Source organism: Triturus cristatus, chromosome 7 (genome assembly GCF_964204655.1).
Source record: "Triturus cristatus chromosome 7, aTriCri1.1, whole genome shotgun sequence".
NCBI lineage: Eukaryota > Metazoa > Chordata > Amphibia > Caudata > Salamandridae > Triturus > Triturus cristatus.
Genome location: NC_140590.1, coordinates 1,584,518,545 through 1,584,590,633, shown reverse-complemented (window position 1 = coordinate 1,584,590,633; position 72,089 = coordinate 1,584,518,545). Strand labels below are relative to the sequence as shown.

Here is a 72,089-nt window from a genome sequence, read left to right as displayed (position 1 = left end):
GGAAGGGGGAGGAGGGTTGCGGAGTGCATGTCCTTCAAAGAATTTAATTTGTGTTCTGGGATAATTTAATTTTAGTGCTCTGGGTGGATATTCAGTTTTTACAGGCTTGGGCATTGCCCTGAGTTAGGAGTGAGTTACTTTTAGGTATTTCATTTTGGAGAGGGAGATTTTGTGTTCAGAGTCCATTTAATTTAGGGGTTCATGGTGGGTATTTATTTGAATCTTTTAATTTTTAAATAGTAATATACATTTTAGGAGGTGGGCTGTAAGGGTGATAAGGACCTTGGATGGGAGTGTATTACATTTTGGGTATTTAAGTTGCCTTGAGGGCATTCTTTTTGTTTTCAAAGTTAATAAAAAAAATTAGTGGTTCAGGGTAGGTATCATGGTGTGGGCATTTTAGGTTTTTTAATTTGTTTTGAAGTTTAGATTTTAGGAGGCAGACGCAAGGGTTATAGGTTCTGTTGGTGTACATTGTAGGTATCAAAATGTATGCTATAAAAAAAATCTTGAAATATAATCCTGTTCATTATAAATATTTTATATATTGTCCATTTGATTAAAAAAATATATACTATTTTAGTTGAACTAAAATTTGAGAAATGTAAATATATATTTTTTATGCTAGTTGGCTTTTAAATCAATATTATTTTTACATGAAATGTTAACTATGTGTAATTTAAACTTGTTTAATTGTCTTTGTCAGTTGCTGTGTAAACTTACTTGTGGTTTCCTCAGCAGTGAGACACACGGATGCATGTGACCACTTTTTATAGTATCTGTATTAATAAACTTTTTTTAAAGGGTTTAATGAATGCATTATGCCTTGAGTAGCCATGAAAGTATTTTATTTATGGTCTTTAAAGTTCATTCATGTCATTATTTTGAAAGCTGAGATGGCCCAGGTAGCCATATTGGTGCCAGCATTTAGATTGTCCTTTGTCGCAATTTAAGGGTCCATTTAATAGTTTTTGCTGTCCCTTGGTAATCTATTAAATATTCTTTTTACAACTGATTTTAAGTTTAAAATATAGGATATTGTGTTGTGATTTTGTTTGCAGTTGTATTATTAATACTAAATACTGAAATGAATGTAGTGGTATGCGTGGTAAAGCTTGTGTTGTAAAAGTGTATGTGGTAGTGTCTTAGGTTGTAGTAACTTACAACTGAATAGGTAACAGGACTATGATTTTCAAAGAAAGGCTGCGATCTTGGAAGGGACTTGCAGAAATAAATTAATAGAAATGAAGGCAAACATGCATATGACTTGAGTAGGTTGTGCTCGGAGAGAGGAGGCATGCAGATGATGCAAAGAAAGGAGAAGGCCATTCGAAAGTAAAAAGGAGGCAACAATCAAAAAGTCATCGTTTCACAAAGGGTTTGAGGAATTTAGAGCATGCTTTGACATAGTAAGAAACAAGGATGCAAAACTGAAGAAACTACAATATGTTCATGTGAAATATGGCTATATTAGGTATTTATGAATCATAATGGTAAAACAATAAAAATGAATAAATACAGACTAAAATGAAAAGAAAAAGACACCACTATAAAATCGGGAGCCCAATGTATTTAATGCAGATTTATATAGCTCCGACCCGAAGGTATTGGAGCGCTTTACATGAGCACCGGTTACATTACACAAGGACATATTCAGGCACGGGGAGATTAAGTGATTTGCCCAGAATCACAGGATGTGGATGCGACCTCGAGGCTCGAACCCTGGTTTCCAGCACCAAAGTCGGCAATCTAGCCGTCAGACACTCTAATAATGTGAACAATGTCTCCGGCTAGGCTACTACTAAACCAACACTCCGACAAGGTCAGCTAGTCAGCTCAGGGCAAGGAAGCAGCTGGGCACATATATAGGGAAATATTGACTGCTTTAGATTTGTGTATTCATAGTGCTACAAGTTCCCAGCCTGTCACAGAAAGCACAACAATGACAATAATGATCTTAAAATTGTTTATACACAGTGAAAATTGTTTATACACAGTGAAAGATAGGCTAACGCAAATTTGACAACAATAGTTTGTTTAGGCTAAAACAAGCACTTTTAAAATATATTTTTTAGTAATGCACATACTGCACCTAAATCAAACAATTTTTATAAGTGCCATTTAAAAGCACTCATTCCAGAACGTAGATGGAAATACCCCTACATCACTCCTCAAAAAGAATAACTGCCACTGTGAGTTTTATATAGCGCTGGCTGGACCCGAGGGTATCAGAGCGCTTCACAGCATGTACAATTATGTGCAAATAGACAGTACAGGTAGTATGGTAGGACGTGAGGGTTCGAGCCGGGTAACGATCGAACAAAGGAGCGAACGGGTAAAGGGGCGTGGAGGGTGCAGGTCAAACAAGACTAGCTTCCGTGAGGATTCCCTGTTCAAACAGGACGGGAGTCCAAACAGTTTTCTTAATACGAGTAATCGGTCCCAAAATGGAGGCAAGATGGAGAGCCGGCTAAGGTACTTCCTTGGTTCTTATCGGTTCGCTCGAGAGCGGTCGAGGAAGAGGACTTTGAGCAGGTTCTTAATTTTGGAAACGAGGGGGTCGTTCTGATGTGGGGGGGGGGGGGGGAGTTCCAGATTTTGGGGGCGTTTCCAGCAAACGATTTGGCTGCGGTGTTTTGCTCACGAGTTTTCAGCGGGATGAGTAGCAGTGTTGGAGCTTCTGAGGTTCCTGGACTGGCCGTCCCTTTTGAGTTTGGCGGCCAAGTATTCCGGTTTGCCTGTGTACAGGGCTTTGTGGGTGAGGCAGGCTGTTCTGAAGCTGGCTCGCAACTCAATTGGGAGCCATTTAAGTTCTCTGAGTGCAGGAGAGATGTGTTCGAATTTCTTAATTCCGGTGACCATTCTTTCATGCAGGAAGCATCCTGGAGAATGGGCTTGTTTTCTCTTTAGCTCTCTACACCTTCACAGCACAGGAGACTGCCCTCCCTTCACTTTCAGCAGGAGGAAACTTCGGGTTAACGTTAACCTCCGAAGACCTTACCCACTTCGACTGTGGCATGCAAGCAATTGAGAGCTTAATGCTGGCACCTTCTAACAAAGAAAAAACAAATCTTTGTGAGCGATGAAGGCTGCCTAAAATCATCAATAGGCATTCCGAATATTCCTTTGTTTTTTAAGAAGTCTGCTTGGGCTGCAAAACCTAGAGTGACATTTGATGGGTTTCTCAGGGGCAGCTCCTCCGTTTGGCAGAGGAGCGTCGCCCGCTGCTGAAAACAGCAGCAAATGAAAAATACAAGGATAATAAAACTATTTTATAATTTCATTTTTCACTTACTCAGCGGAGTCAGTGCTCTGCATCAGCAGCCAGGGAGGAGTGGTAGGTGCACTGTAAGTGCGCATGTCTGTTTGGCTAGCTGTCTTAGAATGGCCAAACAGACATGCACACTAACATTTTTCAAATCCAGCTGTCTTGCACAGCTGGTTGGGAGAAGAGGTACAGGCTCCTTTGCCCTAACTGAGCAGCATTTCCACCCACTCACAATACCAGTGCTTCTCTCATGCTGGGTAATAGCATGAGTGCAGCATCTGGATTGGGTGGGGAGGGGAAGAAGACACAGAGGGAGCTAGAGCAGAGGAGCACCAAGGCAGCTTCCGGGAGCGGAAGGTAAGTTTAAAATAAATATGTACGGAAGGTAAGTTTAAAAAAAATATGTATTATCCCCCCCTCCACCACACTGCCTCACCAAGTTTTAGTGGCAGCAGCAGCAACTGGTCTCTTTAAAATGTGATCTATCGCTCTTATTTTCCAAGAGCACAACATTGGACACAGTCTAAGAAAGCAACCACACAATGGGACATTAATAACACCTATGTTTTTAGTCAACAGCAAGTTCCATTAACTGTACGACCCAACAAGTTAGTAGTCAGGAAATTACACCCGCATTTGAAATAATCGATTTACCGACACTGAGCAAGCAAAGCGAACAATCACTAGAAGAGATTAGGTGTCTCCCTCCAAAACTACTTATAAGAAAAAAAAAAAGAAATTTTACAGAAATATTTGGCCAAACACTAAGGGCTTTATTACGATGTCGGGCAGAAACACCGTATCAGTATGGGAACCGCCCGACCATTTGTCGGCAGTTCCCCATACCTTATAACAATGCAACCACACATGGTGCGGTCGCATAGTCCTATTTCCCTATGGGAGCTTGTGCTGCGGCCGTAAACCAGCCATAGCACAAGCTCCCATTGAGAAATGGGAGAATCTGTTAATGTCTGAACCGCGTGGCAGGCACCCCAGGGCGCCTGGCACAAAGTGCAGGGATTAACAGGGGTGTACCATGGGGGCCCCCAATGTGGCTCTCCAACAGGCTTTCCATGCTGAAAAGCCCAACATGGAAAGCACGTCGGAAACAGACATCTTAATCTCAACGAGAAACGCCGTCCATAGGGATAACGTGCCAGTCTCGGAGTCTAGTCAGAACGACCTGCCGGTTTCAGTTTCGACCGCCTGCATTGTAATGCAAAAACAGTTGATGGGACGGGAGGAGCCTAGCGCGCAACCAAGATGGCCGCGTAGGTGCGAGGCTCCCGAGGACCTCCGCGACCTCCTACGAATATCCTGACATTATCCTGCCCTGGATGAGGGGACTAGGTTGGTGAACCTAAGCTGAGGTGGCACCCGTTTCCCGCTTCCGAATCGGACCTCGGACACCGGAGTGAGCACCGATTGAAGTGTGCGGCCTTCCCCTCGCCGGACCCCGGATTTGCGCAGTGGGGTGATCCAGGGACAAAGTGAACAACAGCGGCAGGCAGGGCCTGGCGACTCGCGTGCCCCGCACTTTCACTTTCGCTTTTGCACCACCTTGTTGTCTCTGCAGGGTTGGGTCGCGGAGCCCTTGGTGTTGGTGTGGTGTGGCCTTGCTGGGAGACCCTGCCTGCCTGCCGACTGTGTTCACCCTGCTGCCCTGAGGGGGCCCCCCCGGAGCCTGTGTCTGCTTTCCTGCCCTACACGGCGTGGCTGGTGCGACTGGGAGACTGGCGGCCATGGCCACGAAACAAGATGGAGACCGGGTAAAGACCAAATCGACCCGGCGCGGTGCCGTCCATCAGGCCAACAGTATGGACCGCTATACCCTCCAGAAGGGATCGCCCGATGGACCGCGCAAGCCCCCTGAGAGTCCTCCTGATGCCCCAGACCTGCCCGCAGATTTGACTCTGCGAGATGTTATGGGCGCCATTGCCGAGATGAAGGCCTCGGTGGGCCAGCGGTTTGATACACTGGCGCAGAAGATTGACTCGGTCCTTGTGGATGTTGGCCTGGTGAGGGCCGATCTTTCCAAAACCAATGACCGAGTAGATTCTTTGGCCCACACCGCATCGGGCCTAACGACAGATGTGGCGGCCTTGCAAACGGAGGTGCGCCGGCTTAGTCGGGCGACGGCGCTAATGGATCGGCGCCTGGAGGACTCCGAGAGTCGGGCACGGAGGAACAACATCCGCATTATCGGGGTGCCCGAGGGACGCGAGGAGGCGGCGGCGGATCTTTTTGTGGAGGACCTGATTGCTACCCATCTCCGGCCATGGGGGCTGAGCAAGTTCTTCGCTGTGGAGAGGGCTCACAGGGTTCCCGGGGGTCGGCCTAATGTCGGAGCCCCTCCGAGACCTCTCATCGCCCGGATTTTCAATTTTCGGGATAGAGACGCTATCCTGCAAACCTCCAGACTGCATGGACCGGTCAAGCTAGACAACATGGAGGTTAATTTCTATCCTGATTTCACTCCAGCGGTCCAGAAGCAGAGACTGAGCTTCCTCGGTGTCAAACGCCGTCTTCGGGACCTAAACCTCAAGTATGCCATGCTTTTCCCGGCCAAGTTGCGTGTGGAGGTGGATGGTCGCACGCATTTCTTTGATCGTCCCGAGGCGGCCGGGGACTGGCTGGATACTCTGCCCGGGGATCGTGATCGGGGGGGCGGCGGGGGGTGACGGCACGCTGGATCAGGACTGAGGGTCTCATAATGGGCCTCACTCTGGACGAAAATGATGCCACTTTTAATTCTGCGTCAGTTTTTTGTAAGTTCCCCTCCTATGGAGGTTGTGTTGGGTCTCTTGGGGGTTCTCCCTCCTCCTCTAGGGGGCTTAGTTAGTCTAACTATATATGGGGCGACAGGCACACTGCACGTTGGGGGGGCTGTTTGGGCTCATGCAGGGGTGCAGGGAGGGGGGAGTTCTGTTGGGGTGGGTGGGTTGGGATGGGGTGTTGTTCGTTCTTACCACAAGGCAAACGTATTATTGTGTTGGTTTTAAAGTGCTCTCCGGGGTACTAATGATGGCTCTTGTATATGATGGGGGGTAGGGAACTAACTTTGTTATCCTGGAATGTGAATGGACTGGGGGACAGGATCAAACGGGGTGTGGTCCTGCAATTTTTGAAGCGAATCTCGCCTGATGTAGTCTTCCTGCAGGAGACACACCTCATTGGTAACTCCTTCTGCGCCATGAATCGGCGTGGATATCGCCTAGTGGCTCACTCGGGCTTTACGTCCGGCTCACGGGGTGTGGGCATCATGGTGAAGAACTCGCTCCCGTTGGAGATTGATGAGGTGCTCCACGATGATAGGGGACGCTATACGGTCTTGGTGGGAAGACTGGAGGGCAAAGTGGTTGTCTTTGTGTCAATATACATCCCACCGGGGCTGCAGTCGACCACCTTTGCGGACCTTGGGCGCCTTCTCCTTGGCCTTCCGGGGGGGCTTTTGGTTGTGGGGGGGGATTTCAATGCGGTGGTATCTGGATCCTTGGATCGTCACCCCCCTAGGGACCTCCCCCGGGCACAGGCGTGGCTCCCCGGCCTCTTAGATACATTTGGATTAGTGGACTGCTGGCGTTTAAAACACCCCGCGCAGTTACAGTATACTTTCCACTCGGGAGCCCATGGTAGTCTCTCACGACTAGACTATGTCCTTGTCCCGGCGGCCTATGTTGGGAGGGTGGGAGAGGTACGCCATTTGCCACGGGGTATTTCGGACCACTCCCCGCTCCTACTGCACTTTGATGTCTTTCCGAGGGGTGAGGGTAGGGTGGTCCCAATCAATCCTTGGTACCTGCGCGACCCCTCCATTCGCGCTGCATTGATTAAATCCCTTCAGCGATATTTTGATGAGAATGTGGGGTCTGTGCCTTCGGCCATACCGCTATGGGAGGCCTTCAAGACAGTACTCCGAGGAGAGGCCCTATCCCTCATTTCCCATGCCCGGAGGCGCGAGCGGGAGGAGGTGACCCGGATGGAGGCTGAAATAGCCGAGTTGGAGGGGAATCCAGACGGTGGGGTGACGGATGCTGCATTACATGTCCTCCAACTCAAGCAGGCGGCCTACAGGGCCCTCGTCACGGAGGCGGCCAGGGGCCTCAGTAGAGAGCAACAGGGGCGTTTGTATGATGTGGGTGATAAGGCTGGTAAGCTTATAGCGTGGTTGGACAAAAAAGAGAGAGCGAATCGTGTGGTCCCGCAGATTGAGAAAACGGATGGTGTGTGTGTGACCGAGCCAGAAGAAATTGTCTCCTGCTTTGCGGATTATTTCCATGGGGTGTATTCCCCGGTGTCTTCCTGCTCGGAAGAGGATTCCCTCGCCCTGCTCAGGGATATCGCGCTGCCCTCCCTTTCCAGGGAGGACAGGGTGTCGTTGGACGCCGCTCCCACCTCCGACGAGATCGCCCTCGCCATACGCTCGGTCGCTTCCGGCAAGGCCATGGGTCCGAATGGTCTCCCTATCGAGTTGTACAAGTTACGACCGGATACGCTGGCACCCCACCTCCGGGCTATGTTCCTGGCGGCACACTCGGTGGGCTCCCTCCCGCCGGACCAGCGTCTGGCTACAATCGTGGTCATCCACAAGGAGGGGAGACCTCGGAACTGGGTTACATCCTATCGGCCCATCTCGCTGCTGAATGCGGAGCCCAAGATTCTCGCTAAGGTACTGGCCAATCGGCTGGTTGGCGTGGTGGGCGAGTTGGTTCATCAGGACCAGTCTGGCTTTATTCCTCATCGCAACACGGCCCTTAATCTGCGGCGTTTGCACGGTGTGCTCGCACGTGCCCCGTTTATACGGGAGCCGGCCATTTTGGCGTCCTTAGACGCCACCATGGCGTTTGACACGCTTGAATGGCCATATATCTGGGCGATGCTTGCGAAGTTTGGATTTGGCCCAGGGTTCATCAGTTGGGTCAAATTGCTGTATTCGGGCCCATTGGCGCAGGTGGTGGTGAACGGAAGAGTATCGGCTCCGTTTGAGCTGGGCCGAGGCACTCGACAGGGCTGCCCCTTATCGCCGCTCCTTTTTGCACTTGCCTTGGAGCCCCTGGCGGAGTGGCTGCGGTGGGAGCCTTCCATCCGTGGTCTCCGCTGGACCCCCGAGTATGAGGACCGTGTATCCTTATACGCTGATGACATCCTCTTGTACCTAGCTTCCCCACGTAAATCACTCATAGTACTAGTTGATGTTCTGCATTCATTCGGTCGTAACTCCGGTCTGATCATCAACTGGGCTAAATCGTGTGTGTACGTTCTCTCTGGGGAGGCTCCTATCCTCCCGCGGGGCTGTCCGATCCAGGTCGCCCCGCAGGGATTTAGGTACCTGGGTGTCTTCATTACTCTGGACCCGGAGGCTCGGTATGATCGGAACTTGCTTCCCCCCCTCCAGCGTCTGAAAGAGGATGTCGCGCGCTGGCGGCGTTTGCCGCTTTCGCCGCTCCGCCGGGCGGCATTGTTTAAAATGATGTCGTTGCCGCGTTTCCTATACGCGTTACAGAACACGATGGACCTTGTCCCGGCGCGCTACTTCCGAGAAGTGGAGAGTTTGCAGCGCCGCCTGTTCTGGGACGGGAGGCCACGTATTGCCCTGGCTAAGCTGACGCTCCCCTGGTATGATGGGGGGATTGCCCTCCCGGATATTAAACGGTATTTTTGGGCCTCCCAGCTAGCTGCAATTAATCAGGGCCTATATGGGCCCGCCTTAAACCCTGCGTTTGAAATGGATAGGATGCTACTTCCAGGTGGTGACTATAATCGAGCGCTCTACTCTAGCGCGCCCGACGCTCGCCTGACGGGCCCCACGCGTGTCATGGTGCAAGTGTGGCACACGGCTAATGCTGCAATGGGGTGGAAGGACCGTTTGACCCGGGCGTCACCACTATACGCATCTGAGCGGTTGGGCTCCTTGTGGACCTCGAAGGGCTTTGAGAAATGGGATTTAATAGGCATCAGCAGAGTGGGGGATCTCTGGACGAGGGGAGGATTTAAAACGTTCGAGATGCTGCAGACGGAATTTCAGTTGCAGGGCAGCGAGTACTTTCGGTACTTGCAGGTCCGGCATGCGCTGAGCTCCGTCTTTCCGGACGTCGCCTCCATCCCGGAGTGCTCCCCCCTGGAGGATAGAGTGCTGGATGGACACGTCCCTGACAGCACGATCTCACTGATCTATAAAAAACTAATCAACGATCGCTCAGACTTGCTGACTGCCCTTCGTGAGGCTTGGGTAGCCGATGGGCTGGAGCTGGATGACGAGGACTGGATCTCTGCGGTGGCCTCCCCGAAAGAGGTGGCCATACCGGCTCGTCTTCGTTTCGTCCAGCTCAAGATACTCCACAGGGTCTATATGACGGGGCCAAAGCTCCTGCGTATGGGCTATGCTGAGGACGGTTTGTGTAAGCGTGGGTGTGGTGCGCTGGGGACCTTTTTGCATATCCTTTGGGAGTGCCCGCAGGTGGAGGGATTCTGGCGAGGTGTGCATGAGGTGCTGCGAGTGGTCACGCATGTGGCGCTGTTGCCCGAAGCGAGGAGATGCCTGTTGAATGTGTGGGAGCCTACCGACTACTCGGTGCCGCAGACGTGGTGGGTGACTCTGGGATATATGGTTGCCAAGCGTGATATTGCCCAGCTGTGGGGATCCCAGAGCACCCAGACAGTCTCGGCCTGGAAGGAGCATATGGACTGGTGCATGTTTCGGGAAAAGGTGGTGTATGTGGCGAGAGGTAAGCCTGCGACATGGGTGAAAGTGTGGGGCCCCTGGAACGCCTACCGCGGGGGAATCTGTGCTCCACCCCTACTGCCTGATCCATCGCCGGCCCCGTCCCCTTAGCCAACTCATCCCCCCGGTACCTGGGCATCGGGTGTCCCCAATCCTAGTTCTGATCTCTCCCCCCCCTCTTGAGACTCCTATAGATGGCTAGATTCCCCCTCTAGGGGAGCACGTGTTGCTATTTCGATTGAGGATTGCCTTGTGGGTTTGTCTGTGTTTGCTGTGCTTTAAATTTAAAATGGAACCGTATGATGGGGTCTGCATAATGTGACACGCAACGATGTTATCTCCTGTAAATGCTCGGCAGCGGCACCATGTGTTTTACAAATGTATACCGTATGCTCCTTATATTGCTAGCGGCCGGCCGGAAGGTTGTAGGCCCATACTTGTACAATTTTTTTGAGTCCTGTAATAAACGGTTTAAAAAAAAAAAAAAACAGTTGATGGACAGAATGCAGAACAATGTCATACATTCACCCCAGTACAGAGATCTGGGCCTAAATCCATCGTTTTTTTGCTCACCATGCCGTTCCAGTTTGAACCCAGCCATATGCAAATCAGTCTTGACCCTGTGCCTCATGGGAACAGTCCAGCCCAAACTGCCAAGCCAGGTCTTCCCTGGACTGGAAACAAGCATCCTAGCACCGGTTTCGGGGTTTCACCCCTCTTCAGCCAGGATAGCTTGATTCCAGTGGCATGGAGAGCACGGGACCCACGTCTGGGCATACCCTTCCCACTAGGGGTGACAAATGCAAAAACAACAGTTGATGGACAGAATGAAGAACAATGTCATACATTCACCCCAGTACAGGGATCTGGGCCTAAATCCATCGTTTTTTTGCGCTCACCATGCCATTCCAGGATGCTTGTTTCTGGTCCAGGGAAGACATGGCTTGGCAGTCTGGGCTGGACTGTTCCCATGAGGCACAGGGTCAGACTGATTTGCTATGGCCATGTCCAAACTGGGGTGGTGGAGTGAGCTAAAGAATGATGGATTAATCCCAGATCAGTTGACTGGGGTCGAGTGTTTGATTTGCTCAAACGCTCTGTCCATCATCCCCTTTGGTATCGCTTTGCATTGTAATGCGGCGGTCAAAACTGAAACTGCGCTGAGGTTCGGAAAGCGTAATCGGGCCCGAAATGTTTACAATGCAATTCAAAAGGGGTTGGGGGTGTACTCAAGAAACTATACCAAAAAAATCAAGTACGGCACAGAGTCTGACTTTCACTAGGGGTGAGGGAAAATTAGGCAGATTGTGCATTTTGTTGCATACCATTCAAATATATTAGGAAATGTTATAAACTTGATTGGCCTTACTTGCAATATTCCAATGGCGAATCACACATCCAACAAACACCTGTTAAAATGGCAGCAACACAAGGCATATTCCAATATCCCTATAAATGGTTAAAAAGCCTCGGCTAAAATAAATTGCACACATTTCATAATCTCAGTCATTATATTAAAGGCTATTCCTCATATCAAACTGATCTCTCAAGTCCAAACAAAGCTACTGATCAGGTTGCAGTGCCCTTAGTTTCAAAAAGCAGATACATTTGTAAGGTTCGACTAATCAAACAGGGTTTGGACCTAAAGCAGCCATACTATGGTAACGTTTTAAAAAGCTTTATCAATAGAGAGTGAAAAATCGCCCCATGAATTAACAGCCACAGAAATAAACATGTTTCAGGAACATGGAAACAGCATTACCAATAAGTGTGCACAGCTATGAATTATTGTTCAATTGTCAGCTGTAACTATGCTGTGGAAATACAATAATTCTATTTATAAACCTCAGCTTTTTGTTGGATACATAAATTCTATACACAACTTAGTATTTATATAGAACCTTGTCACCCAGATACCAGCTTTGCATTTGCTTCAAATCCACACGATTTTTACCCCATTTGCCAGGTTGTCATTTTATCGAGGACCCGCATCTACTGCTAACACATGAACAAAGTACACCTCAAGTCCCTTTTTTCGCAATCTCTATGCCGGATAATAAGGAGAGCATTCCTGTAATTTGTGGATGCCACATTATGTCAAGATGTGCATCAGAAGTCATAAGAGGCTACCATATCACGAACTTATCCCTGTGTTTTGGATGACCACAACAATAAGGATGTCGACACTGTGCCAAGCATGGCGACTTCAAGACATGACCGCATTATGCCTGGGATGGCCACCATATTATCGAGGATCCTTACAATTTGCCAATGAGACCTCTTTGCCAGGGCCGCCTCAGTTCTAGAATGCCAAACATATGCTGAAGAGGGCCCACCACAGGCTAGAAAAGTATTGCTTAACTTTTGCATTTTTGTGGTGGGCCAAACTGACTTAAATTTGGGAATTGGGGCATACATAAGAGATCATCTTTGCAGGTGGAGGAAAATCATATTCGCTGTAGAAGTCTGCAATTACCACCATCTACCCCAAGTTATATTATCTAATCAGAGCGCAAACAGTGCTATACTGTAGATAAGGTCCAGGTAGCCCCACTATTGCCGTGGGTCAGTATACGGACCAACCCAGCAGCATCCCTGTGCAAGGACATCATTTTGGATTGTCTCAGCCAGGAGAAGGGTGGCACTATTTTGTGGCTTAGTTACATCCACAAATCCTTAGACACTCTGGGACTGTCCACCGTGTACAACAACCCTAGCAAATTTAACGGTTCAGCCAATTTAAAGGATAAAACTGCTTTTTTTCCAAGCACTGCAAAGGAACCAGAATGAAAGCAGAATTATCTAAATTTATTTTGCTGACATTTCAGACTCTTCACGTTAATGGTACCCGTCTTATATTTAACCTTCGACCTCTACCGCTGGGAGAGGTCGCTTTTATTTAGTTTTAGAGCAGGAACGATACACTGGCTATTGTGTTTTGAAAACGTATTGAACACAGAGGCAAATGCTGTAACGCCATGCAACAACTCCTTAAAGCCCCAACTAATTAAGTCAGGGCACCACCGCTGTAGAGAAGATCTGTTTTACCTGCAATCACGGGCTTCCCCGGATGTATGTTTTAACAGGTCTGGTTTTTTAAAACTGCTAATAGAACTAGTAAATCTAAGGAAGTCCGCTTTTAAACGGGGGTTAAACAATGAACTGTCTCATTAAATGTGTTTTATTGTTAAAGAATTGTGTTATTTAAATTGTATTTATTCTGTATTTTCTTTTAGGACCTCATTTAGGTAGAATAAAGACCATTTGACTTATTGAATTAAAACTAGAAACCAGGACCCCAGGCTAAACACGTTCTAAAATTGTAATCTCAAAATATACATAAATGTATATATTTTCTTCTCACCTCCTCAGAAACACCGGGACACTATAAGCAGTGGTGCACTTCAGGGTCCGAGGTCGCCCATAAATCAATAAAGTTTTCACCATGCAAACCTGCACGCGTGCACTCCATCCAAAGTGAACACCGACTCCAGGATTAATCGAATAGATTAATTAGCATAAAGCCAAAAACAAATACACCCTACGTGTTTCGGCGTGAACCGCCTTGCTCACTTTTGCAAGTTTTTGGCTTTGTGCTAATTAAATAATCTATTCGATTAATCCTGGAGTCGGTGTTCACTTTGGATGGAGTGCACACGTGCAGGTTTGCATGGTGAAAACTATATATATATATATATATATCCTCCAACAAACAAATTCGCTTTCAACTCAAGCCGCTTGGTGATGGCGGGCCGTGACGGGTTAGCGAAACCCAAAATATTCCAAACATACGTTGAGAATGCTCCGATCAACCAGGAAAGACAACGCTTCACGGCACCCTGTGCTTTTAAGGCAGAGTTTATTGGCAACACAAAACTCTACGCGTTTCGGGAAAACTTGGTCCCTTGTTCACGAGCATGAAGAAAGGTGAAAAAAATTACAAATAAGTAACACTTGTCATGTGACCTTAGGTTTGAAAATAAGAAAGAGTGAAGACAGACTAATCATTTCAATCACAGAAAGTCAAGGAGATTCATGTTAAATAGAGTGATAACTAATTGTCTGTTGTTAATCTGTTTAAATCAATGAAACAAACATTTTTACTTTTAACTAATCTAAATTACCCCCTTTGAGTTGTCAGGCATTGTAAGCGTGAACGGGTCAGATTCTTAAATCTTACTTTTATACAATGGCAAGGCAAAAACTTTATTGATCGCCCTGCTTAACACGCTGTATTTTCGGCATACGGGTACTACAAAGCGCGTGTGTGTCGCGCTACATATTTTTATCACACTTGATATTAAATTATTGTCCCGCAAAGCCTGATATTACTTTGAATTTTGTTTTTGAAATAACATGCACAATGAAATTAAGCCCAAGTGGGCAGCCTGTTAACAAGTATCCATCGCCCTCTAGCTTTAAATACTCCCGTCACAGTAAAGCAAAATGACAGTTAATGACCCACTAATTATAGCCCCAGTGGGCAGATTATCTTCGAGGGTTGAATTACCATAAACTGCATGTGTTAAATGTTTTAAATGTATTAAATGGTAAGTTTCCGTTGAACAGATAAGAATCGATACTGATCCTTCTTCTTCATCTGTTCTTTGAACTCCAGATCTTTGTTTTCACAAGTTGATGATAGTCTGCAAAAATACATATAATACAAACAATGTCACAATCAAAGCTTACATATTAAGATTAAAAATAACATACTAAACATCTCAGACTCGGCATACCTAATAATTAAGAAAAGAGCGAGAGAAAAAGGAGAGAGGTATGTAAAGAGATGAGCACTAAAGAAGGTGTATCTATGAGGCCCAGAGTGTAACTATTTGCGCTTAGCCCAGATGAACTGATAGTTCCTCGTCAATGTTATGGCCCCAGGGTTTTACTGTCTGAAACTGAATTATTGTGCTGCCAATATAAAGCGTGCAAATACAGTAATAACTAAGGTGGTGACCTTATCTGAAAATACCAAACCCTTCCGGATTACCAAGCATGTCTCTTGCAATACCGACCATGCAGTTTATGCACTCAAATGTCCATGCAATAAGTATTATATTGGCAGCACAATCCACCCCGCCAAAAAGAGGGTGCTTGAACATCTGCGAGCCATAACTAAAAACGACAGACAATACCCTATGGCCAGACATTTCAAGGCGGAACATCGCCAAAACACTAGTATGCTCTCCTTCTGTGTTTTAGATACAGTCCCCTTGAGGGAAAGGGGGGGGGGGGAAACAGAGTCCTCGAGTTGAGACGACTGGAATCGAGGATGATAATTCAGTTTCAAACAGTAAAACCCTGGGGCCATAACATTGACGAGGAACTATCAGTTCATCTGGGCTAAGCGCAAATAGTTACACTCTGGGCCTCATAGATACACCTTCTTTAGTGCTCATCTCTTTACATACCTCTCCCTTTTTCTCTCGCTCTTTTCTTAATTATTAGGTATGCCGAGTCTGAGATGTTTAGTATGTTATTTTTAATCTTAATATGTAAGCTTTGATTGTGACATTGTTTGTATTATATGTATTTTTGCAGACTATCATCAACTTGTGAAAACAAAGATCTGGAGTTCAAAGAACAGATGAAGAAGGATCAGTATTGATTCTTATCTGTTCAACGGAAACTTATCATTTAATACATTTAAAACATTTAACACATGCAGTTTATGGTAATTCAACCCTCGAAGATAATCTGCCCACTGGGTCTATAATTAGTTGGTCATTAACTGTCATTTTGCTTTACTGTGACGGGAGTATTTAAAGCTAGAGGGCGATGGATATGTGATTGAAATTATTAGTCTGTCTTCACTCTTTCTTATTTTCAAACCTAAGGTCACATGACAAGTGTTACTTATTTGTAATTTTTTTCACCTTTCTTCATGCTCGTGAACAAGGGACCAAGTTTTCCCGAAACGCGTAGAGTTTTGTGTTGCCAATAAACTCTGCCTTAAAAGCACAGGGTGCCGTGAAGCGTTGTCTTTCCTGGTTGATCGGAGCATTCTCAACGTATGTTTGAAATATATATATATATATATGAAACAAATCTATAACACGTACACACATTATGAAATATTTAATTCACAAACAAATCTACAAAAATCGAAATTTAAATTTTAAGACATTTTTCAAATGCTCTTAATCAGGACACACCAATGCTTCAGTTGTTGCCACTTATCCATACTAGATTCCATTTGCTGTACTGGCGCTGCTCCCACAATTCAAGCTAAGGATACCAATGTAATGTTTAACCTCCAATGTAAAATTACTTCACATTTACACAGAATTTAAAAAATGTTGGATTTAGCTTTTTATGTATGAAGACGTAATATTCAATTTTCTAAACCGTTGTGGACACCCAGAATATATACAGCAGACCGCCGGGGTTCTAGGGACTCCAGGTTAAGAACCACCAGGTTATAACCTTCATAATGCTTCTAACTCCCACAATATGTACAAGGTAGAGCCTCTACAGAGTCTATAAACCTCGCATTATGCCAAAGAGTGCAACATTATGCCAGGGCCACCCTAATTGTTGACAGTAAACCAAAGAGTGCCACTATATAATCTAGAAGAAACAATCACAATCCATTTCTTGTTTATCACTCACATCACCCCCATCAGTTTCGAACACCTAGTTTGTTTTAGCCTGAATCACTAATGTTCTCCCTCTTAACTCTGCATCTCCCTTTTAGGTCACGCCTGACCCAGCGCATGCGCTGGTCTGGCTAGACTTATTGAGAGGGCTCCAAAAAGTGCTACCAGGCCAGCCTAGAGCTACAGTGCATGTGCGCGGGCGCGCGCGCCGCACTTTACCGCGATTGCTTTCACTTTCGCGGCCGCTTGGCATAGCCAATAGGTCTCGCTTTTGGGACCTTATAAGTATTTAGTTATGCAACTGTTGCATGGCTAAACACTTATAAGGTCCCAAAGGCGAGACCTATTGGCTATGCCAATGCTTGTTTCAATTGCATCTTTCTTTCCTCCTTGGTATTACCATTGTTATTTCTAATATTTGTATTTTGTTCCTTCAATCATTTTTATGTCTCAGTCCTTTGTTTTCGCTTTTTGGTCTTTCATTCCTTTAGTTACCTAGTTACCTTTTCTTATTCATTTCCTCCCTGCTTGCCTTCCCCCTTCTTTCCTTCCAACTTATCTTGCTATTTTCTCCTGATCTTTTTTCAACTTTTCAAACTTTATTTCCTTTCTCCACACAGTCTATCCGACCAGTCATCAATGTTATTTTCTGTAGCTTAACATGGTTTCTTTGATAGGCTCCGACACCTTGGCGTCTCCCTAGTTTTCCTTTACTACATTATGTAGGCACGTCTGCCAGAAAACAGAAGATCTACAACAAACGCTCGCGTCATAATATGTTTTGTTGCATAAATCTAATTAAGAAAAACTCACTACAAAGATAAAAATCTGGAAAAAAAACGGTGGGGGGGCAATTGCGGTTGACGCACGCACTGCAGGGATGCAACATTGGCCCCATCTTGGAAGCATACATAATATTCCAGGATAGCCGCCCGCTGCTATTGGCTCAGTCAACCCTTGCGTTGCTGGCATTAGCCAAGTCAACAGGCCTATCTTGGAAAATTATTTTTTGGGTTTCCAAGAGGGCTATCATGTTGCATCTAGATGCAACATGGATGCCATTCTGAAACAGTATAACATTTTGTATTCCCTCTCAAGATGGTCCACAATAAGTCAAAACAGGACAGCTACCTTGCACACACAAGACAATAATCAAAGGTGGCTGCTTATCACCATTAGCATTGCCAAAGCTTGACATCATTCAATTCTACAAACATCTACATTCTACAAAGAAAGTACCAGAAGCAAATAAGCATTGCAACCTGAGACCAATTAGCTTTCTTAGAATGGTTTAATACGGCAACTTGTGATGATTAGCCTCTATGGCCACATCATGTGTTATGAAGCAACACTCCATGGAGGACAGCGGTAACGCTAATTCACTAACTGTGGGCTTGTGTGGTGCAACTATAAAATCGTTTTGTGGGAATTTTGGATGATGACTTATGCAGTAGGCTTAGCTTGCTGTTTATAGCCATATAATAGTGGGGATAACTGGCATCCCTGCTGCGTACCCCTCTGGATACTAAAAGAAGAGACCATTAAGCCTGATAGCAGCAGTTGGTTTATAATATAGGGTCTGTACTGCCGAGATAAACCTCCGACCGAGACCTGGAGATGACATCGTATACCATAAAGACCCCCAAGCCACTTGGTAGAAGACTTTCTCGGCGTCCAACATCAGCATTTTTTGCTCTGGCTATAAACTAAACTTAAGACCGTCCATTTTAAATTTTGAACTCTAATCAGCCCCACTCTCTGTAGGAATCACCAGAACCGCTACATATCTTCGAGTTGGTCTTAGTTGTCATACTGATTAGGTTATTGCTTTAAATTACGAGCCACGAGGGGCGTGGCCAAGATGGCGGGGTGAGCGGACGCTTCCTCCCGTAGCTCCTCCGGCCCGGCCGAGCTTGAGCCCTTTTCTTATGCTTTTCTCCCCCCGCTGAGGCTCAGCGTGTGAGAGGAGCGTGGCGGAGCACCTGGTACGCACATTGTTGCCGCTTTGGTTCGGATCGCCTCGGGGGAAGTCCCCAAAAAGTCCGATCGAGTTCGAGGAGCGACGGAGGCCTGGGAGGCGGAGCGCATCGAAGTGCTGTCCGTGCGCCTCGGCTGGGCCTGGTGCTGAAAGTTGCGATCTGGAGGGAATCTGGCCCGTCGCTCGACGGAGGGTGAAGGAGCCGCGGGAGGGGACCCGACGGTGCGGGAGCCTTAGGATGGACGCTTTGGCACTCAGACTTGTGTCGGCGTCACTTCGCACTGCGGGGCCCCTGTCCCTTGACCGAAGTACGGCGGACTTTCTGTTGGGGTCAGCCCGTCTGGGCCCTTGCGTGTGGCAGACTGAAACCGGTGGCGGAACCTCTTTGATTGCTGTGCGTTTTAGGGGCCCCGGTGGTGTCGCCGGGTCTGGTCGTTCCGCCCTGCCCCGCCGCCATCTTGTTCCCGAGGGATCAGTGGTGTTGGCCTTCACTGGAGCCCTTGCTGGTGGATGTCTGTGATCGCCGCTGCTGCCGGGCTGACTTTCTGGGGGATGTGTTGATGAGGAGCCCCCCACTGTAGCTTCCATTGCTGTCTCGGATGGGCACCCGCGGCTGGCGGGGACCGGACTGGACCGCCATTTTGTCACCTGTGACGCAGCGACTCTGCTTGTGGGGGGACACCCACGTCGAGCGCTTGCCAGCAGCTGGGTATCCCTAGGGCGGCTGGACCTGTGCCCGACCGCAGTGCTTGCGATGTCTGGAAGAGGCGGCTCGAAGGGGGACCGCACCCTGCCGGACATGCTTGGCAGGGCCCAGCCACTGCGGGACAGAATACAGCCTTCGCCGGGGCCCTCCCGGGCCTCGGCGGATGTGACTGGGGGGGGGGAGCCACCCGTCACGAGGACCTTTATGGAGGAACTGTTTAGCTCCCTCAGGGAGGACTTCCAGACACTGAAGCGGGAGGTGGCCAGCGAGGTCCGGGAAGTGCGCAGGGAAGTGGAGGGCCTTGGCGAGCGCGCTGAAACGGTGGAGACGGAGGCCCAGCGCCGGGAGGAGGAGATAGTCCATCTTCAACAGGACGTTCTCCGCCTCCGGGAGCAATGTGTTGAGCTCCAGGCCCACTCTGAGGACCTTGAGAACAGATCGCGGAGGAACAACATTCGAGTGCGTGGTGTGCCGACTGCAGACGAGGGGTCCGATCTGGGGGGCTACCTGCGGGACCTGTTCCGAGAGATACTGGGGGAAGCTGCGGACTTCCCCATTAGCATTGATAGGGCACATAGGGTTGGCCGGCAGCGCCAGTCATCGGCACCTCCGCCGGACATTTTGGCCTTCCTGCCCGACTTCCCGCTGAAGGAACGCATCATGACTGAGGCCCGCAGGAAACAGCCCCTGACTTTCCGGGAGCGGCCGGTGGCGCTTTACCAGGACCTCTCCGCCATCACGCTGCAGAAACGCAGGTCCTTCAGGATTGCCACTGAGTTTTTGCGCGAACACGAGACGCCGTACTCTTGGGGACATCCCTTCCGCCTGATCTTCCGGTGGAATGGGGTGCTACACCAGCTACGCTCCTTGCAGGACATTTGTGGAGTCCTTGGGCTTACGGCGGCGGAGGAGGAAGGAGCTACACCGTCGTGGAGGCCCTCGGAGAGACGGAGCCGGCGGAGGTCGACGAGGCGACGATCAGCGGCCAGCGCAGGGCGTCCTGATTCCCCTACCATCAGGGCGGACATGGCCGACGCTTTGAGGGCGGCGGCCAGGGACTCGGCCGGCTCCACCGGCGTGGCCTTGACGGCCTAACACTCACTCCGGGGGGAGATGCCTTTAGCTTCTTTAACTGCTGGGTACGGGGCGGGGGGGTCGGGGGGGGAGCAGATGGAGGTGAGTGGCTGGACGTCCACTTCGTTCTTTTCTACGGACTTGCCCGTTTTGGGGCTTGACTGGGACAATGGGGTGTTTGAGTTTGCGTTTGGCTAGTTGCCAGGGTTGTGTTTTGGGTGGGTGTAGGGGTTGTTCTGGGGTTGGGGAGGTCCCGTCCGATGTTGTCCATGCCCACGCTTGGTCTGTTTTGGCTTGTCCCGCGCGGCTGCCCCGTGCGCCCTACCCGCTGATCCCCTGCCCATTGCACGGCGTTCCCGGTCCCCGAGAGGAATGTCGGCCCTAAAGGTAGTGACCCTTAATGTTCTGGGTCTGAATAACCCCGTGAAGCGCAGAGCGATCTTATCTTTGCTGGAGGGGACGCAGGCGGACATTTGCCTTTTGCAGGAGACCCACTTATTGCCCCGGGATTGCCATAGGCTGCGCTCTGCTAAGTTCCCTACCCAGTTCTTCTCCTCGGCAGCAAACAAGACGGCGGGGGTAGCCATTCTTCTAGCGAGCTCCTTTAGGGGGGAGGTTTTGTATAAGTGTGCTGAACAGAAGGGGAGGCTTCTGGCGTATCGCATGCGCTTAGGAGGCATAGCGTTTACGGTCGGCTCTGTTTATAGCCCAAACGACCACCAAGAACGTTTCCTAGACTCCGTGTTGGTGGATGTCACTGCTTCTCCCGACCGCCACGTCATTTTGGGGGGAGACCTTAATATGGTCTTCGATTCTGTGATGGACAGATCGGCGCAGCGCTTCCCGCAGACGGGGGAACTGTCCCAGGCTGTGAAGGCCCGGATTGCGGAAATGGATTTACACGACCTTTGGCGCTCCATGCACCCCACGGATAGGGACTACTCTTACTTTTCACACGCACACCGCACCTACTCACGGCTGGACTACCTTCTGGTGAGTGGACCGATGCGTGCCGCTGCCACGGCGGCGGACATCGGGGTCCTGACCCTGTCTGACCATTCACCAGTCACCGGCGTTTTCCAGTGGCCGGCGGCCTCCCCCTCTCGGGGGGTGTGGCGCCTCCGGGATACCCTTTTACACAAAAAGTCTGTAGTGCAGCGCATTGGAGAGGTCATACAGGACTACCTAACTCACAATAGCAACACCAACACTTCGCAGGCGACACAGTGGGCGGCATTGAAGGCAGTCCTCCGGTGGGAATTTATCTCTATCTCCGCAGCCGAAAATAGGGAGCGGCAACGGAAGAGGGACGAGCTGACCGTTCAGGTCCGGGAGCTTGAGCAGGTCCACCGCCGCACGGGGGCGCCAAGGGTGTGGAGGCAGTTGAAGGCTGCGAGGAAGCTCCTGTCGGCACTGGATCTTGATAGGGCGGAGTATGCCGCCCTGCGCTTGAAACATGCCTTCTACACTGGGGGGGGGGGGGGGGGGGACAGATGTGGCAAGCTCCTAGCACACCGGCTCCGGGTCACGCAGCAGCGTGGCGTCGTGAAGGAACTGGTGGGCACGGACGGGGTGGCCGTCTCCGGGGACGCAGAGGTAGCGGAATCTTTCCGCGGCTTCTACGAGGCGTTGTATGCTGAGGAGCCCTCCTCGCCACGGGATGCCACAGGCTACTTGAAGTCGGTGACCCTTCCGGTGCTGGATCCGGTTCAGGCAGACCACTTGGAGCGGGATATCCATGTTGAGGAAGTGATTTCCGCTATCGCGCGGCTGAAGCATGGTAAGGCCCCGGGCCCGGACGGGTACACGTCTTTGTTTTACAAGACTTTTTGCACGGCGGTGGCCCCTGTCCTTACTCGGCTATTTAATTCCTTTTCCGAACCGGGAGCCATCCCACCGGATCTCCTGAGGGCGACGGTCGCGGTAATCCCGAAACCTGGGAAGGACCGGGCCCTCTGCGGTTCGTATCGACCCATCTCGCTTTTAAATGTCGACCTTAAGTTGTATACAGGGATTCTTGCGTCCCGGCTGGGTCCGCACCTCCCCGGATTGGTGGAGGCGGACCAGGCTGGCTTTGTACCCGGCAGACAGACTGTTGACAATACCAAGCGGGTGACGCATGTTCTGGAGAAGGCCTCGCGGGTCCCGGGGGAACGGATGTTGCTGTCCGTTGATGCGGAGAAGGCCTTCGACAGAGTTCACTGGCCGTATCTCGAGCTGGTTCTCAAGAAATTGGGGATCGGGGATAAGTTCCGCACCATGGTATTCAACTGTTATAAGCATCCTTCAGCGTCTGTACGGGTCAACGGGTGTAGCTCCGGCGGATTTGCCATCGAACGCGGCACGAGGCAGGGCTGCCCCCTCTCGCCGCTCTTGTTTGCCCTCTACATGGAGCCGTTTGCTCAGAGGATTCGCGATAACCCGGACGCTATTGGGGTCCGGATGGGCCAGTATGTCCACACTGTCAGTCTCTACGCGGACGATGTCCTGTTGACTTTGGACGACCCTAGGAGGTCGCTGCCTGCTTGCCTCCGGGAACTGGACGCCTTTGCCTGTGCGGCCGGCTTCAAAATAAATATGAGCAAGTCAGTGGCGTTAGACGTGTCCCTGGCTGCGGACACCAGGAGGGACCTTCAGCGACTCTTCCCCATGCAGTGGTCCTCGTCCACGGTGCCATACCTGGGGATTCTGCTGGCGCCCACATTGCCGGAGATGGTAACGGCCAATTATGCCTCCCTCAGCAGGAAGATCAAGGAGGAGCTTGGTCGCTGGAGCAAGGGCCTACTGTCCTGGTTGGGGCGAATCGCGGCGGTTAAGATGACGGTGTTGCCCCAGATACTGTATCTTTTCCGGGCCCTCCCTCTCCAGCCCCCGGTGGGCTGGATACGACAAATGCAGGCTGACATCTCCCGCTGTGTGTGGCAGGGCCGCAAGCCATGAATGAAGAGGGTCCTCTCCACGCTTGCTCCGGAGGCGGGGGGTCTCGGCATTCCGGACCTCCGTAAGTACTTTCAGGCGGCACAGCTGCGTTATCTAGTGGAGTGGAGCACGTGGGAGTCCGACAAACACTGGCTCTTTCGAGACCAGGCAGTGGCGGGCCGCACCTTACAAGAGGTTCCATTCTTGCGCCGCGCGCATCGCCCCCCTAACCTTTACGCTTCTTTCGTTACGCGGGTCCCCCTGCGGGTGTGGGATGCAGTCTGTGAGGCTCGGGGCCTCACCACCTTCCCTTCGCCGTTCACACCCATAGTGGGCAACCCGGACTTTTCCCCAGGGATGGAGCCGGGAGTTTTCTCCCATTGGGTGCAGGCGGGCTGCAGGGCGCTCTTCCAGGTCTATGGCCCGGAGGGAGTGATTCCTTTTCAGCAACTCCGCCAGGAGTTCGGCCTGACGGAGCTGGACATATTGCGCTACATGCAGGTTCGGCATTGGGCCCTCCAGCCCCAAGTGCGTGACACTGCTGCTCGTCAAATTACACCGTATGAGAGGTGGCTGGCCACCCGGACCTCCGACGCTAAGCTAATTACCGATCTGTGTAAGTACCTACAACCCCCGCCGGTTCACTATTACAACCCGGGGAGGGAGCGCTGGCACAGGGAATTGGGTAGGACACTCAGCCACAAGGAATGGGACAAAATTGCGTATCGGGCGCGGCACTCTGCGTATCACACGGGCCTTACGGAGACCTTTACCAAGGTGTCCACTTATTGGTACTACACCCCGGAGAGACTGTATGAAATGCATAAACACATTGACAAGGGGTGCTGGCGGGGCTGCGGGCAGGAGGGTACCCTCTCACACATTCTTTGGGATTGCCCCGTGCTGACCGCTTACTGGAAGGAAGTTTTGGACGAGGTGGATAAGCACTTTGGGATAGAGCTGCCGCGCTTCCCGGCGTATGTCCTGCTGGGCCTCCCCAATGACCTAATGTACCCACTGAAGTCCCGCAGGGGCAGGCAGATCGCGATTGCGCTGGGGTCTGCGGTCCAGAACATCCTTATCCACTGGCGCACCACCACTGTCCCCTCCATCACGGGCTGGTTGCATAGGCTTTGGCATGTGCTGGGAATGGAGAAGCTGTCGCTTACGGTGGCGGGGGAGATAGACCAATTTGAAGAGCTGTGGCAACCCTTTCTAGCGCTGCTGTCCACCGAATTCCGGGAGCTCACCTGCCCGAGGTATCTTAGGCTTCTCAGGTTGACGCCGCCGGTGACCCCGGCGGACTAGATCACATGGGAGACGGGGCCCTCTGGGGGGGGGGTGCGGGGCTTTTTGGTGAGGACTAATCTGGCGCGGGACCATAGGACGGGGGGGGGTGGGATATTGTTTTTTTCTTTCTTCCTTTCTTTACTGGGGGGCTGGGGGGGTGGATTGTGCCTCGTTGAGTTGATGCTGGCTTTCATTGCTCAGATTTGGGGAGTTGGATATGCACGCAGGGATTCCACAGATTGCATTTCTAGCCTTTCATTTATTGTGCTTTTCCCCTGGCCCATCGAGCTATCCATCGCCAACCCTCTTGAGTTGCCCCCTTTTTCTTTGATTGTATTATATGTACCCTAACCTCCTATCCCCCCCCCCATGGTTTGTTTTGTTTCAATAAAAACGTTTTAAACATAAATTACGAGCCACTGCTCAAAAAGGTTGTTGCAAATATGCGCAGCTGGCATAAGTTACCACTTACTATTATTGGGAGGTGTAATGCAGTAAAAATGAATCTTACCGAAGTTCCTTTACCCGTTTTATATTATTCCACTGAGGGTTCCCCTGTCATTCTTTAAGCGGCTAGAGTGCTGTAGGCAGTTTTATATGGGGTTATCGGAGGGTAAGGAGAGCTCTTAGGTATATTAAGTTAACATACAAACAAGGTGGTTTTAAACTCCCAGACTTTGAATCAGATTTACAAAAGCAGCCCAAAAATAAGCTCGAGTCTACTTAATGGGCCTGGTGCAGGTAGGATTTGGTTTGCGTATCAGCTGGCCTGTGGCCAAAACGCACGGTTTTTACTGCACAAAATGGCTGACCCGAATTATTATAAAAGGGTTTGATTCCAGATAGTCCCGACATATTGACAAGATATATGTAAAGCCTATGCACTACCCGAACTGCATGAATTTATTACTCTTTGGGGTAGCCAGAGACTGTCTGAAATATTTCTCTATTCTGTAGGGAGAGGGTAGCAACGTCGTGGCATAACAGCTTGGGCAGCTGTACGATGACCAAGGTTTTATATCATTTATCACCGAAAGAAGAATTTGGGATAGCACAATTCATTTTTTAAATACTTACAAAGTCAGGGATTATTTTATTCAAGGAGAGGGCTTATCAACCCTACCCAGCTCAACTGAGGTATGTGCAATTTTAAAGATTTCAGGCAGGGGCTGCATAGGGAAAGTCTACCAGAAATTTTTAGCAACCGTTAATGATGGCATACAGATCACAGCTAAATTAAACTGGATTTTTGAAGCAGATATTACAAATGAAGAATTGCATGAATCATTGGCTATAATAAACACTGCCGTTACCTCAGTTAACCTGCAATTACAGCAACATTGGATTATATTTATGTTGTACTATACCCCAGAGGTTCTCTAATTGGGCTACGACCACGCTTCTCCTAAGTCACCCTGCCCAAAGTGTCATGAATATGCCGCTGATCTCCGACACGTTTGTTACATGTCCAAAGCTAAATGTTTTGGGTTGATGTAACCCGCAAGTTGGTTTAACTATCAGGTAATGATATTCAACTAACTAAGAAATGTTATTGGGGTAGTAGCTGATCCGGGTAATGTAACGAAATCTCTAGTTTTGATTATTATAGTTTGCTCTAGTTTATGCATTGCCAGGGCATGGATTAAAATATTGAGTCCAAAAATCACTGAATTTTGGGTATTTCTGAGGGGGGTTTATGAAATGGAATTGGCCTTCGCAAAAGCTAGAGGTCCACGCTCAATGGTAAAATTTGAAAGGGTGTGGTCGAGCCTTCAGTGGGACAAGTAGATGCATTGTCTACGATACGTCATTTTATGTTTTTGGCCGTTATCAATTGAATTTTTCTAATCTCGCCATTGCATTTTTTTTCTCTGCGCTTTTCAGGTTTTGAAGATGGATATTTATGCTGTCCTTCTGTGCTATATGTTTAAGGTATCCAACTGATGGCTAATAAAAATGTATAAAAAGAAAAAAGGCTTAGCTTGCTGTGACCTACAAATACTCATGGACATAAGCTCTTCCATCATGAATACTGTTCAGACACATTTAACTTTCTCTATGCAGGACAGCGTTAAAGTGAGGTACACTACACACACCAAGAGGACAGCTAGAAGATGCTGTCTTAGGATTGATTGGTTTTGTGGCAAAGATTAAAATAAATAGGAGTGTCTGCTGAAAAATAACCATTTAAGAGCACTGATCAAATAGGACATCCCACATTTTGTGGATAGACCCATTGCTAAATAGTTAGAGTATGTATCCAAAGGAGTTGAGAAACTGCATGGACGTGCTAGGCCGGAAACCCCTGCATCTGTATAAGAAATTTAGGTTTCAGCTCATGGGAAAATTGGAGAATTTCTTAAAGTAAATCTATTTGACATCTCACATCTTCAGTATATTGAAATTAAATTGGCATATGCTAGGTTTTGTTTTACTACTACAAAATCTCCAAATGCCTTTTGCAAAGAGGATTTTCCTGTATAAGGATTGGCTACTAGGTGACCCACATAGGAAAATCAATCACATTACACAAGTTTCAATTTAAGTTTAGTTATGTAGGGTTTATTTCCACTCTTCAAAATTGCTTCTTGACTTAAAGTGTAATGTGCAAATGCCACCTTGTTCTTACAGTAGGCACTTAGGCTACAGAGTCGATGTTTTATCCAGACACTGAAATACGGGGCCCCATATGTGCTTCTTAAGGGAGTCAGGATGTTCTTTACATGGAGCCCTATTAACAATAGATTTAATATAAAGTCTAATCCACGAGTTTCAACCATACACAAAGATATTAAAAGACCAAATTAGAATGGACATAAAAAGAAGAGTGCAATTCAACACTGGGTATCTACAAACAAGAAAAGGTAAAATTGGAATTACCTCTAAAAGGAAATTACAAAATAAGCATCACCATTCTACCAGGAACAATGCATTGCAAACATTTAGTTTGTACGAATGTCCCATTTAATATGACAAGAGAATATGCACATAAAAGCAGTCTATACCTGCAGTAGTTTTGTGCTCCGGTGCCCCCATCCCTACTTAAATGTTGAGGAAACAGATTACACATTTTCACAAGAAGGGAATAGACACGTATAGGTTTCTTATGGAATAAATTTAAATAGATTTGCGTTGTGCTGAGGTTAGAAAATTATGAACTAGTTATGTCCATTTTTGTTGGAGGATTCAGTTTATAAATATATGTGCCTTGTAGAAAGTTGTACTCCGATTTATCCCGATGAATGCTACCTGAATTGATGCTTTGCACCCGAAATGCAGTGCTAAGAGGGAAAAGAAAAATATATTTAAGCTCAACCTAGAAAACCTTGATTTCCTACAGAAAAGGTGCTATACTATACATTTATTAGGAGTCAAAAAAACTTTGGGTAACAATACAACACATTTGTATTGTAATTGCATTTATATATCGCTTACTACCACTGATGAGGTGTCGAAGCGCCTTTTCAGCAAGTAGTACTCCATGTCAGAACCCATAAAGGATTAGTGGTATACAAGTATAGTGAAAGATTAAAGTAATTAGTTTGGGGGATAGGTTAGTCAGTTTAGCTTGAGAAGGACAGTGGAGGAATAGAAGAGAAAAGATTTGCCTTTATAAAGCGCTAGCTACCACTGATGAGGTGTTGAAGCGCATTTTCAGTGAGAGTTAAAATATATGGTTATAACCAAAGGGACAACAAACCAATTAATATGTACATAGGGTATATGAATATATGTGTAACTAATTTTAAAATCTAGACCTTGAAATACAGCATGGTCTTTAAAGCTATAGTCTGATCATATTTGCAACAATATGAGGTATGTTGTGAGTGAAGGAAGATCTGGTGTTTTGCTTTAGATACCTATATTTATATATGCCCAGCCGTCAGATCATTTTAGGAATTCCCCTCATTAGATGTAAACACAAAGTGCGATAAATGTCTAACCAAAGTATGGCCAATATTGCACAATAAAGTCCATTGGCCCCCATTGTAGCTGACAAGAGCTTGGGTTATCTATGTCAGTGTTTCCCAAGCGATCAGTAGTCCTGAAATTAGCATTAAGGAAATACAAATGCTGCTTATGATGAATTTCGCCCAGTCAGCAATAAAATGAAAACAAAGGCAAATGCGAGAAGGTAGAATATTTGTCACTCTTCCAAATTGGTTCCAGTAAAGTATATTTTTGCAACTGCTCCCCTGGAGCGTTCTACTGCAAGGGGATGCCCCTACCTGGTAGCAGGCGGGACCATTTCAGGATGAGGCAAAGTTTTTCAATAACAATCACAGCACTCCTACCTGGTTTTGTTACTTCAGAGAACGTACAAACTGGGAGTTTGGGAAAGTCAACGGAAAGGAAAGCAGTTCTGAGGACGTCAGCCCAGGGATATTTTTTTTTTTTTTTACAGTAAAAAAAGTTTAGTAAAACTATTGTGTACTAATTGCCATAATCGACCGCATTCAAGATCGCTCTGCGTATTTGCACCACCTGCTGCAGTCCATGACGCATCATATTATAATGCGAAGATACCCATGGTAGTTAACGCACTTGGTCAAGTGTTAACTCGAGTCACAAGTTAGAATCATTAATTAGTTCGATGGATTGATGTGAAAGTTGGTGAGAACTACATGTAATGTTTAGTTAACGGATCTCTATTTTATCGAAGCAGAGTCCGTTAGTACTTTTGTTGCAGATATATCTTTATTCGACCTGCAGGTCACGTTACAATCACATAAAATAGCTCAGCAAGTTCTGCGCCTACAAGAAAATTAAGTATGCATTACAAGCTGCATACATGTTTGTAGTGGGTCTTAACTCAATATTTTATAATGCAGCTGGCTGTGTAGCACTACAACTAATCTAAATATTCCCATGGGTTGAATGCTATATAGTTATTACAGACCTAACCGACATTCCTAGAAAGCACTATACACCATCAAAAATACAAATTCTGGGCATATTGCTAATCTGCCAGCAAGTTTCCCGCCATGTTCTGTTTGAGCTCCAACTGCTCCAAGCCAGGTCACAAGTGACGAGAAATCAGTGACTGTCCAATAAGTGAGGAAGGAAATAAAGAACCTTTGCCCCTGCAGGTTGCAGCTGTGCCCACCAGATCAAAATGAATCTGCATCGGCTTGAGCTCTGAACGTACTCCAGTATGCATGCAAAGGAGGCAGTCAAGAAAATGATCTGTGATCTGGGGCGGACAAAAGATTGCTGCTCAAATAGAGCCGAGCAGACAAGGCTCAAGTCTAGTCGCACCAGTTCCAATAAGGTGGCACCATTTTCTTTTGACTAAATGCCTTCACCTTAAATGTTGCAGTAATACAGCTGCGTGCTATTAACAGCTCCACGCTCCTTATAAAGCTCAAATATATAGGAATCTTCTAAACTACACCAACTATGCTATGGTCTGGTCAACTGTTAGCCGGCAGTAGGCAAGCCGCCACATGTTCGAGGCTTGATCACCTACTTTCCTCTGGATTGTCTGCGTATCTCCTCACTGATGCCGCCTTGCCAGTCCACTACCTTGAACCCCCATAAAACGGCCATTAGAAAGGGAACAGAAAACCGGGACAGGGTGCCATTAGTGATAAAGATCCTCACAATTCACCCAGTTGTCCATTCCAAGTATCCCAGACGCAAACATCCAAGCAATCAAATCTCAGGTCCTAACAATTGTTTTAAATTAAATTTCTTGCTTTCTTCCCTGCTACCCTTACCTCACCGGACCTACAGAATTTTACCTCCGATAGTGATAAACCCCATCGGACTGGTTTAATTAACTTAATTCAAGGTACAAATAAAACCAACAACTATATCCCTTACAAAATATCTTCTGTGTTACTAATAGTGGCCCACCGCCCTCAGAACTCCACCTACCCACTCAGACCATGCCAAGAACCTCTGCATTCTCTCACTATAAACCGACAAGTCAACGCTGCCACCTCCAGCTGCTTCAACACATCCTCTGAAAGACCTTCAAATGGACCCCCACCCCCAATCAAGAAAAACAGTTACCCACGCACTCATCACCAGCAGATTCTACTATGGCAATGCACTCCACACCGGCATCAACAAATCCCTAATCTGCACACTACAAACAATACAGAACACCGCGGCCAGACTCATCCTTGGCATACTCTGGTACGAACACTTCAGCCAACACCTGCAGCAACTCCACTGGCTCCCTGTGGGAAAACGTGTCACATTTAAAATCCTCACTCACGCCTACAAATGCCTGCACAACAGACCCAAATACCTCAACCACAGAATAAGCTCCCAAGTACCCAAAAGAAACCTGCGATCATCCAACCTCATACTGGCGGAAACCCCACGTACCCAGAGCAGGCGGAAGATCTTTCTCCTACATTGCAGCCAAGACCTGGAGCGAGTTACTGGCAAACATGACGCGCTCCCTCCCTCAACTCCTTCAGGAAGACCCTCAGGACCTGGCTCTTCAGCTGAACGGAGCTGCATAACACCCCCCCCCCCCCGCAAGCGCAGAGACCCTCACGGGTGAGTAGTGGGCTTACAGTTCCCAAATTCATTGAAACAAATTCCTCCAACATGGATTTTGTATTTATTTGGTTAAGCAGCATTAACACGACAGAATTACCTACATACAGGAAATAAAAACCTAAATAGATTCGCCTATAAAGGAAATCACTTATCAAGAAGCTTCATGCGTGCAGCTCAAACCTTCGAGTTTTGAAAAGGGCTTAAAGGAGATCCATTTCCTAGATCTAATCCTTTAGCCTGCCAATATGGCAGTCAGGTTCATATAACTGCCACATTAAACGCCAGGCGTAGTTTCATTCTCATGCAGCCCAGTCTTGCTTTTGCTAAAGCAAAAGTAAATGTTTACGCCCTACAAGAAACATTCCTTATTTCCCAACATTTTAGTACAGCTTGTTAAATCAATTTATTTACATTTTGCAGGGCAATATACATGTTCAGGCTTACATTAGTGAAAGTCATCAGCTCTAGAATTCGTATGGTCAATAACGTTTCCAACGCTCTATATAGATATCTAATTTCCTAATCTATTAGACAATCAGATCACTTACAATTTGCAAAACTATATTTAGGTTTCTGTTCCAAACTTTTTTTAATGAGGCAAAGTGGTCAATAAGAATGTTCTCTTCAATGGTTATGCCTTAATGTAAGAAAATTCTAAACGTGCAAATATTTTTCACAAGTGCCTTGTCACATTTAAACCATCTTGCAAATTCAGAATACTTTAGACCCATACAGTTACCAATTTGTAACCGGTGTAAGGCACGCTTGGTTAAACACATTTGAAAATATTGGGAGGCAGTAAGTGATGACAGGAGAGGGCATACTAATAAAATATTATCACCACCAATTACTCCAAAAAATATGTGCAGGCATAACCTTAAATCTAAGTACGGGAGGTGGGGGGGTGAGTTGTCAAAGATCTGTATCAAGTGTGGGTGAACTTAAGACGATAAAACCAAACATTAAATGTGGCATCATACCAGTCTACCGATTATAGGCAATTACACAAACCCAATGGCCCTACACGCTCTGGTATACTCGGACCAAACTACCAGATATGGAATCCAGTCTCCACAAATGGCATTAAGAATTAGAGTTAGACATTTGTGCATCTTACTCATTTCAATAAGGTTAAATCTACCAAATAGTAGTCTGTGCTATCAATGAAGACCCCATATAGGAATAAAAAGAATGTAAATGCTAAAGAGGGAGGCCTGCAGGTGAGCAACTAATTTATTCAGCATGCTCCTTTGAAGCTTTTTTAACTGTGAATGCGGCCCCCCGAGGAATGAACAGGCAGAATACATGACTGCTTCCTGTTTGCCACACGGAAGGGTTAGGCAGGCCGCAAATGGCCCGTAAGCCGCACTGAGAACCTACGGCTTAAGACTGTTTTGGCCAAGCTGTACACTAGCGTGGCTGTTGAGCATGCCTAAAAGTTAGCGGGAGTTGAGTGGCGGCGTTGAGTGGAGTGGCATTAACTGTTGAAGAGTGGCCCAAAGTGAAGTGGCATTTAATACAGAGGTGGAGTAGATAGGCGTACAATAGTAAAACTGTGTAGACTGCATTGGCACAGATTGTAGTGACGTTAAGTGGCAGATAAAAAAAAAACTGCTGTGGGGCGTAGAGTGCAGGAGAGTAGATTGCATCAAAGTATATCAATCCTATCAGTTTTCAAATCTGTGAAGTTGATAAACCACAGCAGGAAAAGCAGAGAATAGGCTGTTGCTACATCAACTGATGGACAGAATACCGACCTGGTGAAGGGAAAATGGTATTGTGATTTTGGGAGGCAAAAGGATTCTTCATATATACCAGCTTCAAATACTTTAGCCCTCCACCGAAATCAGTGTGAAAACAGCACACAGGTGCCGGTTGCAAAGAATCTTCTGCCCGCATCAGGTTCGAAGGTATGCGCATATGTACTTATCAAATTTGTGCACCAACAATAAATAAAACATGGACATTAAAATCCCAAATAAGAAAATATTTATTGGCATTTATCCAACAATGGACACTGAAATCAACTGATGAGAACGCGCCAAATCTTCCCATCCTCATGTTTCGTCATCAAAAGTAGACTTTTAATCTGAAAAGAGACATTGGCAATTTAGTACAAAATGTATAAAACTAACCTGAACAAGTTTATACAGAAATCTCGGCTTTACATTAAGCGACTGATGCAAACCGTGGTAGATGCTGGTTTATCAGACAAAACTGGCTTTAAGCTTTTATCAAATCAACATTGCCGATCTGACGGGGAAAGAGTAGTCATCACTTAAACCAGCAGCTCAGCTCTTTAACTCCTTGATGGCATGGGGTTCTTGCATTTACTCGCTTTGGTAGTAGACAAGGTTGCTACTGTTTACAATCCCCAAAACAAAGGTAAGAAAAATGTTACTATAGGCAATCTATAGTTCATATTGTACGTGTAAGAAGTTGAAAGAATAAGCGCATATTGGGTGTGAGGTGACTTGAGAGCGTAGAAAGGCAATTCAAAGCAGAAGGAACCTCCCTGCACCAAACCCTTGAAATGCTACCTTTAAAAACAGACATACAAGAAAAAAAAATTGCAAGTCTGCATACCAAGTAGAGAGACTTTTATTCGCCAGAGGTCGACCGGTTTAATACGTGCACCAGCTGCTTTTCTTCAGTACCTTAGGAGAAATTCAAAGGAAAAAAAAAAAACTTTAGATTGAGGGGAAAGCATATGATTGAAGCAATACTATCAGAGCCGTGGACTGGTTTATCAGACAAAACTGGCTATAAGCAAAAATCAAATCAACATTGCCGATCTGACGGGGAAAGAGTAGTCATCACTTAAACCAGCAGCTCAGCTCTTTAACTCCTTGATGGCATGGGGTTCTTGCATTTACTCGCTTTGGTAGTAGACAAGGTTGCTACTGTTTACAATCCCCAAAACAAAGGTAAGAAAAAGGTTACTATAGGCAATCTATAGTTCATATTGTACGTGTAAGAAGTTGAAAGAATAAGCGCATATTGGGTGTGAGGTGACTTGAGAGCGTAGAAAGGCAATTCAAAGCAGAAGGAACCTCCCTGCACCAAACCCTTGAAATGCTACCTTTAAAAACAGACATACAAGAAAAAAAAATTGCAAGTCTGCATACCAAGTAGATCGAGACTTTTATTCGCCAGAGGTCGACCGGTTTAATACGTGCACCAGCTGCTTTTCTTCAGTACCTTAGGAGAAATTCAAAGGAAAGAAAAAAACTTTAGATTGAGGGGAAAGCATATGATTGAAGCAATACTATCAGAGCCGTGGACTGGTTTATCAGACAAAACTGGCTACAAGCAAAAATCAAATCAACATTGCCGATCTGACGGGGAAAGAGTAGTCATCACTTAAACCAATGGCTCAAACGGTTTATCCTGCTCTACACAAGTATTGTACATTCAATTTATGACCAACACTGCAAATGGCAAACCAGAGGCACATCTGGCAGCTGCCGACCTCCTGTAGAGTTAAAGACTGGTCTCAGTGGCATGTCCATTTTGCTAGGATCAAAAATTGAGGACCCAGGAAGGGAGTATATGCATGCATGTTACAAACTAGTACTGTAAATAGAGGTGATGTATTAGTGATACAGGATAACACTGACAAAGCCAATAGGTCTGGCCCTGACAAGCATGCACGTCTTTCAAAACCCAGGACTCTTTTCACGTGGCTAGGCAGGTGTGATCTGATAAAATCGGACCAGGGGGTGGAGTGTAATGCAGCAACAATAGTTAACCCGGGCATTATAAAACAGATTAGTTGGACTTTTATAAGCCATAAGAGTATTAAGAATCAATTAAAAAGATTGTTCGTGTTTCTCAAAATTCTAAAATGGGGAGAAAAATTAAAATCTGTTCGTTAAATATCAATGGCCTGAATGATTTTAAAAAGTTAGGGATTTTGTGGCATTTGATTCAATCTTTGCAATTTGATATTCTGTGCCTACAAGAGACATATTCCATGGTCTAAGAGGAGTTTGTTGAAAAATTTGGGTCTTGAGCTTCTAATCTGTTCCAAACAAACGGGTGTCACAAGAGGAGCTGTTCTCATAAAACAAAGGATTGGGAAATGTGTTAGAACTTTAGGCGATAAATGGGGAAGATGGGGACTAGCGGAAATTGTTATTGAAGGGCCTAAATTTACTGTTGGCTCTATATATGGTCCAAACCTAGACGATAAGGAAGAATTTAATCTAATTAATTCTGAGTTAGCTGATTGGAATCAACCTTTAATTCTGTGTGGAGATTTTAATATCAACATTGATGCTAATTGGAATATCAGGAATACTTGGAATTACAAAGGTCGTAAGATCCAAACCTTTAGAGCCCTCAGGGAACTAATCTTAGGGAACGGACTGATAGATGTGTGGAACAAGCTAAGACCCACGGAGCCAGGCTTTACTTATTTTTCAGCTCCACACCAAAAATGTGTTAGTTTAGATTATTTTTTTATTTCTACAAAGTTTACTGAATATAAGTATAGATGTTCTACCACAAATAGTCTCCGATCATAACCCTATTGTACTAGAAATATTACTTTCTCCTCAGGATTATTTTCAAAAAAGGCAATGGTCATTTCAAAGAAATCTACTGTTAGACCAGGACTATCTAACTCATATGGATACGACTATAAAGGAATTATTTTCGAACAATATGGCTTAGATTCAGACAGTTTGGGACACTTTTAAATCGATAAGAGGTGAGACCCCGAACTATTCGAAATAGTTTTTTAAAAAAAGAAAAGCCGAATTTAAGGCTGCCTTGGACAAAGTAATTCAGGCGGAATTAAAGCTAGCCTCTTGTATCAGATTCGGTTCTGGTGTACAGGAAGCTCAAAAAGCTCTGTCCTCTGAGCGGTCAACCGTTTATTCACTCCTGGCTGAGCAGGAAGCAGCGAAGTACAAATTATTTAAAAAAGAATGCTATGAATTAAGTGAGCGGACGGGCAGAATACTAGCGCAAAGATCGGGGCAGAAAGCAGCTATTACTGAAATTAAAATTACTGATCAAGATGGTGTAAGTCAAGAGTCTAGGTCTGGTATATTGAAGGCATTCCGGGATTTTTATCAATCTCTGTATAATAAATCGGATGATGGTACTAGTGTAAGGAGCGATGCGTCCAGTTATTTTTCCAAACTTACATTGTTCCTTTTCTCTTACTGAAGATCAAAGAGCACTGCTATCCGCCCCAATCACTTGGGAAGAGATAGAAGGGGCTATTCTTGGACTAGCTCCTGGTAAATCAATGGGCCCGAACAATATTCCCTTTGAATTTTACCGTATGTTCCGTAATGTTCTGAAACCAGAGTTGCTAAAAAAATTTCAAGAAGCATTTCATGGCCGGTCTCCTCCTTCATGGTCATTAGCAACTATAGTTGTGTTTAAAAAAAAAGGGAAAAGATTCTATGGATCTTGGGTCATACAGACCAATTTCTTTAATAACTGACAGCAAGATCTTTTCTAAAATTTTAGCAAATAGGCTCAACGATCTGATGCCTAATTTAGTAGCTAAATTTCAACATGGCTTTATAAAAAAGAGACAACAGATCACATAAGAATTATTGACCTCTTGGATTGGGCGCAGGCCTTGGGATCCCCAGTCGGAGTGGCCCTACTGGACGCCGAGAAGGCGTTTGATAGAGTCGACTGGGGGTTCCTTTGGCGTGTTCTGCCTTGGAAGTGCTTCCCCGTGGAATTTATAACGGCCTTGAATGCTTTATATAACGAACCCAAAGCCGTAATCCGAATTGCTACAGATACTTCCACCACACTATCAATAACAAGGGGGACCAGGCAAGGGTGCCCCTGTTCCCCCTGGTTATTTGCACTTTACATAGAACCATACTTGCAAAAACTCACAAATGAGGATAGCATCCCCCCGGTTATAATCCATCAAATAGGATATAAAATCTTAGCCTATGCTGATGTTGCGATCGTCACATTGGATATCAGTTCGGCATTTCTTAAGATCATAGAACTAGCTCGTGAATTTGGCCTATACTCCGGTTACAAATTAAACATTGCAAAAACACAGATAATCCACTCTGCTGCCGGTTCACCAGCCGGTTTGACACTATCAACTACGGTTCTTTACCTAGGTGTGAAACTGTCCGTTAAGGTAGAAGATATTCTAGGGCTTAATCTTGGTCCATTACTTGCTTCTACTAATAGGTCTCTTGAAAGGTTGAACTTACATCTCTTTATGGCCGTACTAATGCTGTCAAGATGCTTTTTTTCCCTAAATTTCTTTCTTTCGGACTATCTCCTCTAGCTTTTTTTTTTATAAAACTAGATAGAATAATCTCAAGATTCTTATGGGGATACAAAAGAGCTAGGAGGTCTCCCAACTGGTGTACCTTACCTATGCTTAGAGGAGGTTGGGGAATGCCGAATCTGTCTATACTATCTGGCGGTATCGCTTAGGCTCACGAGTGTTCTAATCTTTCAAGGGATAACTATAGATGAGCCCACATATCCATAAATTTATGTAATGTTCCTTGGTACTCAAGCACGACAATGTCTAGTACGTTTTACCGAACCACGCTATTACAAAAAAAACAGATTTAAAGTCATGCTAATAGCTTTCCAGATATGGAAGCAATTTAAGATAAGATTGTTTGAATAGCAATTTTAGCTACTACACACCACTATTTGATAATCCGATGTTGCCAACAATATTCAGATCATATTGTGCAGCGCTGGCAAAGTTCTAACATATCCCGGTTAGGGGGTCTTTATCAGGAAGAACAATTCGCAACATTCACGTACTTACAACAACAGCATAATCTGCCCAAAGCCGATTTTTTTAAATATCTGCAAGTACGCAGTTTTCTAAATACAAAAAATGTATTGAACACTAATAAAATTAAGAAAATTGATGTTCTGTAATGCTGCTGGAAACAAAATAGAATCGGGGTGATCCATCAGACAATGATAAACCGATTAGAAGACAATCTTGAACTATTTAACATAAAATGGCAAAGGGATTTGGGTATAGAGAGTATTAATGTATCTGATGCATTGGCATTGTCCGATCAAGTCTTCTGTAATGGATCTTTAAAAAGCCAATTCTTTATGAGCATATTCGACCTATACTATACCCCTGCTAAATTATTGAAGTGGAAAGCCAATAGAGGTGACAAATGCAGCCGATGTGGATTTCTTGGTGCAAATTCTATTCACATGTTTTTTTCTTTGTCCTAATCTAACCCAATTTATTTCTGAAATTCAAGAGTTTTTAAACATTATGAACCCACCAGTAATACTTTCTGCCGAACTCGTAATACTTGGTATGCAATCAAATCCTGATAGGCTGCAGACCGGTGCTGAAGAAGGTTTATTTATATCTATGTCTATTATTAGATATTGTATAACCTCTCATTGGCTTGATGCTGATCCTCCTTCATTTTCTCAGTGGCAATCTAAATTGTTAAACATTTATCAACTAGAGAAAGCTGTGTATTGTCTAAAGGGGAAAAAAAAAAAGCCTTTGGTTTAAAAATGTGGGCCCCTATTTATAATTGGATTCAATGCTAAAAGTCTAATCTGTTTACTCATGTCAACACTGTTAAAAGTGATGCTCAGTTCTGTATTTTTATCATTTGTCTGAGCTGTAATGCTCGGCTAACTATTTATCTGCGGCTATAAAAAAGTTAATAAAAATATTTTTTTTTTAAATACTAAATGAGTATTTTTTGGTGTTATCTCCTCTAGATAACACTTACACAAATAGTGCATGTTAGCTTCGGGGCGTTCACCTTCTTTTGGCCGTCTGGAAAGGTGAAGTATTTCCAGATAAAAGTCTTTTTGTTTGGTCTTCCTTGGTGGTACCACAAAGGTCTCCTCCTCACTCCCTTAAGTAGACTGCTGTTCTGCCATTTTCAAGCTGTTCAGCTCCTTGTCCCAGGAAATAAGAAGAAATAGCGAGGGGAGTGGGTGTGGTGTTGGAAGATTCTGGAACAGAATAAAAAGTGTTTCGTAATCATATATATTCACAAGTACATCAATGTACACATAAACAAATCTTCATTGGACATTGTATAATCATACGTGTACACTCGCGGGGAAATGTATATATATATATATATATATATATATATATATATATATATATATATATATATATATATACTGAAAAAACCAAAGGTTTCAGGGGCGTTAGTTAGGAATTGGCATTTAAAAAAACCTTAGAAATTCCAAGCAAAAACCATAGGTTTCAGGGGCGTTCTAGTTAGCTGGACATTTCCCTCGTACAAAACCCTAGAAATTCCCCCGTTATAGTTAGTTCAGCTAACTATAGATTAGAATTTCTAATCTAATTTAGATCTACACACACATCCACTCACTCACCTGTACAGTCACTCATACTTATAGTCACTCAGTACAGGACTATCATATGCATTTATACACCTACATAGACACTCACCACCAATCATCCATAGAGGTACTCACACCTAGTCAGTCATGCAAATAATTAATCACACTCCCATTTACTCACCTATGCAGTTCTACACACACAACACAAGTTCACTTACTCATAAAAATAGTACCACATTCTTGCGCTCTTATACAATCGCTGATACAAGCACACTCATCCATACAGCCACTCACAATTGCACACACATACCCACTTATATACTCTTACACACATATATACTGCCTTTCACATATGTAGTTACTCACACATGTACCACTGAGATATACATTCAATCACTAACACACCCATACATACACTCACCCAACCATACAGTCCATCACAGATGCACTCTTAAAACCATGCACCCATAGAATCACCCACTTACACATGTATGCACAGAGTCACACACCCCACCCACACAAACACTCAGGCACCCATACAGATACTCAGACAACCAATCAATAACCCAGAGACACTCATAGCTATTCACAAAATCATGCAGCCGCTTATACACCAACAGACAGATAGACATTAAGAGTTTAGTCACTAGTCTGCAGTAAGATACATTTAATGACTCACTTAGAGTCAGTCACGCACCTACTAAATCATCCATTCTCACACTTATACACCCACTCATTCTTCCATAGGTTTTTCCCTATATACATATTAAACATATTTAAAATTTACAGAAGCACTCACTGGATGACGTCAGTGATGTCACTGACCATGTCATGAGTGATGTAATATGTGATGTCATCAGCAGTGCATTGCGGGGGCGCGAGTTATAGTTAGCTGAACTAACGGGGGAATTTCTAGGGTTTTGTACGAGGGAAATGTCCCGCTAACTATAACGCCCCCTGAAACCTATGTTTTTTTCAGTGAAATACACACATACACACCTTTACTACCATTGATTGGGACCACTCTACCGGTCTTAACAGCTGCTCACTTGCAGAGGCCACGGCTGTTGTACTTGGGCTGACAATTAACAGGGTGGTAAAGTTAACTTATAGACCAGATTAGTTACTCTGCTGAAGTATCAGGCACAACTGGCTAAAGTTCATACTCAACTGGGGGGGGGGGGGGGGGGAAGAGTTCAATCACAGCAGCAAAAGCAGCTCCAGATAACAAATACAGTTGCTAGATTGGAATATTTGCACAAATGGGCCAAGCTGGATGCAAGCATACTCTGTGGTTCAGATTTTTAGCAATTAATATCCAGTTCAAAAGCCTTTCGCCAACTATGCAAATCAAAGAGAAAATGTGAAATGCTCCCCATCTCAAGTGAAAACAAGTTTGTCCCTGCTAATACAATGTCGAACCTTCACTCGAAACTGCAGTCCATTACAAGAGACAGTAAAATTATCTTAAAGTGGCAGTACCATTATTGGGAAGTGGGGCAAGGCTCGGGCAAAGCCAAAAGGTCTTACTTTTGTAAGCTCCTGGGCTGACCAATGCTTTAACCAAAATGCTTGGATGATGCTGCACAACATTGGTAAAAAAAAAAATTTTTTAAAGTGATGCGTTCAGAACCATATACACATCATGGCTTCAGACAGCTGCGTCATTCTGTAGGGGTATGCATGTGTAACGCCCGGAACTTCAGACGCCCCACCATGGCATGTTGACTGGTTAAAAAGGCCACACAGTAGCGCTTGGTAATAGTGTGGCATTGACCCAGTAGCTACGCGGGACCCTTTAAGAACCCAATTTGTGCAACTCTTTTCCACAACCAAGTCTTTCGCAGGAAGGCTGGGAGCTGTATGGTTTGGTTAAAATGGCTTTGAGAGACTACTTTAAGGAGGAATTTTGGACTGGCACATAGAAAGCGGTCCTCTTGTGCTTGTATGAAGAACTGTGGTACAGGGAGTGCTTGCAGTTCACCAATGTTGAGGTAATGGCCACGAGAAAGGCCAACTTCCAAAAGAGAAACTGAAGGGGACTTGAATGCAGAGGTTGAGGGTGGCGCATGAGCCCGGTGAGGACCTGTAGGCACTAAGCGGTATAACTTGTGACGCCCTCCGTGATTAGGGATGTTAGTGAAATATGAAGTGCAGGGACTTACTTTAGAGCCCCTGCGTGCTCCTGAGAAATACCACAGCGACAGCAGCACTGCGGAGAAGTGCTTCTAGTACAAGAATTGCAGGGATTTGGAAGCAGAGAGGACCTGCTCATTACATCCCTGCTTGGGATTGCGTGTAACATGCTACGTAGAAGTCCTCAATGCACGTACACGTTGATATTTTGTATTGGCTAACGCAATGGATAATGTGTTGCATGGCTAAACATGCATAAGGTCCCAAAGGCGTCTATTGGCTATGGCAATGCTCGTTTTGTATAGTTGACTACAGTCAATGATTGTCTTGATGTAGAACTAACTTCATAGAACAGGTAAATGCTAGCAAAGAAAAAGCTGGTGTGTGAATGGTGGTTATAGGAAGATTGAAATTTCCCTCCACTTCGTGAGGGAAGCTAAGCCAGCCACAAATTAAATGCTTGCTCATTTTCGCAACCACTCCTTGAAATGTTCTTTAGTGGCTACAATCATGAAAGTAAAAGATAATGGCCTCCCAACAAAATTCCAAGCAATAGCTCCAAACCTAATATATTGTTCTACACAATTAACAAACTGGCAGACAAGGACAATCACAGATAAAAAATAACTCAAGGTCACAGTGCAGTTTTACCTTGATCATGGATGCCAGGCACATTCCACGCATGAAACTGGCGAAGCAGTAGCCCTCCATTACAATATACTCCTTGCCGAGACCTGGGAAGAGAGTAGATTGTAAGAGTTAATAAGCAGAAGAAAAAACTGCTACACAATAGGCACAGCACATGGGTAACTTTGTTGCTGTATCAGACACAACTGGCAAAAATGCTTCCAAACTCAACAGAGTCGATCTGATGGGGAAAAAAGTTCAGTCATCATGAACAGACAGCAAAGGAACCCAAGACTACAGAACCTTCCATGCACTCAAGTGACAGAAAGGCATGATGGGAGGTATACATGAAGCACATTGAGTATTCGTAGGGCTGCTAAGGGATAAGTGGGAAAAAACGCTTATGAATTTGTAACAGAGCTCTTGAAGCCTGATGGACATTACTCACCTGCACTACAGTAATGTGGTCCTTGGACTCCCATCACGCGCATCTTCTAGTGATAGGTAATGAGAAGCTACTGTTGACGCCTAAAAAGGGGAAAATATATAAACAATTTAATAGGAAAAGCAGACAAGTGGACAAACTGACATCTTTAAGAAGTATCCAGTTTATTGAACACAACTACTGTACCACTAAAACAATAGCGATCTTATGGGAAAAAGTTCTCATCAAAGCCCAGCACCAATGCAAACATTAACGTCTGAATCAGTGCAATGGACCTTTGGCAATAGGGTGCATTTTTTGGAAGAAACATTTGTGGGTCAAGGCCTTCTGGCAAGCCTCAGTCATTTATAAATGACTCTTGACTAAAATAACAAGCATTGGCATAGCCAATAGGTCTCGCCTTTGGGACCATAAGTGTTTAGCCATGCAACAGTTGCATAACTAAATAGTTATAAGGTCCCAAAAGCGAGACCTATTGGCTATGCCAAGCTGCCGCGAAAGTGATCGCGATCAAACATCAAAGCGGCCGTGAAAGTAATCGCGGTCAAGCGCGCCCGCGCACATGCACTGTAGCTCTAGGCTGGCCTGGTAGCACTTTTTGGAGCCCTCTCAAAAAGTCTCGCCAGACCAGAGCATACGCTGGGTCAGGCGAGTCCTAACACAATGGAAAGGGTAAGAAAGTCAAATCAAAGCCGAATAGAATAATAGCATTTTACCCACACAGCAACTGGACCTGCGCCTTGATGACGTGAGCAGGAGCTGTAATTTGTGAAACGGCAAAACCACACATTAACGAGAACCGATAGAATGTGCATGGAGAAGCTTACTTTTAAAGCAAAACACTTGCAAAAGGTCTCAGGATTATTTTAAACAGAAGTATTCCGGCACAACCAATAAAGGCTTGGTGACATTTTGTGCATTTGCCTCAGTCGCATATTATGTATGTGTTGAACAAAATAGTAAACTCTGAAATGCGCCTTGTGCTACAGGAAGCGCCCCACCCAGACTGAACAAACCACCGCAATGAGGGGGTTGAGACCGGCTCCTCTAGCCCCCGCATACAACCTGCACCAATCAAAAGTAGTGCACAGAAGCTGAAAGGGATGCAAATGTCTATGGCCTCTGCCAGCAGCTACGTTACTACTTTCATACATAGTGGGTGGGGGTCCTCTGATAGGAGCGCTTTTTAAGCTTACATACAAAAGTACAATTTTCCAACTAAACGTTAACGTTGTGCATCCCTGTTCTAGTTCACAAAGTAATCCTACTTCAGAACGTTTTGAGTCTCGAACTTAAATAAACACGCAGTTCCTGGACGGCCCATGTACTCTAACAGTAACAAGTCATGGCATTAATATACAATGCACACGTGTTTGGTATTGGGGTGGTAAACCAGCGAGGCTTTCAAGCCTCGACAGTCCGAACACCGAAAAACTGCCAGACAAACAGAAATTGCACATTAGTGTCAATGAAAAGTGTAAAAGGTAGTTATCGCACTTGGTCAACAACTGTGTGAACTCTGCCGAGTAGGACCCTACGCTCTGGGGAGAAGTCCCTACTTACTGCTCCCCGTTTCAGATCTGGTGGTAACCTTTTCCTACCCTCCTCCTCTCCCCGTTCAGGAAACACCTTCGAAAGTGTGAAGATCTTTACCTCTTTAGTAAACTTCTTAAAACCAACCTTTTCGGCAAGTAATCTCCGATGAGCTGCTCTTCTGCCTACTAGCGCAGATACCCCTCTTCTGGGGAGGGTATTCCAGCACTTTAAATCAAACTAAACATTGGTAGTAATGGATTCCTTGCTTGGGATTGCCCGTTTCCAGCAAGAAGCATAACTGATTTTTCCTCCTCAAACTGCACTCCATACTTGTCTGCAGCTTTTTTATGACATGATTGTACCCAACAATGTCATCTGTAGGCGAAGGCCTCGACGGATAACAAGTCTACCTCTTCCACAGGGGAGTCCGTCTCCAACTCATGCCCCTGAGTTTGTGCACCCAGTCTCTTCTGAGCCCTGAAACATACCCAGTCCTTGTTCCTCTTCATGGGTTTCTTCCTCCTCCTGAGGTTCAGGCGTCATAGGAGGTTAAACATCCGACAAACAGGTCTCGCGCCTCACACATTCTTCTTGATGTGCACAAGCTGCTTTCCTTCAGTACCTTAGGAGACATTAAAAGAAAAAAGCCTTTAGATCGAGGGGAAAAGCATGATTGAAGCAATACTATCAGAGCCATGGACTGGTTTATCAGACAAAACTGGCTATTAAGCAAAAATCAACTCAACATTGCCGATCTGACGGGGAAAGAGTAGTCATCACTTAAACCAATGGCTCTTAAACGGTTTATCCTTCTCTACACAAGTATCATACTTTAAATTTCTGATGTCGGTTGTGTCCGATTCTAAGAGTAAATATTTAGCTAGTAAAACATTGCACCAATATTGCGACTGACAATCTAGAGGCAAATCGGGCGATCTCCTGTAGGGTTAAGACTGGTCTCAGTGGGCAAGTCAATGTTGCTGGTGGGAAAATGGGAGGACCCGGAAAGGGCGCAGGAGTCAATGCACGTTGGAAATGGGGACCGCCAAAGGAGATTAGTAATACAGGAGCAAACAAACATTGACAAGCAAATAGGTCTGGCCCCGGCAAGCATGAGACACTTCGAGCATAGGACTCCTTTTCTCATGTGATCTGATAAAATGCCATCAAATAACAGCTGAACCACTTTCCCTCACCAACGTATGGCTGGCAAAAACAAAAAGTGAATTCAAATTAAACAAACCAAGGGATGAGGAGAGCTGACACATTTGAAGTAAAATCTTCAGGCTACACACTACCACAATTACAGGCTTCTTCTACATATGGTCTTATATACATACCTTCTACAGATTTTAATGCAAACAGGTCAATGTGAGTAGACGCGTTTTTAGCCACCCCCCCCATCACATGCCACAACTCAATACAGAGGATGGGGAGCTCCCTGCGCCTCTGCAGGACCTGGTAGGGAAAAAAAAAAACGGGTCAGTTTTAAACAAGAATTGGAAACTTTGGGTATCTTATAATCAAAATATCTGCTGGTTTATCAGACAAAACTGGCTGTTGAGCGTAAACAAAACATAGTCGATCTGATGGGGAAAAAAGTTCAGTCATCATTTAAACCAACAACAACTCTGAAACAAACAGTTAACATTCACGGATTTTTTCTTACATGCAATGACAAATGTGGCATTCAATAAGTAACACGATCTGGTTCATTAGTGGGAGAGCTATTACCTAGCTTTTCAGAATTTAAAGGGTGGAATCTTTCAGATAAGAGGTGGTGCATGGCACGATGCACCGAAATCACACATACATCTTTACTACCATTGATGGGGACCACTCTACCAGTCTGAACAGATGCATTCACCCAGATAAAAATATTTCAAGGTCACACATGCAGTTTACCTTGCACATCATGGATGCAAGGCACGTTCCATGCACGAAACTGGCGAAGCAGTAGCCCTCCATTACATTATGCTCTTTGCCGAGACCTGGGAAGAGAGCAGATTGTAAAAGTCAAAAAGCAGAAGAAAACTAACTGATACACAGTAGGCACAGCACATGGGTAACTTAGTTGCTGTTTCAGACACAACTGGCAAAAATGTTTCCTTAATCAACAGAGTCGATCAGATGGGGAAAAAAGTTCAGTCATCATGAACAAACAGCAAAGGAACCCAAGACAACAGAAACTTCCATGCAGTCAAGTGACAAAGGCATGATGGGAGGTATACATGAAGCACGTTGAAGAGCTGTCGTAGGGCTGCTAAGAAATAAGTGGGAGAAAACACCTCTGCATTGGTAATGGCTCTCTTCTAGTCGAATACAAATTTAACATTAGAGATTTTACCCACCTGTACATCTACATTACACGGGTACAGTGATCTGGACCTTGGACTCCGTCACGTGCATCTTCTAGTGATCCGCAATGAAAAGCTTCTGCCTACGACTAAAAAGGATAATTTAAAAATATATATAAATTATATGAAAGGCAGAAGACAAGTGGACAAACTAACATCTTTAAGAATATTTCCCAGTTATCAAACAATTGTAACACTAAAACAATAGCTATCTTACGATAGAAAAAGTTCACTCAAAGCTGGCAAATAATTATTATGGTCTGCATATTCTAAAACAGTGTAATAGAACTTTGGGAACAGAGTCAACTTTTCTTAAGAAACATTGGTGGACAAGGCCTTCTGGCAAACATTCAGTCATTTATAAGTTAGTAATTCCTCTTTTTCTTAAATGTTTATGGATTTATGTACGACATGGCTGTGCACGCAAATTAGCTTGTAGTCCTTTTTTCTTCTAATTGCAATTGATGTTATTTTTAACATATTGCTAAACTCACACATGAGTTGATGTATTGTGCTTTTATGCTTCAACATTTTTAAATTAAATAAAGCGTATTTTGATTTCATGGTAATTCTTTTGACTAAAATAAAAACCCTGTAGAAAGGGTAAAGCATCCAAGCCCCAATTAAAGTCCAACAGTATACTGGCATTTAGTCCACCCTCCAACTGGAGCTATAAAACGTAGTTTGTGGAACCGCAAAACCACCGACTGAGAACCAATGTGCATTGGTTTTAAGTAAAAGGTAAATCGGACAACTAAAATACGTACTGACATTTTGCGCATTTGCCTGAGGCAAATATTATGTGTTTAACAAAATAGTAAATATTACATTTTTTAGATGGGGACATATTCACAGACATCAGGTGTCTCCAACCTTTTCTGTACTAGAAGCTACTTTTGTTCAATGAAACGCATTGATAGCTACTAATATTAGTGTTGTATACTCAATTTTTCTATATGTATATTAATTCAACCGAGCGAAAGCTTTCGAATTTAATAAGCTGGGACGCACACGTGTGTACTACTCAGAGGTAGTTTGAGAGCTACTGGTTGGAGACCACTGATCTACGAGTCACGGGTGCACATTATATTGCAAAATGAAAAAAATACCCCCCCCCCCCCGTTGCCTAAATAGGGTGGGGGGCGATACGTCGATCAGGATTTCCTGCAGGTTTTTTAATCTCTTCAGTCACCAGCATTGCCACGGATTGGAGAAAATAAAATCAAGATGACGGAACCACGCACAGGGGCTGCTGCACCCATCACAGAAAGTTCTGAGATAATTGTCGCTCAGTGAAACAGAATTGGAAAGCAAGTCTTATTACACCACTCGATAATGTGGGTTTCCAGAATAAAAGTAGTTTGACCTACGGAAATATAATACTCCATTTTACCTTTCATTTGTTGGAAGTTGTAACATTTAAACGAACTTTGCAGTATTAACACGTGTCTATTCTGTTCGCTCATTAGTTCAATATGCACGATACAAACAGCTAAAAGTAATTTCGGAATGGATAACTCGTGTACTGTGTCGAAACGGGAGCCAAAACACTAGAGGGCAAAACTAAACTTCGGGGTTCCAATAGTAGAACCAACGGTTATGCACCAGTAATTCTAGGGTTAGAAGAACACTATGTAGATCTCCCAGACACTACGCCTACAAAGACTACAGAAACGTGCTGCCAGCACGACTCACCTTGTGTGCTGCGGGTAATCAAATCCAAGGCCTGGACCATCCTCCATCTTCTCCGGTTGCATCTTCCATGCACCATTACTCGTTAACTAAAAAGAGCAAGTAAAGATCCCAGTTATAAACTAGGCAACTGTAGACTATCCAACGCGCGGTTTTTATTTGGGACTCAGAACTGAAAGCTTTACAAACGTAACTGGAAGAGGCGTTATTTTAATCTAATAACTTTACAGCAAATTAATCGAGTCTCCTTTAAGTATGCTCGTTTTAGATTCGAAACCACACGTAAACTCTAAATCGTCATGATGCCAAATGGGCTTAGAGGATTAGTTGACTCGAACATCTTCAATGAAGGCTCGAAACACTGAAGTCTTGAAGACGTTAACTTAAGGGATGAGAATTCGACCAGTCCCCAGAATCGACAGTCTTGATTGAACTTTGCAAGGCAAAAAAAACGAAGTTCGTGGGGACCTTTGAAATGCACTTTGTGCTACAGGAAGCGCCCCACCCAGACTGAACAAATAACCACAATGAGGGGGTTGAGACTGCCTCCTCTGGCCTCAGCATACATCCTTCAGCAATAACCAAAAGCAGTGCACAGAAGCTAAACGTGATGCAAATATCTATGGCCTCTGCCAGCAACTACGTTTATAAATGTCATACTTAGTGGAGCTCATTTGAAAAGACCGCCTTAAAAACTCTTACATGTGGAAGTACAATTTTTCAACTAAACGTTAACATTGCGCATCAGTGTTCTAATTTGCACAATAATCCCATTTTAGAACATTTTATGTTAAAACCGTGCTTTATCGTGCAGTACGCCCACGTGTTGGATATAGGGGGAAGGGCCAACCTCGGCGGGGGATTTTAAGCGGTAACAATCAGAACACAGAAAAACAGAAATTGCAGGTTACAGTATAAATGAAAAGCATAAAATGCGCAATAGGCACATACAGGCTGCCAACCATGGGTGTTCACCAACCTAGGTCAATCACCGACCGGCACGTTGGGCATAGTTCAAAATAGCCCATTAACAAAATCAAAACTATACACCCCCAAGCATAAACGTAAGGTTCGAAAGTGTCTAAACAATAGTTGAATTGTCCAAACTACGCTTAAAGCAGAAGGATGGCTTGAGATTGGAAGTGCGGAGCACTCACCATACATCCAAACTCCACCACAGCCGTGCACAAAAGGACTGAGGATGACGCGAAGACCGGAAGTTACGCCAAGGGGCGATACCAAGCGCAACATCTTACAAAAATAGTCCGAAACGAGGACAACCTACACAAAGACGGTGATAGGTAAAGCAATGTAAAGTTCAAGCCGAATCAGTTCAATCGAACATAAATAGTGAAACGTGAAATTGTCAGTTTTAATTGCTTCACTGTGTAAAATGTGAAAATAGTTTGTCCAACCCAGGGCTTTAAGTGGGATGGAAAAATGGGGTCTCGAAAAGGGAAATGGTCTATGTCAACAAGGACGTCACGTGGCTTCAAATACCTGAACTAAAATCCTGCGCTTCCCAAAGTCTGCCACATGATGTGTATATTGCGTTGAGTCTCTGCGGACTTCTGTTAACGCTGAAACACAATAAACCAAACAAGCATTTGCAATGCAATAGGTCTCGCATTTATGAGAGTTTGAGCTATTGGCATTGTAAAATTACAATGCCTTTTATTTATGTTTTGGTTTTAAAACAAATAAAAGGCATTGTCATTTACAATGTCAGTAGCATAAACTTGCATAAAAGCAGTGTGCTGCATGCAGCAGTGTCATGCAGCATGCCGCAGTGAGTAATGCAGCAGTGTGCAGCAGTGTGTGGCGTGCAGCAGTGTGTGGCGTGCAGCAGTGTGTGGCGTGCAGCAGTGTTTCGTGTAGCATTGTGCGGCGTGCAGCAGTGTGTGGCGTGCAGCAGTGTTTCGTGTAGCAGTGTGCGGCGTGCAGCATTGTGAGGCTTGCAGCAGTGTTTCGTGTAGCAGTGTGAGGCATGCAGCAGTGTGTGGCGTGCAGCAGTGTTTCGTGTAGAAGTGTGTGGCGTGCAGCAGTGTGTGGCGTGCAGCAGTGTGAGGCGTACAGCAGTGTGAGGCGTGCAGCAGTGTTTCGTGTAGCAGTGTGAGGCATGCAGCACCGTGTGGCGTGCAGCGGCATGCAGCAGTGTGCTGCATGCAGCAGTGTCATGCAGCATGCAGCAGTGAGTAATGCAGCAGTGTGCAGCAGTGTGTGGCATGCAGCAGTGTGCGGCGTGCAGCAGTATGTGGCGTGCAGCAGTGTGCGGCGTGCAGCAGTGTGCGGCGTGCAGCAGTAGGTGCGGCGTGCAGCAGTGTGTAATGCAGCAGCATGCATGGGTGAGTGTGAGAGGATGGCATTTAAGTGCTGCGGGAGAAGACTTTATGCTTTGCACCCTCTCTGCAGGCTCCGTTCGCGGTCACGAGCTCCGGGTTTAGAGCGAGTGCGTGATCTTCTGGGAGCCCCATGACCGGGCAGTGAGAGAGACTCACTGTTCACACAAGTTATTCACAAGCGCAGTTAGCGCACTCGAGGTGTCGGCGGTCGATGTGAGATGAACTGAAGCTCAGCCATCGCCTGGTTACACCATCTACTATGGGGCAACAAGATGTATGTAGTCTTTTAAGTGATGAAATGCCGACTGGAATTTGCGCCGGACTCTCTGGGGTACAAGTTTCGGGGGGGAGGAGGGGGGGGGCCTCAGAGCGCCGCCGCTGCCATGGAAAGAGTTAATGTGCGCACAAAAGCGGTATCCGAATTTAGATGGGAGGCTCTTATCACCGGCAAACAGAGCTTCAAGTCTGTAACTTAAAAATAATAGAAGAAAAAAACGCCTAGGCGTTCAAAGCCCTGCCCCTCGCAGAGCATGGCGTCCAGCAGCAACCACTTCGGCGCAGAGGCTGGGGTCGTTTTATAAGCTGCGCTCTGACTCCATGCCCGCCCTCCTAATGTATTTTGAACAGCTAGTGAAACAAGGAGTAGAAGGAGTGTGAGAGAAAGAAAGGGAGAGCAGGCCACAAACGCATAAAGAGCCTGTGTATGCAGAAGACACGTCAAGAAGTGTAGGAGAGCATGGGTTCGAGGGACGGAAACCTTGAAAAGGCAAGGGAAAGAATTTGTGCTTGAACACCTGAAGTTAACCACATGAGAGATACAGGATAAGTGTGTCAGAGAGCGAGAGAGAGGGGTAGGAGAGAGAGAGAGAAAGAGAGAGAGGGATGAGTGGGAGAGGCACCCAGATGTGGGGTGCATTTATGTTGTATTGAGTAAGGTATTATTATGTGGAGTTTGATTATGCTGCAATGAGTGTATTTTGTGGAATGTAATGATGTATGGTGTAGAATGGTGTGGCATTTAATTATTTGGTATTGTGTGGAATTATGTGGGATGGTTTGGAGTGGTATTATGTGGCATGGTGTGAAGTAGTATTTTATGGTGTGGAATTATGTGGCATGTTGAGAAGTTGAATTTATTTTGTGCAATGCCAATTGGTCATGCTTTTGCGAGAGTTAGAGCTATTGGCATTGTAAGTGAAAATGTCTTTTACCCATGTGTTATGGAGTAGAGTGGATGTATGTGGTGAGGAGGGGAATTATGTGGGTTGGATTGGAATTGTTTGTTGTGGAATTTTGTAGTGTAGAGTGGATGTGTGTAGTGGAATTATGTGGCATGGTGTGCAGTGGAATTATATGGATATTAATTATGTTGGTTTGAGTGTACTGGAATTATGCAGACTGGGATTATGAGTTGTAAAGACTGGAAGGGCTAGGGCAGTGTTAGCAGAATGGCAAACCCTACTTGATGTGCAACTCACAGCCACTGTAAAATGCAAAAAATATGGTAGCTTTTAAAACTAAATATGCTATATGTACACAGACCAAACATAAGGATGGTTGCATATTTGTAATCAGTAGTTGCACATAATATAATATTTAATGCAAACAATATATCTCTTAACACAGCTGTTTGCTGCGATTCATGAACCACAAACTGTCACACGGCCAAGTGACACTCATAACATGCACTGTTGAAGGCAAACGATCGGACTTTCGGGTACAAACACTTTGATGCTTGCATTTCATTTGTGCCTGACTATATTTGTGTGTGTTAGTTCCATAACACAAAACATGAACTCAAGCACTCATCAAAAATACATTCTTATCATTAGCAAGTCATGTACTCGGTGAAGTTCTGAAAATGCCGCCATTTGTAATGAAGTCTTCCTGTTTGACACAGGCACTCTTGCAAATCAATTCCAAAATATGCTTTTATCCTTAACGAACGACTTAAAATTAAATGTATTTCATTTATGTATGCCCTGCATTTCAGGAACATATCTATTTCGTTTGTTTGCACACATACAATATTATAAGCAAGCACGATTTCCAATTTTGAATTAAAGTGAATAGAGCAGTATTGGGCCAATTAGTTTGAAATGAAAATGTTTCTCTTCTGGGCAGAGCATGGTCATTTGGGGCAATTGACAGTGTTTAGAGCCCATTTCCTGTGCATGGTAAGATCTCTGCAGACTATGGAGCCAGCCAGCGTGCTTTCTTTCCACATTGTCACTCTGATGTGCACAACACAGGACTCAAGCTGTCAATCTATGTTTCAAGCACTATTGTTGGTTCACTTCACTTTACAGCACGTGAAAGGAGTGTGTCTTCCTTTCTTATTTATATTATAATTTGCGAGCGTTACCTTGAGATTATGGAGCACGAGTTGAAAGAAAAGAGAGGAAAGAAACAACACCAGGGATTGAGTAGATGGCTCGACAGTTCCTGTCACTGGGTTAGGCAGTGTGATTTAGGAACACATGCCTGCTTGGTACACGGAATGGAAAGTCTTTCAAGCACATTGCACCGTTTTAAAGCTTTTGCAAAGGACGCCCTGCTGCCCCCGAGTCTTGCTGAAAGGCCTTTGGTGGTGCTATCAGTCACAAGAAAAGAAGAGCTTTATCTGGGGCATACAGGCGCACCTCTTTCTTCACTCAACAGAGATTTAATGAGGTCTCCTTGTAATCATGCTCAGTAAACAGTGCAGTCTGCGAGTGAAACTCCTGTGTGCTGCGCATCGTAGGAGCGGCTGACCGAAGACAAGAGAGATATCTTTACATATCAAACCCTCTCACCAAACACCAGTCTGAAAGTATACTATGAAACCCCACAAACCATTGCACTATGTCCTTATCTCATGGTTTATTCAGGAGTTTTGCACTGGACTGCATTTACCCTGGAAGGGACGGTCATACCCAAACAACATTGTTATGTTTAGCATTTGTTTGCGCCTCCCAATATTATACAAATACTGAAAGGGAGTACGGAAGAAACAAAACTGCCAACTTTTGACCTGGGGACTGGGTTCGCATCTCCGCATCGGCTCCACCCCTTCGTGTGCTGATTTGTTGTTATCTCCGTTGTTATTGGCGTCATCATTTATGCAGCAAGTCACAACAGGCAGGAAGTGGGTTAAGGGGGGGGGTGGCAAATGGTGAGCACTTTTGCGGCGGCTTTGATGTTCTCAGTGGCCACGCGGCTCACTGAGAACATCAAAGCGGCCGCGAAATGAGCTTTTGTAAACGGGGGATTTGAAAGTGCAAACTAGTGCTTTCAGGCTGCCAAATGGTGCGCGCGCCCGGCGCACATGCACTGTATTTAGAGGCCTGAAAAGCACTAGTTTGCACTTCCAGATCCCCCTTTTACAAAAGCTCTCGCGAGAGCAGCGCTAAAGCGCTGTCTCAGCGAGACCTAAAAAGTCTGATGGTCTATGTGTTAGAGAGAGACAACAGAAAAGACAAATGCAAAAGGTAGGAGAGAAACTTTAAAGTACTATTTGACTATAAAGGATTTCCATCAATAACCAGTGATTGGTCAGTATCATCATCTGGATATCCAACCTTCCCACCACAATAAACCTCTCCAACAAGGGGTGTTGCGTGTGGTGTAGGTGTCAACCAGAGCACCTGAATGTAATCCGGGAAGGGGGAAAAAAAGAAGACAGCAAAGATCACTGGCTTAGTCAAGAATATGTAAATATATACCGAAAATGATATATGAACAGTGCCGTGCAGAAACGTGAAGATTAAAAAAGGATTTAGAGGAAAGAAGAAGTTTTATTCAGGATATTCCTACTAATCCTTTGATTAAAAATTGGTGCAAAAACAGCTTTTACCAAATAGGCTGTGTGACAATACGGTCGACATGTTTCAGCCTTCTTGACCTCATGGTCAAATGGCTTTCTTCAGGACCTTATAATGTACTTGTATTGCTACTGCAACAATAAATGTGACAAAAATTAATAGTAAATGTGTAAAATACAACCTTCGTGGTGTGTGGCTCTTCGTGCAACCAGTATATTTGAATTATCTGTGCAGAACAAAGAAGAGAAAACCAAAAAAACACAATTGCAAAGTTAAACATGCTCTCTCAAAAATAAAATGGTGAGTATTGGACAAGAGCAATAGCATATTTCAAGATGCTTACCTGGTTAGCACGAGGAGTAAGCCTCACCTCACCCGGTGCTGACTCAGGTTAAGGGAGGCCCCGCCCTGTAAAGAATAGGGAAGGAATGTAATGCTATGGTTGGAAATATGGACTATTTAGTATGATACCAATCGTCATCGGGATTAAGGACTCCCAATGAGGATTAAGAAAAACAGGACACCGTTCAACTGCCCTGTTGAAAGCTCTGTTAAAAACTCTGTTGAAAACTTCCCAGGCAGAAAGAAAATGCTACACTCAAACGTTATTCAAGCGTATGTCTAGTTACGCAGCGTGTCCTTCATAACAGAGTGTCTGTAATCAAAAAGGAACTACATCGGCAATCACTACAGCTGTGCAGCCGTGCTATGGATGATTACAACACTGACCATGCGGTGGACTGCGGGAAAAAGCCGGAAGGGACTCTGGCATTTACTAGTTAATCTTCCGTCTTGACGGAGCGCGCAACGAGTTGTATGTAAAAAAGTCAAAGGAGAAGTCGTATTGCCTACCTCTCCGTCGGTACCTCGGGATATATCTGAGCCGTATGGGAGGTAACTGCAGACTCGAATCGTGGTCATTTAAACAACCACGGTGTACGTGAAATTACGTTTAGATTAGTCGGCCAATGGCCAGCCTGTGTCGTCATTGTCAGGAACTGAACCACCAATCCTCGTGTGTTAGCGCTAAAAACTACTGAGTGACGTCGGCACACCAGAAAGTAGTAGTTCTGTGAGATAATGTCAACTTTATCGATCCTGACAATGGGAAAAAAAGGAAAAAGAACTCTACAAAGGCTGATATGTATGTAGAGGTCCTATACTAGCTAACACAAACAGTTGATTAGGGGTAACGCCTTATTTAAAGTTACGTTAAAACAAGGGCAAAGAGTTAAAGAATCACATGTATATGCATGTATTCAGTGTGTGTAACAAGACGTATGAGTGCAGCCGTATGTCCAAAAATTATTTCTAGAAATTATGTGCATGCAGCCGTATGTTCAAAAAATTACTAGTAGCCACAACAGTGTATGCTGGGTCATGTAGAACGATGGAACTCTACCTAGTCAACTCATGTACTGAGGAGAACTCCATAAAAATGCATGTCATTGCAGTGTGTGTGCTAACAAGCATGTATGAAGGCAGTTAAGGGATGTAGAAACAACTGAAGGCAGATCAGAGAATGTAAAAACAGAGAATGCAAAAACAACTCTGCACAAGGTTTGTCTCACAAGGAAGCCCAAGGGATGCCATCATTTAAGCCTTCTAGATCGCTGTGAATTTTGAAAACCCATCTTTGTTCTTTGAGGAACAAGAAACGAGATATATCACTAACATGAGATGGGACAAAAGGCTTTTCTAAAACAGTCCAAGAGAAATCGTTGGCTTGGTGATTTGCCTCGAGAAAGTGGCGTGTTAACCTTGTATTCGTTTTCTTACATCTGAATGTACTCTTGTGCTCAAGCATACGTTGTCTGACTTTTCGAGTAGTCATACCCACATATCGAAGTTTGCATGGGCACTCGATCAAGTAAATCAAGTTTTCACTATTACAATTAGTGAAAATCCTTTGTTCCCACGGTGTCTTAGTGCCAATATCTAAAGATTTAGAGTGTTTGGTTTGTGGGCAAATTGAGCATGTGCCACAAGGGTGGTGTCCCTGGACCGCTGGTAAGTCCCACAGAGTACCAATAGGACGTGGTCTGTCTTCTTGAGGTCTTGTGTGGACCAGTTTATCTCTGAGATTACTTCCTCTCTTTAAAGAAAATAAGGGTAACTGTATCTTTTCTTTACATGAGTTAAGAAGACGCCAATGTTTCTTCACACATTTCTGAATCCCATTAGTTAAAGTACTGAAAGTGTGAACAAAGGTTAACCGATCTAGTGGTGGTTTTACAAAAGGCGGTTCTATTAAGGCCTCTCTGTTGTTGTTGGAGTCCCGTTTGAAAGCTTTTTTAATCAAATGTTTGGGATATTTCTTCTCAATCAATTGTTCAGTAAGATTTTGCGCGTGCATCTGGTACTTGTCAGATGTTGAGCAATTGCGTCTTACACGCAAAAATTGTCCGTAAGGGAGATTATCTCTGAGAGATTGAGGGTGTTGGCTGTCATATCGAAGAAGGGAGTTGCGAGACATAGGTTTCTTGTAAAGTTCACTTTTTAGTCCAGTAGGAGTAGTGAAGATGGATAGATCCAGAAAAGCCAATTTTTCTTTGTGCGCTTCAACAGTGAACTTCAAGAAATTATTTCTGGTATTCAACCAATGTAAAAAGGAAGAGATCGATGACAGATCTCCATGCCATACTACAAAGATGTCATCGATGTAGCGCTTCCATAATCTGATGGAGTCGAGGAAGGGATTGTCGTGATTGAGCACGTATGTCTGTTCAAAAGAATGCACATAAAGATTGGCTAGACTTGGAGCGAAAATGCTTCCCATGCTGGTACCTGAAACTTGAAGGTATACAGTATCTTCAAATTTGAAAAAGTTTTCTTTCATAGCCAAATTTGCAAGTGTCATAATGAAGTGAACAGGGGTGATGGAGTCCAAAGCCGTGTCGTTCAAGATGGAGAAGATGGTCTCCAGAGTCTCATCTTGAGGAATAGATGTATACAATGATTCTACATCAAATGATACTAGAAGATCTTTTTCGATATCAAAATCTACCGTAGGTAGTAAGCGTAAGACATCTTTGGTATCTTGTAGATAGGTTGGCATATCTTTTACCAAAGGCCGCAGGAAGTGGTCCACGAAAGTAGACAAAGGTTCTAGTAATGATCCTTGGCCTGATATAATAGGTCTTCCTGGTGGTGGACGTTGAGTTTTATGTACTTTAGGTAAAGTATAAAAGTATGGCATCACCGGATGAGGAGTATGCAGAAACAATGCTTCTTGTGAAGTAATCCAACCATTAGCTAAAGCTTCTTCCACTGCTTCAGTAATGGCTTTATTAATTCTTTATGTTGGATCTTGTTGGAGAGGTTGATAAAATCTCCTATCTGCTAGTTGTCTTATACATTCCTGACGATATGTTTCAGTGTCCTGGATGACAACAGCTCCGCCTTTGTCGGCCGGCTTGATTACAATTGTCTGATCTTGCATGAGTTCTTTCAGTGCCAATCGTTCCCGTTTCGGGAGGTTGCTATATTGATTTACCTTCTTCTTGTTATTACATAAGGTCATGATCTCTTCCATAACAGCTTTCTCAAAGGTCAAAACTTGAGGAGGTACGCTGTGTGGTGGAGGATTGAAGGTAGATCGATTCTTCAGACCAGTGTTGGTCTCCTCTATAGCAGTAGGGGACACATCTTTGTTGTTAAAAAAGAAATGTAATCGTATTTTGCGGAAGAATTTAGCCAAGTCGCACTGTACTTGAAAATCATCTCCATGTGTTGTCGTTACAAAACCAAGGCCTTTGTTGAGGACTGATATCTCATCTGTTGTCAGAATCTTCTTGCTTAGATTGAGTATTAAATTGTCTCTGTGCTCGTTCCTGGTTGAGGTTGTCCCTTCTTGGTTTGGCTGCGTGTCAGATACCCCCCTCCCCCTCAGCCGTTTCAGCCACTACCACCTAATCCGTTCCTATTGCATCAACAGGACCCGAATTACCAGCCTTTTTAGGGTCTGGTCAAGGAAGGCCCAGAGGAAGAAGAAGAGGACGACAGTCACAGGTACACTGGAATCTGCCGACATCTATGCCTCAACAAATGAGCACACGCAGCCAAACCAAGAATGGACAACCTCAACCAGGAACGAGCACAGAGACAATTTAATACTCAATCTAAGCAAGAAGATTCTGACAACAGATGAGATATCAGTCCTCAACAAAGGCCTTGGTTTTGTAACGACAACACATGGAGATGATTTTCAAGTACAGTGCGACTTGGCTAAATTCTTCCGCAAAATACGATTACATTTCTTTTTTAACAACAAAGATGTGTCCCCTACTGCTATAGAGGAGACCAACACTGGTCTGAAGAATCGATCTACCTTCAATCCTCCACCAAACAGCGTACCTCCTCAAGTTTTGACCTTTGAGAAAGCTGTTATGGAAGAGATCATGACCTTATGTAATAACAAGAAGAAGGTAAATCAATATAGCAACCTCCCGAAACGGGAACGATTGGCACTGAAAGAACTCATGCAAGATCAGACAATTGTAATCAAGCCGGCCGACAAAGGCGGAGCTGTTGTCATCCAGGACACTGAAACATATCGTCAGGAATGTATAAGACAACTAGCAGATAGGAGATTTTATCAACCTCTCCAACAAGATCCAACATAAAGAATTAATAAAGCCATTACTGAAGCAGTGGAAGAAGCTTTAGCTAATGGTTGGATTACTTCACAAGAAGCATTGTTTCTGCATACTCCTCATCCGGTGATGCCATACTTTTATACTTTACCTAAAGTACATAAAACTCAACGTCCACCACCAGGAAGACCTATTATATCAGGACAAGGATCATTACTAGAACCTTTGTCTACTTTCGTGGACCACTTCCTGCGGCCTTTGGTAAAAGATATGCCAACCTATCTACAAGATACCAAAGATGTCTTACGCTTACTACCTACGGTAGATTTTGATATCGAAAAAGATCTTCTAGTATCATTTGATGTAGAATCATTGTATACATCTATTCCTCAAGATGAGACTCTGGAGACCATCTTCTCCATCTTGAACGACACGGCTTTGGACTCCATCACTCCTGTTCACTTCATTATGACGTTTGCAAATTTGGCTATGAAAGAAAACTTTTTCAAATTTGTAGATACTGTATACCTTCAAGTTTCAGGTACCAGCATGGGAAGCATTTTCGCTCCAAGTCTAGCCAATCTTTATGTGCATTCTTTTGAACAGACATACGTGCTCAATCACGACAATCCCTTCCTCGACTCCATCAGATTATGGAAGCGCTACATCGATGACATCTTTGTAGTATGGCGTGGAGATCTGTCATCGATCTCTTCCTTTTTACATTGGTTGAATACCAGAAATAATTTCTTGAAGTTCACTGTTGAAGCGCACAAAGAAAAATTGGCTTTTCTGGATCTATCCATCTTCACTACTCCTACTGGACTAGAAAGTGAACTTTACAAGAAACCTATGTCTCGCAACTCCCTTCTTCGATATGACAGCCAACACCCTAAATCTCTCAGAGATAATCTCCCTTACGAACAATTTTTGCGTGTAAGACGCAATTGCTCAACATTCGACAAGTACCAGATGCACGCGCAAAATCTTACTGAACAATTGATTGAGAAGAAATATCCCAAAAATTTGATTAAAAAAGCTTTCAAACGGGACTCCAACAACAACAGAGAGGCCTTAATAGAACCGCCTTTTGTAAAACCACCGCTAGATCGGTTAACCTTTGTTCACACTTTCAGTACTTTAACTAATGGGATTCAGAAATGTGTGAAGAAACATTGGCGTCTTCTTAACTCATGTAAAGAAAAGATACAGTTACGCTTATTTTCTTTAAAGAGAGGAAGTAATCTCAGAGATAAACTGGTCCACACAAGACCTCAAGAAGACAGACCACGTCCTATTGGTACTCTGTGGGACTTACCAGCGGTCCAGGGACACCACCCTTGCGGCACATGCTCAATTTGCCCACAAACCAAACACTCTAAATCTTTAGATATTGGCACTAAGACACCGTGGGAACAAAGGATTTTCACTAATTGTAATAGTGAAAACTTGATTTACTTGATCGAGTGCCCATGCAAACTTCGATATGTGGGTATGACTACTCGAAAAGTCAGACAACGTATGCTTGAGCACAAGAGTACATTCAGATGTAAGAAAACGAATACAAGGTTAACACGCCACTTTCTCGAGGCAAATCACCAAGCCAACGATTTCTCTTGGACTGTTTTAGAAAAGCCTTTTGTCCCATCTCATGTTAGTGATATATCTCGTTTCTTGTTCCTCAAAGAACAAAGAAGGGTTTTCAAAATTCACAGCGATCTAGAAGGCTTAAATGATGGCATCCCTTGGGCTTCCTTGTGAGACAAACCTTGTGCAGAGTTGTTTTTACATTCTCTGTTTTTACATTCTCTGATCTGCCTTCAGTTGTTTCTACATCCCTTAACTGCCTTCATACATGCTTGTTAGCACACACACTGCAATGACATGCATTTTTATGGAGTTCTCCTCAGTACATGAGTTGACTAGGTAGAGTTCCATCGTTCTACATGACCCAGCATACACTGTTGTGGCTACTAGTAATTTTTTGAACATACGGCTGCATGCACATAATTTCTAGAAATAATTTTTGGACATACGGCTGCACTCATACGTCTTGTTACACACACTGAATACATGCATATACATGTGATTCTTTAACTCTTTGCCCTTGTTTTAACGTAACTTTAAATAAGGCGTTACCCCTAATCAACTGTTTGTGTTAGCTAGTATAGGACCTCTACATACATATCAGCCTTTGTAGAGTTCCTTTTCCTTTTTTTCCCATTGTCAGGATCGATAAAGTTGACATTTTCTCACAGAACTACTACTTCCTGGTGTGCCGACGTCACTCAGTAGTTTTTAGCGCTACCACATGAGGATTGGTGGTTCAGTTCCTGACAATGACGACACAGGCTGGCCATTGGCCGACTAATCTAAACGTAATTTCACGTACACCGTGGTTGTTTAAATGACCACGATTCGAGTCTGCAGTTACCTCCCATACGGCTCAGATATATCCCGAGGTACCGACGGAGAGGTAGGCAATACGACTTCTCCTTTGACTTTTTTACATACAACTCGCTGCGCGCTCCGTCAAGACGGAAGATTAACTAGTAAATGCCAGAGTCCCTTCCGGCTTTTTCCCGCAGTCCACCGCATGGTCAGTGTTGTAATCATCCATAGCACGGCTGCACCGCTGTAGTGATTGCCGATGTAGTTCCTTTTTGATTACAGACACTCTGTTATGAAGTACACGCTGCGTAACTAGACATACGCTTGAATAACGTTTGAGTGTAGCATTGTCTTTCTGCCTGGGAAGTTTTCAACAGAGTTTTTAACAGAGCTTTCAACAGGGCAGTTGAACGGTGTCCTGTTTTCCTTAATCCTCATTGGGAGTCCTTAATCCCGATGACGATTGGTATCATACTAAATAGTCCCTATTTCCAACCATAGCATTACATTCCTTCCCTATTCTTTACAGGGCGGGGCCTCCCTTAACCTGAGTCAGCACCGGGTGAGGTGAGGCTTACTCCTCGTGCTAACCAGGTAAGCACCTTGAAATATGCTATTGGTCTTGTCCAATACTCACCATTTTATTTTTGAGAGAGCATGTTTAACTTTGCAATTGTGTTTTTTTGGTTTTCTCTTCTTTGTTCTGCACAGATAATACAAATATACTGGTTGCACGAAGAGCCACACACCACGAAGGTTGTATTTTACACATTTACTATTAATTTTTGTCACATTTATTGTTGCAGTAGCAATACAAGTACATTATAAGGTCCTGAAGAAAGCCATTTGACCATGGGGTCAAGAAGGCTGAAACATGTCGACCGTATTGTCACACAGCCTATTTGGTAAAAGCTGTTTTTGCACCAATTTTTAATCAAAGGATTAGTAGGAATATCCTGAATAAAACTTCTTCTTTCCTCTAAATCCTTTTTTAATCTTCACGTTTCTGCACTGCACTGTTCATATATCATTTTCGGTATATATTTACATATTCTTGACTAAGCCAGTGATCTTTGCTGTCTTCTTTTTTCCCCCTTCCCGGATTACATTCAGGTGCTCTGGTTGACACCTACACCACACGCAACACCCCTTGTTGGAGAGGTTTATTGTGGTGGGAAGGTTGGATATCCAGATGATGATACTGACCAATCACTGGTTATTGATGGAAATCCTTTATAGTCAAATAGTACTTTAAAGTTTCTCTCCTACCTTTTGCATTTGTCTTTTCTGTTGTCTCTCTCTAACACATAGACCATCAGACCTTTTTGGTTTATTGATTACTGAACAGGGGATTGAGTCTGTTTGGTCTTTAAACAATCCCTTGGACCCTCCCTAATTGTTTTCTAACGCTGAAACACATACAACAGAACAACGAAACAAGCCAGTGTAATGAAGTAGGTTGCTACAGCCCCTCACAAGAAGAACCACGCGTACACGAGGTTGTGGTGTACTGCGTTTATTCGTTACACAGGAGCGCCGGAGCGGAGCTCTATCCTCATTGAATTCGGCGCTCATACTCGCCGGGAAATGGCCGCCGCCGGACGTCCTGTGACGTCACACGGCGAGCGTAAAACCGCTAGACCGCTACACCACATCTCCCCCTTTTATAACACAACTCAAACTTACAACCCCCTGGAACATATACAGTCTTACTTGTTGTCCATGCTGAACTCCCCGAACCTTCGGGGCAGTATGATTCTTCTTCCTCGTCATGTCCACTTACTGGGTTCACCGGCCTTCGGAGTGGTTGTCTCGCTCCTTAGGCCTGGTGCCCCTTCACTGCTTTCCACTCCTGCTTCTCCCCACTCATCATTCTCAGTCCCCTCTTGGGCGTCCTCTCCCAGACCGCTCTTCTCCTCGCTGATTCCGTGTCCTGTTCCCGCCTGGGGACTCCTTTCTACTCCTCCCTGGAGACTCTCCCGATCTGCCACCGGGCTCTTCCTTCCGCTGGGTGTCCCTGTAGGGGTCGACACCCCCTGTGTCCTCTTCCCTTCCGTGGGTATGCATCTCGCCATGCGGTCCTGCGACCATACCTTTCCGTCACTGAGAAGTGCTGACCTTGAGTACGGTTCCAACACTTGGAAGGGGGGTGTGAACTTGCTGTCTCCTTTCTTCTTCTGGATGGGTAGCTTGACTCTTAACCATTCCCCTTTCTCCAGTGCGACTTCTTTTGTGTTGTGCTTTCTGTCATAGTGTTCAGTGTACACTGTCTGTGCCTTCTCCAGGTTCTTGCGCACTACTGCTGGGGACCAATGGCTCTGAACAGTGAGGCGTTTCCAGGCTACGTTGTCTTTTGTGAACGGCTCCCGCCCTCTTAGTACTCGGAACGGACTGTACCCCGTTGAAGTGGGGGTTATCCGATAGGCCCACATCAGCCGCTTCAACTCCTTCTCCCAGTTGTTTCCTTGACTGATCGCTGCTTGTACTGATCCGATGATTACTCTGTTGAACCTTTCCGCCGCGCCATTCCCGGCCGGGTGGTATATGGGCGTGTGTCGAACTGTGATGCCATTCCTGACCATGAAGGTTTCCCATTTGCTAGATGTGAATTGCGGGCCGTTGTCGCTCAGGATCCCTTTAGGGATACCTTCCCTTACGAAGACCTCTGTCAAGAAATCCAGGATTGTCTCTGTTTCCGCGTTGTCCGCTACATGGACTTCCGGCCATTTTGAATAGCGATCTACCACTACAGTGATGTATTTCTGGATGTCGTTGCTATCCGTTATTGGTCCCAGGACGTCAATGGAGATCTCTTCCCATGGATTCTCCGGGCATGCGTATCTGCCCAGGGGTGGCCTCAACATTTTTTGAGTCTTGTCTGCGTTGCTGCATTGTTCACATCCTCTTACGTGGCGTTCTACTGATATGTCCATCCCCGGCCACCAGTAGTCCTCCTTAGCTCTCCCCTTGGTCTTTACTATACCTAGATGACCCTCATGGGTGATGGCCACTATGCGTTGTCTCAATGAGGACGGAGGAACCACCTTGTTGCCGCGCAACAGGAACCATGGCTTGTCTCCTACAGACAATTCTTCCCTTACTTCCCAATACTGTTTGAGCTCTTCTCCTAGCAATCTCTTCTCCGGCCATCCGTTTGTTACGTACGCTTTTATGACACTCAGCTTCTCGTCCTTTCCGTATTCCTCTTCCCATTCTTGGGCACTGATTGCTCTTTCATGGTCTCCAGTGAATGCTACGGCATAGTCCTCCCATCCACCTTTGTCTTGGACTTCCGAGGCATCCTTGGACGCCGCTCTACTCAGGAAGTCCGCCACTTTGTTCCTGTGTCCTGGGAGATATTCTACATCATAGACGTAGTCCAGTAATCTGAGCGTCATCTTCGCGATTCGTGGCGTGGCATGCTCATGCCCGCATGACGTGAGGACCTTCACCAACGGCTTGTGGTCTGTGTGTAACAGAAACCTTCCTCCCCATAGGAATTGCCGGAATCTCTCCATCGCCCACACCGCCGCCAACATCTCCTTTTCGATAACGCTGAATTTGCTCTCGTTCGGGGCTAGCGCTCGTGACGCAAAACTAATCGTGGTTATCGCCCCATCTGCAGTCCTTTGCGTCAGCACAGCCCCCAGCCCGCGGTCGCTGGCGTCCGTAGTCAACATGGTGGGAGCTTCGGGATCATATCCATGAATGGGCACTGCCTCGCTGATGTTCCTTTTCACTTCCTCGAATTCTCGTTGATGCTCTCCCGTCCATAGGAACGTGGACTTGTTTTTGAGGAGCGACCTCAAATGATGGGTCCTGGACGCGAAATGGGGGACAAATTTTCTATAAAACTCCGCCATCCCCAGAAAGGTCCGTACATCTTCTTTGTTCGACGGGGTGGGAGCTTCCTTGATTGCTGCGACGTTGGACGCTTTGGGTTCAATGCCGTGCCGGCTTATCTCGCCCTAGGTACGTGACTGTGTTCAAGCCGAACTTGCATTTGTCCCATTGGGCAGTGAGCCCGTTCTGCTTTAGTACTGTCAGGACTTCCGCTGTTATGTTCATGTCGGGAGGCTCCCATTACCAAGATGTCATCCTGAAAGTATTGGATGCCTGTCTTCTTGTGGAACAACTTGTGCACCAACTTTTGGAAGACTGCTGCTGCCGATGCGAGACCGAACGGCATCCTTAGGAACTTGTAGCACCCGAACGGCGTGATGAACGACGTCAGGTGGTTGCACGATCGGTGCAGAGCGATCTGGTGGTAGGCGGACGTCAAATCTACGGTGGAGAACCACTGCGCCCCTTGGGTTTCCGCCAGCATCTCGTTGATCCTGGGAAGCGGGAACTTGTCCACCACAATGTTCTTGTTCAGTTCCCTTAGGTCGACACACAGCCTCACCTTCCCGTTGGGTTTCTGTGCCACTACTAAGGGGGCCAACCATTCTGCGTTGTCGATCGCCTCTATCACGCCGTTGTCCTCCAACCTTTGTAGTTCTTCTTGCACTGCCACCCTTGTGCGGAACGGGATGTTGCGCACCTTGTGCGACACCGGCTGGGCTCCCGCTCTGAGTTGAATCTTGTGTGTGAACTTCGCCATGTGGCCAATGGAGTCCTTAAACACTTCCGGGAATTCTTCCTTCCATCGCTGGGCCTCCGGGTCTTGCCCGTCGTCGGTCATAAGGACTTGCATGTGCCCTCCTGGGTTCAGCTTTATGCCCAAGGCTCCTTGGTCTCTCCAGCCCAACACCGACGGTCTCTTCTCCGCCACGTACAGCTTCCCCTCACAAGTACGTCCTCAGAATTCGAAGGTTAGCGGGCAATACCCCACCTTGGGTATCGGTTCCCCCGTGAACGTTACCGGGTGAATGTCAGTGGGCCTCAAGTAGTACGCTGTGCTTGGTGCGAAGTCTTCCTCCCATATCCTCCTTTGTACGATTGTGTATGGCGAACCTGAGTCCGCTACCATGGTGACTCTTATGCCTCCTATCATCATTTCACACTTGGGCTTCTTGTCCGCCGCGCTCTCTATACCCAATACTTGTTCCTCTACTATCAGGATTTAATCGTCCTCTTCTCTATCTACATCTTCTTCTTCTTCGCGCTCCCCTTGGGCTACGTACTTCACCTCTTGTCTCTGAGACTTCCTCCTGCACACTTTTTCGTAGTGGCCTATGAGTCCGCAATACGAGCATTTGGCGCCAAATGCCGGGCAACCCTTGTCGCTGGCTGCATGGGTGCCGCTGCCGCACCTGTAACAGGCCGTCTTGTTCCATTGTCTTTGCCCTTGTGTTCTCGTCGTCCTGGCATTGAACCTTCTGTGGGTCTGTGTGCCTTGTTGCCACGCCGGTTGTTTGCTGTCTGGTGGTTTCCGGTCTTCTACCTTGCATACCGCCTGCTCCGGGTGGTGTTCGCGCTTGGCCGCTTCTGCGCACCTCCTGGTTAGTTCTGCTTTCTTCACTAGGGCTACGACGGTTTTCAGTGGTGCGTCTCTATTCGTCCACAGTTTTTCTTGGATGGCGGTGTTCACTGTGTGCATGATGATTTGGTCCCTTATTAGGTCCTCCTGCAGGGTACCGAACTTGCACGTTAGGGCCAGTTTCTGTACGGCCGCCACGTATTCATCGACAGATTCTCCTTTATTCTGTTTCCGATGGTAGAAGTTATACCTATCTATTGCCGTGCACACCACCGGGCGGTAATGGGTGTCCAGGTCATCTAGCGCGTGTTGAAACACGTCGTCGCCTGCTGCCGTCCTATCTTCCTTCACCTGGTCTTGGTACACTCGTTGCCCTGCTGGGCCCAAATGATGGAGGAGAATCTTCTTCCGCCGCGAGCTCGTGTACGGAGTGTCACCCTCCTCTTCCAGGGCTGCAAGGTAGTTTAGGAAATACCTTTTCCAGTCCTCCCACGGCATCTCGGGCTCCCCTGGTTTGGCCAAGAACGGCACCGGGTTTGTTAAGGTGCACGTCTGAGAGGTCATCTTCTTCCCTCTGCCGGCGCGTCTTGCTCTCAGTGTGGGCGTGCCCAACGTCTCCTCCTCTCCGACGTCGCTGCCCCTCTCTTCTTCCTCCTGACTGGACTCTCCACTCGCCGCGGGACTGCCGCTGACTTCCTCCAGGTGTGGAAATTTAGTGTGTTGAGATGAACGAGTCTCTACCGGAGAAGCCGGTTCAAATTTTTTAATAGACCAGAAGGTTGACAGATGTCAGGCTTCCTGCAACGATTGTAGGACGCAGGAATCGGCACCTAGAAGGCCAGACAATGGACAGGGACACCCACAGAAACCTGCACCCCAGCAATGATTAATAGATTGGTAACACGCACACAAACATCAGAGTCAATAGACACCAATCATACAGCAACCGATAAAAGCATTTCCGCAACTACTCGGTGGTTGGGAGAGAGGATGAAGTATGTAAATGTCTTCCCTGCCAACTCTCTAAGATTTTTGTTTCTTGTACCCATTCAAAGATAACCTGCGGCCATCGGAAGAGAGGGGTCGGACGTGACGCACAGCCTGGCTGCGGACCATGAAACATCTATGGCATCGACCAAGGGGGAAACATCGAAGCAAAAAGGGCGTGAGACGAGGCACCAATATCAGGATGATAAGCGATAGAACGAAGGGCTATATCAAGGCCCCCTGCTCACTGACCAGCGTGTCTGAAGTCTCAACCCGTCGGGCCCGATTGATGGGCCCAGTGCTGGAAGATTCTGCTCTCCTTGGTCCGCATTTTGATCCAATCCCACTCCACCCCCTCTTCCCTCGGCATCCCGAAGCACGTCACACCCTTCTCTCTCCCTCTCCCCCTTTTATATGGATTATGAATTTGACTTAACTACAGAAGAACAAAAAGCAGGTACCCTGTCTCAAAGTACCTATGATGAACTGTGTTAAGGAACAGGACTGTGATCAGAGAACAGCGAATGGTCACACCCTGCCACGTGAGAGATTGGATTTGAGCTGGACCTTAGTTCCACCGCCGGTGCTCAACAGTGCCAACGAAAGAAAAACAACAATAAGAGCTTACCAGTGATGGCTCTTCGTAATAGGACACTGGAAAGAAGAACCCATGTTAAAGTTGAAAAATCCTCTCCCAACCACCATTTTATATTAACTATCTTCCTATCGAGTTTTCATGATGTTGCATCAGTCACTTCCGACTGCACACTGAGAAGTTTAGAAAATCTAACTTTGTATAATGACATTCATACAACACCAGCCATGCACACGACTATACTGACTATCTTTTTGATCCACACGAAGTCTGGGCCATATGTAATGTACGGTATATCCCTTGCTTTGCCAGAAACATTTTTTTGCTTTACAGTATCCTATTTGTGCTCAAACAAGCTCACCTCTTCCTACCCCTGGGCCTGACATGCGGCGCAGCTGATGTAACTTTGTATGTACTACCTCCTCGCCTACTAGTATGTAACTATGTACAAATGTGTCAGATTACTCCTGCCTGCCCTAAAAACTCTGTATCTTTAAGGAATGTACGAAAAACATTAGCGATATTATAGCTGAAGGTTAACGAAGGTAAACGTCGGCCAGGCAAGCTGGCGAGATATGTTAAAAGGGAGGACTGTGGAAATTTAGCTTGTAACTGAACATTATCTGCGCCATCTTGCCTCTCCCCAGCGCCACGCACAGCGAACGCACGGCCGCCATTTTAGGCACCCTACTCTCTCCCCGCTCATTCTCGATCGCCAGCGCTTTCCCCTGGCGCTGCGAGCATCCCCCGCGCGCCGGCCACCCCCGCTCTCTCATACACGGGCCATAAACCCTCTCCTTCTGCGCGACCCTGCCATGGAACCACATCCTACGCCTGACCGACATCCCATATATGGTCACGCATCTCTTTGATAACCCCTTCCTCTGCGCCCCATTGTCCGAACTGATCCCAGGCCATCACCTAGCCCTGCGGATGCAGTTTATTGCCCCTACTGTAAGGGAAACACCGCACATCAAAGGGATACAGTGGATCAAAGCCCCTACCCCCTGAGACCCGGCCGGTTGCACACACCCCCGGGAATTGGCGGAATGTCCAGCTGCGTGATAGCCATCTCCTACTGTAGATGGGGTGGGGACTTCCACTGTAGATATGTGTGGGAACGAGTTCGAAGTGGGGATTCCGAAGACGTTCTTTTATACATCAAAGTATTCTCAAGAATGTGCCATGTACAATAAAGTCATAAACCTGTGTATAAGAGGCCAGGCCTCAGAGATGCAGTTAGAGCACCTCGTGACGATACCTTGCTGTCTGATCTGATGTGTTCTGCTCCGACGGAATAAAACTTTGTTTCCTGCCTTCCAGTCTCCGGCGCCTGCCTCTTTCATTGGTAAATTATCGAATGGTATGAGAGGCGATTACCGCCGGGCAATACTTGAAAGGTTATCGACTGAAACTGCCGCTACCATTTAACACAGGGTGCTGGTCAATGCCCGCCTGGCTGTGTCCTGTGTCTCCTTTCCCCTGTACTGGGTTGCTCCGATTGACCCCGCGGGCCCTTCTCGCCTGTTCTAGAAGCTTGGTGCGCTTAGCACGGTTCCTTGACGCCTTTGACGGTCGGCGCGTCCTCCGCTACTCTGCCGTGCTCCTGCGTTGTGCACGTGGTGGCTTCTGCCGGGTTCCTTCGTTTCCACTGGGGCTCGGGTCCAGGGTGCGTGGGCGTCACCCTTCACCACCTCGTCGCCATTGTAATGAAGTAGGTTGCTACAGCCCCTCACAAGAAGAACCACGCGTACACGAGGTTGTGGTGTACTGCGTTTATTCGTTACACAGGAGCGCCGGAGCGGAGCTCTATCCTCATTGAATTCGGCGCTCATACTCGCCGGGAAATGGCCGCCGCCAGACGTCCTGTGACGTCACACGGCGAGCGTAAAACCGCTAGACCGCTACACCACAGCCAGAACGATTGGTTCGTTCTGGCAATGCTTATCAGCTGCATAAGATAAACAAGCATTGGCATAGCCAATATGTCTCGCCTTTGGGGCCTTATAGTGTTTAGCTTTGCCGCCCTAGGCGAGAATTGAAAAATGCCGCCCCCTCCCTTTTACTACCATCACTCTCTCCTCCTGTCATCCAGGCTAGAGAGGCACACCCTCTACTGCCGAACCCTTCTCTGTTACTCTCATGTACTATCAGGAAACACAATCACAACAGTCAGTCCTGCAAACGACCTCAACGAAAGGCACAGGCCAGACTGTTATGGTAGCCATACACTCACAGAACTATGTACACGGATGCCCAATAGAGCCTTGTGTTTAAATACCACAGAGGCATCAAGTGCAACTCGTTTTCAAAACCAGAAACAACTTAACCTTCCACCAAGCACGCATGTAGACATGCAACGCCCACATAGGAAATGCGATATTATTTTTGCCTACTAACAGCAATCCCCCCACTCAAAAGCAAAACACATTTATTGGCCTATTAAACTGCTTTCCAATTGACACTTCTAGGAGGAGACGCGTTGGGGGTCTCTAACGAAAGGAAAAATAAACATTTGGTGATGTAGAGCGACATTATACAGAAAACCCCTCTTCTTTCAACAGTTTTTTTTTCTGTGCAGCGCTTTTTGCAACAGCCCCTCGCAGCAGATAATTAGTAATATAACCCAACTCAGTAGTGTTAATTTTGTAGGCTGAGGAAAGACTGGGTTAACTTTATGAAAAATTGCAGAATTTGTATCTGCATATTATCGGGAACTTTTTGGGAAACTGCAAAATTAGTAGGAATTCTGCAAAACCGGCACTTGGTGGTATATTGTGTGCTAAAAATCAGTGCAAAAAACAAATGCGGCAAACAGCAGCTTCTCGCATTCTGGCCATTCGCGTTGTTCCAATGCATGCACTCGTGCAAAATAAATGTTTGCGAATTTGGTAGAAGGAAGAACAGTATTAGTGCGGTAATTACTATCGTAACATGGTCTTATGCGATCCCTCGTAAAGGCACTCTAGCTTACTTTCATTCTTCCAACTATACCCGTTCCCACAGACACATTGCACTCATTCAACTCATTCATCCATTAATTCATTCACACATGAAAAATGCTTGTGTGCTCAATCCTACCCGAGCCTCGTCCCTTAGGGTCTTAGCCTTCCTTGCAGGGGGTGTTCCTGAACTATCGCAGGTGCAGCTGACCTTTTACCCTTGGTAGGTGACCTTGAACAGATTGTCGAAATGCTTCTTTTTATGTCTTCTAGACCTCAGCCCAGGACGAGGTCTCTGCCCTGATGAAGCCGCACTCTGCCAGCTTCTGTCTTTGCCTCACTCCTCGTTGAGGGGTCCTCACTCGTAACTGCTGCATGTTGGAGAGTGTGGTGTGTTGTCTTTCAGTTTCGTGTTCCTGCCCTGCACCCTCGAGGACGTTCTCCTGTGACGCCCTTGTGCGGCCTCGTCGTCCTACATAAATGGTCCTGGGCGAGGGCCTCAATCCTGGCTTCATAAATCCCTCCCATAGGTCTCCACTGTCTCATGTAGGCACACTGCGCACCGCAGAACACACACAGCTTCATATATAGCGCTGTAAAAAGCACCTACTGGTTATAAGTCTTCAGAGGCTGTTTATGAATTTATGGTGATGAGAAAAGCCTCTTGCGCCGTGCTCATTGTTATTTTACTATGTCATCTGATTCAATGCTCCCCAAAAGCAGCACAAGGCCCCCTACTAAGTATTTGTTTGCAGTTTTATATAGAGCGAACTCCACCCGAAGGGATCAGAGCACTTTGCATGAGCAC

The 72,089-nt window shown here is 45.6% G+C and overlaps 1 long non-coding RNA gene and 7 other non-coding genes across 11 annotated transcripts; all 8 read right to left on the bottom strand.

The window, feature by feature from the left end:
- Positions 1-33,052: 33,052 nt before the first annotated feature.
- Positions 33,053-49,467, bottom strand: LOC146812430 (uncharacterized). 4 transcript variants are annotated; one of them, XR_014966862.1, is made up of 12 exons: positions 49,362-49,467; positions 48,208-48,293; positions 46,507-46,601; positions 46,061-46,146; positions 45,496-45,613; positions 44,644-44,777; positions 42,623-42,702; positions 42,199-42,281; positions 38,820-39,048; positions 34,209-34,281; positions 33,667-33,737; positions 33,053-33,169 (listed from the first exon to the last, which is right to left on the bottom strand). It is a non-coding gene; the product is annotated as an uncharacterized LOC146812430 (long non-coding RNA). The 4 variants fall into 4 exon arrangements; XR_014966860.1 differs by having other exon boundaries at positions 38,853-39,048; XR_014966863.1 differs by lacking the exon at positions 33,667-33,737.
- Positions 33,279-33,368, bottom strand: LOC146812437 (small nucleolar SNORD12/SNORD106). Its single transcript, XR_014967124.1, has one exon. It is a non-coding gene; the product is annotated as a small nucleolar SNORD12/SNORD106 (small nucleolar RNA).
- Positions 33,821-33,910, bottom strand: LOC146812436 (small nucleolar SNORD12/SNORD106). Its single transcript, XR_014967126.1, has one exon. It is a non-coding gene; the product is annotated as a small nucleolar SNORD12/SNORD106 (small nucleolar RNA).
- LOC146812435 (small nucleolar SNORD12/SNORD106) lies at positions 34,364-34,453 on the bottom strand. Its single transcript, XR_014967128.1, has one exon. It is a non-coding gene; the product is annotated as a small nucleolar SNORD12/SNORD106 (small nucleolar RNA).
- LOC146812434 (small nucleolar SNORD12/SNORD106) lies at positions 42,362-42,454 on the bottom strand. The gene has a single exon (XR_014967125.1). It is a non-coding gene; the product is annotated as a small nucleolar SNORD12/SNORD106 (small nucleolar RNA).
- LOC146812433 (small nucleolar SNORD12/SNORD106) lies at positions 44,855-44,945 on the bottom strand. Its single transcript, XR_014967129.1, has one exon. It is a non-coding gene; the product is annotated as a small nucleolar SNORD12/SNORD106 (small nucleolar RNA).
- On the bottom strand, positions 45,690-45,779 carry LOC146812432 (small nucleolar SNORD12/SNORD106). Its single transcript, XR_014967123.1, has one exon. It is a non-coding gene; the product is annotated as a small nucleolar SNORD12/SNORD106 (small nucleolar RNA).
- On the bottom strand, positions 46,229-46,321 carry LOC146812431 (small nucleolar SNORD12/SNORD106). The gene has a single exon (XR_014967127.1). It is a non-coding gene; the product is annotated as a small nucleolar SNORD12/SNORD106 (small nucleolar RNA).
- Positions 49,468-72,089: the final 22,622 nt, after the last annotated feature.